The sequence below is a fragment of the Brachypodium distachyon genome, chromosome 2, assembly GCF_000005505.3.
Source record: "Brachypodium distachyon strain Bd21 chromosome 2, Brachypodium_distachyon_v3.0, whole genome shotgun sequence".
In the NCBI taxonomy this organism is placed as follows: Eukaryota; Viridiplantae; Streptophyta; class Magnoliopsida; order Poales; family Poaceae; genus Brachypodium; species Brachypodium distachyon.
Genome location: NC_016132.3, coordinates 42,293,039 through 42,343,594, shown reverse-complemented (window position 1 = coordinate 42,343,594; position 50,556 = coordinate 42,293,039). Strand labels below are relative to the sequence as shown.

The following is a 50,556-nucleotide window of genomic DNA, read 5'->3' as shown; positions in this document are numbered from 1 at the left end:
GATATCTTTCTCTAGCAAGCTCCGAATCATGTGCCTTTTGATTTGTTGGAAAGTACACTTGATAGGCTTCACCTTGCATCTCCCGCTGTATTTTATCGCACCTCATCTTCACTTTGGACTGATTATAATTGTTATTGAATACTCCAATAAATTGAGTTCTAATGGTCATATCCATGGGCATCATGTCCATATCATCCTCCCTTTCTTGAAAGGAAAGTCGTCCTTGGCATCGATTATGCTGAAAACATACTAACAAAATTCATAGCAATTCAAAAGATTGAGAGTCATATTCCAACAACAAAACTTGCACATTTGTTGAACAATACGTGTGGAAGAAAGGGAATGTCTAATAGTCCAACAAAGGCCTCTATGATTAGAAAGATCATGAGTGTTTGATGAGAAATGCTCATCAATTATACCATCCCAACATAGGTGAAGAACAATTAGAACTACCCAAATTACGAGGTACAACATGTAACAAGCTATTGGGTATATATTCAGCCTTAGTGTTGGAGGTCATATCAAAATGATCAAGCATTGGCATAACCGCATTGTCATGATTCAAATCAGCAAGTTTAAGTATTTTCTGGTTCTCACAAGTGATGCAAATATTGTGCACTACAAATTCAGTGTTTGCACCATGTTTTCCAATTAATTTCATCTTAAATCCAGTAGTATTCATACTTGCAAAAGTTGTTAAGCTCGTCAACTCAGGAATTTTATCCATGGCGTGTGACAAATGCATAGGTCTATCGAGTGTAATATAGCACAAAGAATTAACAGGTGGAACCCTATCAAACTCTTCATGTGTAATTAACTCTACACAACCTAGATCAAATTCATTTATATCACTTGGTTCTCCCAAAACAGCAGGTATATGTTCATTCAACTTATCATCATTAGCATTTAAATCAATGGGTGTACTCAAATCTGCAATTAAAGTAACTATATCACAAGGGGCAGCAGATTCATTTGATATCCCATTAGTTTGATCACATGGCAAAGTTAATTCAGAAGCACAATTTTCAGTAGTACGTGGGGTGATCCAGACATTGGGTGAACTAGCACACTCATCATACGAGATAGTCAAATTAGCATTGCATTCTTCCTTCTTTGGAGGAGTGCCTGAAATTGTACCTTTAACAGTACCTTGTAGGTCTGGTTCCAATGTGGTAGGTACTTCTCTCATCACCTCATAAACAGATCGGGGAGGTTCCTCGAAAACAGATTGGGGAGCTTCAATTTTGCGCTTGCTTGCCACATGTGCTTGCCTCTTTATTTCCTGTTCAACTTTGCAAGGAAGACGGTACAAGCGATGGGTCGAACCAGATTTCTTATAGGTAATTAAGTCTCGAATGGCATGGTTCAAACCTTCCCAAAATCTATTCATGATTGACTCCTCACTTTCCTCTAATCCCGAGTAAAACAACGTAGTGCTAAAAGCATTGTAATATTCATCTACAGTGTCACTACCTTGTTCTAAAGATTTTAGCTTCCTAAGCATGCCACGGGCAAGTTTTAAATCATCCCAAGTGGAAGGTATATAATCAGGATATAAGCTACAATATTCATTCCACCAAGTTAAAGCATGTCCCGAGAAGGTACTAGTGATGATCCTTATTTTCTTACCCTCATGAACAATACGACCAGCAAGTATATCATCCACATCAAATTCCCAATCAAGATAAATATTGGGTCTGGAACTACCCACAAAGGATGGCAAAGAAATAACCGGTTGAGAAGTATGTAGTTGACTGCCACGTGATGGTGAAGGCGTGCTCTCCATCTGGCATGGCTCCTCTCCCACTATACTTCCAGCCCATGAACTTATAGCTCTAGAACCTGACATGGTCAGCACAAACAACAAGCAACAAAGCACAAATACTACCACTTGATGTCGTCATGCACCTTGCGTGAGCGAGGGGTGAGGTCGTCGCCGCTGTTCTCTCCAGGGCCTGCCATGGTTAGTGCAAACAAAGCACAAATACAAAGCTCCTATGCACTAGTAGGGTGTAGGGAGAAGGCTCTCAACACTCGTGCCGTTTCACAATTCTTACAAGTTCTTACCATGCAGCAGGGGGTGACTTAGCAACCAACAGTGTCTCACCACAATGAAGATTGGATAAGAGATTGCCAGGAGACACGAAATTCTGCACAAAGTCTTTTAAAGTGGAGCTTGGGTGGCTGATATTAGTAGCAAGGATAAGCAATGAACAAATAGCAATACAAAGTTGATAATATGCTCACAAATGTTAGTCCTAGCTACTGGACTTCAAGTAGTACAAGTAGGATAAGAATCTAAGCCCAGATGCTGAAGTGAAAGGCCGAAAACACGAGCACAAGAACTCAAATTCGAAGATTTTCCCGAAATGTCCAGTAGGGTATTTTTGGGTTTTGACCCTCTTCCCGAGCTCCGATTGAGCTGAAATTTTAATAGTAGCTTCCTGATATGGTTCTTGATTTTACAGAATTTTCTGGGCACTTTGAATTTTTGAGCCCAAAAGCAATTTTGACCAGATTTGCCCCTTGTTTTGGGCCGATTTTTTTTTGATAAAGAGGAACCAAGCTCAGATCTCTTATATTTGCTTCTTTAACACAGGGAAACAACTTTCTCACTCACAAATTTGGGGTAGAAAGAGCAGGGGTAAAAACCCCAAAAGCAGCTCTCTCTCTCTCTCTCTCTCTCTCCTTCTCTCTCTCTCTAGCCTTTGACTTTCTCAGATCCACGGTGGCTGGGATTGATGGGGGTGATTTGGCGGTGTTGGATGAGTGATTTGGCAGCGGTGGATGGGGAAAACGTGGGTGGTAGCAGATCGGATGAAGTGGTGGGGTGTGGTGGCAGCAAGAACTCCAAGAACACGAAGAACTCGAAGAACACGAAAAACACGAAGAACAGGGGAAACAAAAGGGGTACGATCTAACAGAAAACAAATCCAACACAAACCAACCTAGTCCAGCAACTTGACACGAAGAGTGCAGCAACAAATCAACAAAGCAATAGCTAAATCGAACATGCACGGCTCAGATCTGGTGCTAGGACAAGGTAGTGAACAACAATATTTTTGCGTGGCTTTTTCTGGACTATAGGTAGAAGAAGAATAGTAAACTAAGGGATAACTGAAATTCTCACCGAGCAACTTGAGCTCTGATACCACTTGATGCGCCCCTTGGCTGCTGGGGGTGGCCCAATCTTTCGGTGAGATGGATAACTACGATTTGGGGCAGAAGTAGACGTTGACGACCCGACTACACCGGACACTAGACGGTGTGTCTTAGTAATCGCTACACCAACTCCCTGTGGTTATGGACAGAACCGAAGGCGCCGTCAACCTGAACATGAAGTTCCAATCCCTGCTAGCAATCAAGAACATGCAAGAATCGAGATAAGGCAATCTGAAATTGCAAATAAAGATGATGTACAACAGTCTCAAGGAGACGAGTAACAAGGTGGGGTTCCGATAGCGGTTCTTCCAGTAGGTCTAGCCGACACTAGTGGTGAAGCCTGAAGTTGAAACAATGGCTAACTTATCTAAACAAAACCCCACCTGCCAAAGGTGGTGGTGGCTGCACTTATATAGAGGGTGGGAGGTGGAAGAAAGCTAGGGTTTCAGATCCTAAGATGGACTGGGCTGTTACATGGTCTGGGGCCCATAAGGAGTGCACGTGGCAGCCCAAGCATGTCTTCCCTTCCCTTGACTTAAGTGGCTGCAGCTTGTTTTGTCCGTCACGGTCAGCACGCGACGATTCTTCCGGTGGGGCTGGATCCGTTGGAAAGGGCTCGAAATTATCTTTCCAACAAGTACTTGTTTGCTGGATTTGGACTCCGGATAGCAGTCATCTTAAAGGTCAAAATAGGAAATTGGTTACCTTCAGTCCAGTTTTGAGTGTAGTATATCTTTTTTCCTAGTGACCTAACTTTATCGAACCAGAAGTGAATATGCTTGTGAGGCAAGTCTTCGAATCCTTAGTTGCTTTGACTTCTTGTTCCCGAACAAACACTTTTTCAAAAGGGTTGTTTAATGGAGGAATAAACCTAGAGCGTATGGTTTCCCTTCACCTTAGGACACACATAGGGATTCATAGGATAAACAATAAGCATGGGTATATATACATAATTGAAAACAGTATAAGTGGGCTACGTGTCTGTATAACAGTAGAACCTAATATCCTGGAATCGTGGATCGTATTGTCCAAACTTTTTGCAGTTTTCGTCTAGCGGGTTGCCTCGGTTGTTTAAGGTTCATACCGAACTACGCGTTAGCGTTCTTTGACATTGTTGTTCTTACCCGGAGAATTGGATCTGACTATCTTATTAACTTTACTAATCACCAGCTTTCGGTATTGTCTTTCTCTTTCCATTGGACATTACCTCTCTGTTGGATCGATCTCCATTTGCTTCGTTACCATCAAGTCCTAGTGATCGAGAGAAAGATACAACCCAAATATATTGTGTGATCGCATACAGATGAATCAAATAGTAAATATCTCTTTCATGTGTACAAGGGGCTACGAAGATTAGCTTCGGCCGTTAGCTCGTAAGGACTACTCACGCATCTCATGATCGGATCACAAGAAGACATTGTATTGAATAATTAATTGAAATTGCTGATAAGAGAAAGTCTTACAATGTCACCGATCGTGTTGAAATCAAAATTACAAAGTCGAGAGATCTAATGTCTGGTGGCTATGGTGGAGATAGAATTTGGCAGCCTGGGCATAGGTGATGGATGGTGGCCTTGTCTCTCGGTGTTCCCCTCTCCCTTTTATATAGATCAGTGGATGCTTTAGGGTTTTTGGAGCCCTCTATTATGATCTGTTAAACTTTCTGGAGCCTCAGGTGTCGATACTACTTTTGGATAATTTGTTCCTCTCATCAACACCTTCCCGAAAAGTACCAATTTTCCATTTTATCACGTTCTTATCTGCAAGGAATAAAACAAAAGGATTTAGCATCTTTGCAATTATCAGTGCATGATTAGTGGACAAGTAGAAGGAATAATCAAAGAAAAATCTCGGATTATACAATTTAACCAAGGGTAGAAATGAGCGTAAGAAATACTTGTCAGCAATGCGCAAAATTGGCAAAAGTTCATGCAAACTTTATATTATTGGAGCTTGTTTGATTGTTCAAATATTTATTTTTGTATTCTAGATTTTTTTTCCTAATTTAAATATATTTCAAATATGATAATCTTATTTGGATGAAACTTATTTCAAAGCACATAATATCATTTTCTATCTTGTCCTTGCATGGAGCACCAACTAAATTTTTAACAGCCTGCATATCATTCATTGGAGTACCACCTAAGAAGCTACCTCCAACCTGTATCTAACAAGAATCTAAACCAAGAAGACCATGCCTATGTAAAAGCATCTAGTCAAGGACACCTTGGTGAATTTAACAGAAGATTTAGCATGAATATCAGTAATTCTAAACCAAGCATCCCGCAAAGTTTCTCGATTCATTATACTAAAACAGAGGCTAGCAACCATAACAGAACAACTAAACCTTTTGCGGTTTTCGATTTTTGAGAAACAAAATTAAAACAAGAAAGAAAAAAGAAACAAAAGAAAATCGAAAGAGAGGAAGAATATGGTATACCAACGTAGCCAGGAAAAAGGTGGAGCGAGCAGATAAAATCAGCTTTGGGTTCACCTCCATTAAACGACATGCTCAGGCGAGGATTGTAATGACTATTTTAGTCAAGATCAGAGAAAAAATATTGGGGGATTCAAGTGAACCCAACACTACTCTCCTGGCTCTGCCCCTATGGTTTTTGTTTCCTCAATCCCAATCACTCATCTGCAGCGGTGCCAGAAAAAAAAAGACGAAGTGGAGGGGAATTTTGCTCTAATCTCTTTATTCCTGGCAATGGCACCGGAAAAAGGTGTCAATCCTTTGTTGCTGTCTTGCTGATGACTATAACTGTCAGGATTGTTGAAACTATAACTGTCAGGATTGTTGAGACTCTCAATGTGTAGTTTTGCAGCGAATGGACCTTTCGCTCCTGAAAAAGTGACTGAGATTTATCGAACCCAAAGGAGTGAAGAGATTTGTGATCTCCTTTCCATCGATGTGGAACCAAATAAAAAAAATCTTGTTATACCTAATGATACCGATGTACTCACTCTGTTCCTCAAATTAAGGCCTATATGGTTTCCTTTGACCGAGTGTCTGACAAAAGATTACTTCATCAACGTGTGACTTATGCAATGTAAATCATAATCATAAACAAATACTTTTGAATACGAATCCAATGATATCAATTTTATTTCACAAAAAATATATATTAATACACTAAATCTTGGTCAAAGGCTCGGTCAAATAAAACAATATACACCCCAATTTAAGGAACGGAGGGGAAGGAGTTGTAGTTGTCAATTGCTTTGTGTTATTGTGTGTTTCATAAGATGTGTTGAATTAGGTAGGAAGTGAAATTTCAGATTTAAAGCAAGAGAACAAAAATGCATCAAAAGTAAAAGAACGGGGCTTTTTATGGTGGAAAATTGAACACTTATTAAAGATTTCACTTGAACAATCACTCCTAAAAATTTGGCATAAAGAATAAAATGTAAATATGAAAAAAATGTGAACAAGTGAGCCTGTTTGATTCTGCTAGCCGAGGGATATGTCGGAAAAAATACCAGCCAGCGGTGGAATTTGCAAATTTTTGCTTAACCATGTAAGGCTAAGTTTGTCGGTGTATGCTGAAATTATTTTATAATTTTTTATGAAAAAATACACATGATTGCACAAAGTTGGTTAGCCAAATAAGAATAAGCTGGTTGAAAAGGCTGGATTATCATAATCCATCGCAATGCAAACTCACCCTAGTCTAGTGACACGTGGCTGGAAAACTTAAACACAGTTGCACTACACGCGTACATGCTGGTCAATATCCTTCCAAACTCTTCTTTTCTCAAAATGTAAATAAATAAAATATCTCAGCTCTTCTTCTACCTCCGTTCCTCTCTTTTTCTCTTTCTTCCGTGAATCTATCCTGTATTCCTGTGTGCCCTACAGCTGCCGCCCTGCGTGGCTGCGTACCTTAGCGTCACTGCCGCCTCAATCCCCATCCCCCCACACACAGCCAACGCCCCCAGCTCTCACGCGCGTCGCCTTTCCTGTTCTTCCTCATCAGAGCATCGCGCTCCTGCTGTCTCCGCCCCGTCCGCAGTCTCTGGCCATTGGCTTTCGAGGTATGGAGTTGATTTCATCCACCGATTAGTTAAATCCCACTGAGCTTCACAAGTTCTGGGTGTGCCGGTACACGCCCGTGGCACCATCTAGATCCGCCCTGGGTGATTGATTCAGAGGCACACACTGTGTGTTCGTAGTTCCTGCAGTTAGAGATACTAATACCTTTTTGTACGATTATAATAATTATTTGCCGGAGAATCTTTTCTAGATAGTCTTTCCTACATGTGTAATGTAGTTTTGTTATTTGGTAGTGATGTGTGGATAAACATTTCCTGATGGATAAATCGTTCGTCAGTTCTTGTAGAATGGATCGACCTGAGGAAAGCCCGAAATTCCCAAGCTGTGATGCCTACTTTGACACTATCCAGTCCAAGAAAAAGCTGCCGCTATCTTTGCAAGAGTCGCTGACTGCTGCCTTTGCTCAGATTCCGGTCTCATCTTTTCCTGATGTTCCTAGTGGCCGAGGTATGCCCTCTGCAAAAAAGGGTACTCAATTTGTTTCTTGTGTCTTATATTTAGTATTGTTTGTAATCCACGATGTTCTCTCTGCAGTAACTGAAATTCCTGGAGAAACTTCTGTCCTTGATGCCGTGAGAATTTTATCTGAACACAACATAAGGGCAGCGCCAGTTCTGAATCCAGAACCTGGGGAGCCAGCTAATTGGAAAGGGAGATATCTTGGCATCATTGAATACTCAGCCATCATCCTATGGGTTCTAGATAATGCTGATCTCGCGGCTGTAGCTCTGTCAGCTGGATCAGCAACTGCTGCAGGAGTTGGAATGGGTGCTGTTGGTGCAGTGGGGGTGGCAGCATTAGGTGCAACTGGCCCAGCAGCTGTTGCTGGCTTGACTGCTGCTGCAGTAGGGGCTGCTGTTGCTGGTGGGTTGACTGCTGACAAGGGTGTTGCTAAGGATGGGGTAACTGCTGCAGATCATTTAGGGGAAGATTTCTACAAAGTTCTGCTTCAGCAAGAGCCTTTCAAATCAACAACGGTATGGTGGTTTCTTTATCTCGAATTGTTATTGTGCCATGGAAAATAGGAATACTCTTTTTTTATTTTTTGTTATCTTGATGAAACTTGGAATCCATCCACACTGAAAGCAACATGGTTAACTTCATGTTCTGTTCTGTGGCTAAACCAAATTTCGGCTACACTTAGTTACAATCTCAGCTTTCTAAACCAGATCAGACTGGCAGAGGCCAGGCACTCCTCCCCTTTTCGAAAAGAAAACCCTAATTTGGTGAAGGCATGTTAGGAAAATGCGCGTTAGAAGTTATTTTATGGGAGGGTACAGCATGTTATTGAGATCTCCTCGGATTCCGCATCAATTGTGTGATTCGGTCCTAAAAGTAACTGGTAAGGACGTTTATCATGATTGGTTGGGAACTAAATGCTATATGAGTTGTATACAAAGCCGTATAAATCTAAAGCGAATTATATATTCAGAAAATATTATATATGTTTTTTAACCACCAACAGACTTTTTGAGCTGGTGGGTCGGAGCAGTAAACTGGTCGTTTTACTATTGATTGGCTCGTTATAAAAACTATGGTCAAAACATCCATCCTGACATGATCTATACACATTTTTCTTGATTTTGTGATGTGTCAGCTGCCTTGTGTTTTGTTGCTAAGGTTTACCCTAGTTACCTAGTTATCTATTCAGACCATTTGATTTAGCATTGCATGATTTATCTTCTGTTGTAGAATCCTGCTAATTTGTATCATTTCTTCTTCCCCTGTAGGTTCGATCAATTGTTGAGTCATACCCCTGGTCTCCTTTTGTCCCTGTTACTCTGGACAGCTCAATGCTTACTGTACTACTGTTGCTATCCAAGTACAGGTTGAGGAATGTCCCAGTGATTGAACCTGATAAGCCAGTTATTAAGAACTTCATTACTCAGACTGGTGTTGTTAAAGGGCTTCAGCAGTGTAAAGGAAGGGATTGGTTTGACTATATTTCAGCACTTCCTCTTTCAGACTTGGGGCTTCCGTTTATGTCATTTGATGAGGTTACTTTGTCTCACTTTCTGCATATTCTTGAGTTAGAAATCCAAGTTTTTTTTTAAAAAAAGAGCTAGTTGCCTAAACTATCTAGATAATTTAGAATTTTAGATATGCATGCTGCAACATCTAAAATAGGACCTACTTTTGTGCTTTGACTGTGTGATACCCTGGTACATGTGGAATTACATTCTTGCGTTTTCTTCAGGTTATTACTGTTAACAGTGATGATCTAATCTTAGAAGCTTTCAAGTGCATGAAGGATAACAAAATTGGTGGCGTACCCGTAGTAGAAGGACCCAAAAGGAAACTTGTTGGCAGTGTTAGCATAAGAGACATTCGCTTTCTGTTGCTGAGGCCCGACTTGTTTTCAAATTTCAGGTACCAAGTGACCTAATGGTGTTATTTTGTCAACTGTAACTTCATATCTCTAACGATATGATTTGATCCATACAGGCAACTTACTGTCTTGGGGTTCATGAAGACTCTAGGTTCCACTCTTCCTGCTTCAGGAGATGACGGACTGGTGAAGCCACCGCTCACCTGTGCACCTGATGCTTCAATGGGCAGTGTGATCGACAGCATTGGATCGAGGATAACACACCGGATATATGTAGTGGATGGCGACTTTGAGGTTGTTGGCGTAGTGACACTGCGAGACGTGATCTCTTGCTTCATCCATGAGCCCCCTGGTTTCTGTGACGACTATCTGGCTTCTGCGGTGGAGAAGCTGGGGGACGAAGGTACTGCAGGTTCGGCCGGGAACAGCTGAGCTCTCCGTGGCATGAAGGTCGAAATAACGGACAGGGTTAGTGGATGAAGTCTTTGTACTGAATTGTTCAGGCTGTTGGTTTAATCCAAAAATCCAGTGAATTCTCCGTGGAGGGATAAGTTTGCTCAGTGTGCTTTTAAAAGTTTGTCAGTTCCTTTCATGGGTTTTTCACGCGATTCCAGTGGTGCAAACGCTGCCCCTGGAGCACTGCGACTGCCAAGGTAATTGTTTTCAGCACGCGTATTGATGAAGTCCCTCTCCGAGACGAACAAGGCCGCGAAAGTCTGTCCGACTAGGATTCCACATCACATCCGGCTCGAACTGCTCCTCCTTTTATATGTACGCGCCGGAGTACGTGCGAGATATGCTACGCATTCCCTGAATTGTGCGCAGACCAGACCAGGGACCGATAATCCCAATCGCGCGGCGCCGGCGATGGAGACGGAAGGGAACTCGCTGCCTTCGCCGTCGTGCCCCGACGGGCGGACGCGCAGCGTGTGCTACTACTACGACCCCTTGATCGCCAACGTGGACTACGGCGCGGGCCACAACATGGTGCCCCGGCGCGTGGCCCTCACGCACGCCCTCGTCGACTCCTACGGCCTCCTCCACGGCCACGGGATGAAGCGCCTCCGCACGAGGCCCGCCACCGAGGAAGAGCTCGCCTCCATCCTCAACAAGGACTACCTCGAGCTCCTCCGCGACCTCACCCCACACAACTACTCGGGCAAACGCCGAGAAGGCGCGGTCAAGCGCAACATCGTCGGGCTGACCCACCACGACCAAGAAGCCGAAGACGACGGCCAGCAGAACAGCGACGACAACCCCGTCATCGCGGGGCTCTGGGACTACTGCCAGCGCTACGCCGGCGGGTCCCTCGCGGCCGCGCGCGCGCTGGGGAGCCGGGACTCGGACATCGCCATCAACTGGTCCGGCGGGATGCACCACGCGTGCAGGGACGGGGCCTCGGGCTTCTGCTACGCCAACGACATCGTGCTGGCCGTCCGCGAGCTCCTGCGCGTGTTCCCGCGGGTGCTGTACGTGGACATCGACGTGCACCACGGCGACGCCGTCGAGGACCAGTTCGCGGAGGATTCCCGCGTCATGGCCGTATCGTTCCACCAGCACGGCCGCAGGGCCAACGGCGGGGACGGCGAGTTCTTCCCGGGCACCGGGGCCGCGGGAGACGTGGGGAAGGGGGAAGGAGAGTACCGCACCCCGAACGTGCCGCTCAAGTACGGCATGGACGACGCCGGGTACCGCGAGATGTTCAGGCCCATCGTGGGGGAGGTGATGAGGGTGTTCCAGCCGGAGGCCCTCGTGATGCAGTGCGGCGCCGACTCGCTGGCGGGCGACCGGCTCGGCGAGTTCAACCTCTCCGTCAGGGGCCACGCCTCCTGCGTCGCCTACCTCCGGAGCTTCAACAAGCCGCTGCTCCTCCTCGGCGGCGGCGGCTACACCATCAACCACGTCGCCTCATGCTGGTGCTACGAGGTACTACACTATAACTGACATGTTCATCTCAATTAGTTTTTTAATTTCAGGCCACAAATTAAGGAAAACCTTTGTTCTGATGGATTCTTGCGCGCGATTTGATGCAGACGGCAGTCGCCATTGGCACCGAGATCCCCGACGAGATACCGCATCACGGCTACGAGCACTACTAACAAGGACCAGGACTACAAGCTCCATTACGCCGCCACCAGGCCGGTGAAGAACGCCAGCAACACCAAGGAGCACATGGCCAACATAAGGAAGGAAGCTATGGAGAACCTGGAGAAACTTAAAAGCCTGCAACTCGAGGCCGCGCCGAGCGTGCAGTTCAAGGATCCAACCGTGGGCAGCATCAACTTCCCAAACCTCTACGACTGTCGGAAGAGGGACAGGGAATACTCGGAAGTGGACGATCCCATCAAGAGGCTGTACCGGCTGTGCGGCAAGGCTGACCTTGGCGACTTCTTCACTGAAGTGGGGAGAGAGCATATAAAAAGCAATGCCGTCACTCGTCAAAGATGAGCGAAAAGATTGTACTCCCTCAACAAAACAAGATGTCTCAAGTTTGTCAAAATTTGAATCCCTCAACAAAAGATGTCTCAAGTGTATAGATGCTTTCAAATTTAGTCAAAATTGAGACATCCTTTGTTGGACTGAAGAAGTACTTCTTTACCATCGGTTCAGATTATTCTGGCACTTCTCTGAGATTATAACTGTTAAGATAGCACCACGGTTAGAAGCAAGTACGACTATTTTGAAAGACCGGTTGAACAGAACCGGCAGAAACATTTATCAAAAATAGCATGCTCTATTTGAACTGACGAACATCGAGTCAGAAAGAATTACAATAGCTAAACTAGAAATAATACCATATCCCATATTACAGTTCCAAAGTTAACCTAATGAAACAAAACACTAGGTAGACAAACCAGTTGCCATCCAAAAAATGATGTCCTTCACATATCGTCTACACGAGACTATTGCCAAATGACATTTAGCACCAACCAATCTTTCCACAGGAACCGGGAGGGTAAATTTCGAAGCAAATTGACCAGTTTCTGACAAAATGTCGTGCGTGCAGTTAGATAAGGTGCTCATTTGTACACTGATTGGTCACAATGGAAGGCAAAATAGTACACTTGCTTATTGTACAGCAGTTTGCTTCAGAGTTCTTTCTGGCTGATGAGCACCTGAAGCAAAGATGGTTTCTTGTCTTCTGAGAGGTCTGACTTAATAGTTGCTCGTCAGCTATGCCATTTTAGTCCACAAATATACTTCCACTTCACTCATTTGCCTCTACTACACCAGTTTTCGCTTCAACATCCAAGGCAGAAACTTCCTTGACTGGTAGATCCATGACTGCATCAGTTTTCGCTTCAACATCCACGACTGCATCAGTTTTCGCTTCAACATCCACGACTGCATCAGTTTTCGCTTCAACATCCATAACCACATCAGTTTTCGCTTCAACATCCACGACCGCATCAGTTTTCGCTTCAACATCCACGACTGCATCAGTTTCGATCGGTGGCTCCACATCTTCGTTGCATACAGCTTGCTCGGAAGATACCGCCGAATCGGCCAAATCACTAACATTAACATCAGGATCTGGTAAAGCTTCAGAGACAAGATTGTCCAAACCAGATGAGCCCGTGGCTTTATCAACTGTTCTCTCTGTCTGCTCCTCAGCTGCTGGGGCTGAAGATTCTACGGCAGCAGAGGCAGCTTCATCTGTGCTAACTTCAGTATCGCCATTTGATGCATCCGGATGCCGCTCGATCCCTTCTGGACTTCCTAGTTGCTCATCCTCAGTACTAAAGTTTGTCTGTTTGGTACATTCTGCCACATCTTCTGCCTCGGTAGGGCCATTTCCAAGACACAGAGTTTCCATTTGATCCTCAGTACCAATGGCTTCACCATCATCAGTTTCCTCGGCGTCCGGGGAAACCTCCTCAGAATTGGGTGAGGACGAAGGAACAGAGGCTGCTAAACGGTCATTGATACCTCTCTCTCCATCAAACGTGAACCAATTTGAATTTGTAAACAGGGAGCTGTTTTTTAACACATAGTACATGATCGATCAGTTAACTCATATAGGGGAAAAATAAAGAGTGCTCGAGGATGATTTAAGATTGCAAATTACCCATCCTGTTCCTCTCCCAGACGCAGAGAAGATATTACCACCTCAGCTGATTCGTCATCAAAATAGACATCCTGAAAGAAAAGAAAAACGAAATTATCACTCAAAAGAAAACAATACACTTGTCATTTTCATTTATTGCATTATCTAGCTAACCATAATGTCATGTTTCCAATCAAAACAAAAGCTACACAGCATGTTTAGTCGGTTTTTTGCAAATAGAAATGCCTACAGTGAACCATTATTAAGCGCACCACACATCAAGCATTTAGTCATGGTGAACACCCGGGTGAAAATAACAGGAAAACAAAGCATTAGCTTAAATATACCTCATCATCCCGTTCAAGCGAACCTTGTGCCTGCATTCATAAGACCAACATGTATTATTGATATGTACATGGTACCTCGTAATGATATACAAGAAACTGCAAAACATGAAACCATACAATAGGCATCCAGCAGTAGAGATAACAGAAAGATGCAAGGAAACAAAATATGTTGATTGTAGCAAGCCATCTAATCCAGCACTAACATATATGCACACCTCTTCGATGTCATCATTGCTGTATATTCCATAGCGGAATGCCTGGCTCAAGTTATTAGCAAGAGCTGCAACATCATAATCCCTGTCTCGGAAGTCATCATCGTCACTATCCCTACCACGGTCATGCAGTGATGTTGGGCGCCTGCCGCAAGACAGATAGCACAGCAATATTTAGAGAATTCACAAAATTGAAAGCAAAGGTATAGAATGCAAACAAAGACGACGAGAACATACCCACAAGCCCAATGATAAACATTCTCCACCTCGTTGCGCCTGACCAGAATATCTGTCTGCCATTCAACCCACTCACTATTGTCCTGCTCAAAAATGAATAAGGTTACAACTCAAATGGCAAGTAGAGAACTGTAGATAATTTAGAATTATAGCAGACAATTGTTTAGTCAGAGCACAAAAGAAAAACTACCTGCAAGTGAGTCTGGATCGTGCTGTTACTGTTTCCTAACTGAATGAGTTTATTGGCTATTCTTGTCATGTGGCCAACATTCCCAATTTTTGAAGGGGTTTTCCCTTCAGATGGTAGAGTAGGCTACACATAAAAGAGGTTGAAAGCATGAAGAGAGATTCTTGGTAGCACTAAGTCAAAATTGCTACAGCATAGTATTAACTTACCCCGTTAGACTCTGTTGATAAGGAAGAAAGTTTGTCTGCAGCAAGAATTTTACCAACAATGTCACATTCATTAAGAACATGCTCAATCAGTTCAGTTCTTTTGCCCTCCAGGCAAGAAACAATGATGTTCTCGACATGATGGTGCAAGAAGTTGTTATATGGATACCTGCGGTTTTAACAAACATATATGAAATGGTCCTTTAAACAATAATGAAACAAGAGATTATAACATGATAACTATCTTACTCAAAGAATAAATCAATGGAGCGCTTTATTGCTGATTGGTTGATTAACTCCTTTTCAGCAGTTTCGCTACCAACTGTCAGCAAAACAGAGATGAACTCCACGATCTGTAAAAAAAGAGGGTACCTCCAGCTTAACACCAAAATGACCAGGAAATTTACAAAGACACGGTAACATGTGGTGAACATTGTTAATATGTTCTATCAGAACAAAGAGGTAAATGACTGGTAGCATTTTACAACATGAGGACCCAGGCATGCATGCCTCTTGTCTATGTGTAAACTCCAGGTAACCATACTTTTGTTGACCGTCAAACTTTTGAAAATTTGACCAACTTTAAAAATATCAAAATGTACGGTGCCAAATGAAGATCATTGGATCCACTGTGAAATATATTTTCATAGTATATTGGTTTGACATTGTAAATGTTGATAATTTTTTCTATAAAGCTTGGTCAAACTTTAAAAGTTTGACGGTCAACAAAAGCTATACATCCTACATTTTGGAACGGCGGGGGTAGTATGTAATTTAAGTACAGAAAAGCCTATGCAACTTAAATGCTATAAATGCAAATACATAAATCCATCCAGATAAGAAATGAAGAGATCAATATCCAGTACCTTCAGTCGATGTTTTCCCAGAGGTGGGCGTAAACATCCATATGTCGTAGGCAAAACATTTTCCGCAGCAGAAGTGTCCAATAACTTCAGCAAATTGCCTAAAAAATTATGTCAGCTTCTGAATATGAAAAGTAACAAATATTGAGTGCTGCAATATGAAAAGTAACATCTAGCAAACCATGGCACATGATTTATATGAGGTCTAGATTTTATAAAAGGAAGAAGGTTTTTCCTGACCCAGGAAATTATTCAGAAGTACCCAAAACTCACCTAGACTCTCGAGCATGCCCTCAACTGTCTCAGGACTGGCAGTTACCAACGCCCCATGACTTAAGTTGCTTCTGAATGCTTGATAAGAAGCTGATGCTAGTCTTTTTGGGTCCAGTAAAGATATGCACACTGACAATGAATGAACCAGCACAGATTTGGGTCTTGATCCTTCAAGAGCATGACAGAACAACCTCCCAACAAAACTGTAATTGCATACAACATAACATAAAAATTTAAGGTGCGAAAAGGGAAATAAACAAGAAAAACCTACTTGTATTGGGTATGGCTTTGTCTCCATCAATTTAAAGCTTATTTATATAAAGTTGACTGCCCATAAAACTCTTTATAACCAAACCAAAGGACTGGAAGTACAAATGGATAGTTCTTTCTGTCACTCAGTGCACCACTAAAATCAACAGCACTCTCCATTTAAAAAGTATTCCTAAATTGTCCCATAAAGATCAAATCTGTGACTGTATAACAAAGATACAAGGTAGAGACCTTGGGCTGCATATCTTTGCAGCAAGAGATGGGGGTGCACATCGAGTCACCGCACAAAGAATTTCGGCAGCATTGGCATGCACTTCAGGAGAGTCCTGCTTGTCAATAATACAAATAAATTAATATTCTGATAAAAACGTTTATTTAAAGTATTTCCTGACAAGGAAATAATATTGTTATATAGGGACATATGTTATATAGGTAGAAGATAGTTAGACATGCTAGGTTTTTATCACTGTATGCAATCATGTCGAAGAAAATACAGGCAGATGCATGCCCAGACTTACAATTCCAGATAAACAAATAAATGCATTTCCACATTACTCCTTATATTTCGAAGCATTCAAGCTTTAGAAACTTACCGATGAGCTAAACTTATCTGCAATCATCCCAAGGACATCTGTATTTTCTAACCACTGCATTGTATCAGCATAGTTTGAATATATGGTCTCATCAGCACCAATCAGTCGGATCAACACCTGAAGAATTCCAGGGGCAGCTGCATTAGCCAAATGCATCCACCAAAGCATAAGTCCGCAAAACATTAACATCAACAACTTACCTCCATTATCGATGTGATGCCAATCAGGTCGACAAGTTGGATAACTATCTCTGGATGCTCCTACAAAATATGAGGTGTTTTACAATCAACTGAAATGGTCGATGGATCAAGTCTGTAGCATGAATTCCGCGAGTATGAAGAAAATTTTGCACACAAAAACTAGGCACAGTGTATGCTTATCTTGGTTAACCAAACAGCCAAAAAGAAGGAAAGAATGTACTCCCTCCGTCCCATATTAAGTGACTTTCTATTACATGTATCTAGACGCTTTTTGAGCATAGATACAATCGTATTTGGGCAAATTTGAGTCACTTAATATGGGACGGAGGGAGTACAAACAAACCGAACATATAACTAAGCTTAAATATAAGAGAATTATAACAACTATTATTATTTGTTTGTGCAGGGATAAGAAATACCTGGACATAATTCATAAGAGGCGCAGTCTTCCGCAGCATCAAACAAATTACCACCTAGAACAAATATTTAAATAAACTGACTTCAGCCTCAGCATAAGTATGACAGCAATTAATGAATGAAGCCTCAACATCTCAATAATGGAATGCATGTAACAAATCAAACTGCTGCAGGGAACTCCAAACATGAATTTACATGAATTCATGCAATGGTTCAGGCATAAATAATTCAAAGAAAATGAAGTACCTTACTGAAGTAACCAGATAATAATGTGCTGTGTGGATGATCAGGTTTCACAAATGAGAAAAGCAACTCCATTAACTGTAACACAGAAAAGGAAGGGAGATGATGTTAGATAGAATAGTCTGTAATGAGACATGTCTGGCGAAGAACTTCAAAAGGGAAATATATGGAAAAAAAACTGACCTCTTCATCCTCTACTAGGGTCCTCAAAATGACATCAATTTCACAAGTAAATATCTCACAAGCAATGAAAGGAAACCTGCAAGAAGAGACCCCAAAAAGGGGGAAATTTAACCTTTGATATAAATGATACCGAATAACAATACCCAATGACATACTTGAAAGAGCGCTTTTTTTCAACATCCTCTGGAACTTCTTCCACGATATAACGAAGCAATTGTTCCACCTGAGCCTTGTCACGCAAGCTACATAAAACATTTCAAGTATTATAGGTTAGGAAAATAAAAAGGTAGTGTTGAGATGAAGCCTTCAAGGAACACTGAGTGTCATAACAGTCAAGAAAACGAAACCCGTTTTAGGTTTCACTATAATAGTCATGCATTCAACCAGGTGGTCCGTCATGAGAACTTGATTTGCACACACGCGCACACACTTCTTTTCAGGTTGATAAAACCAAGCATCCAGTGTACAAGGAAAAGAAAAAAAAAGGGAAACAAATAGATTCCCCTGAAGAAGAATATAGTTCAGAAAATAGTGATCCTTGCTTGTAAACATAAGAACTTCGTAAACCATATAGAAGAAAGCACTATTGCCAGCTTTAATGCCAAAACATGATACATATGTATACAGAGTAAGACAACTATATTTTCTGTGCAAATGAGTGGTTGTTTTTTCTTCCTATGATGGGATTTCAAATGAACAGCTGCAGCAAACCATTAAGTGTGTATGTTCATAATTTTGTTAACCTAACAAGTAGTAGTAACTCAGTTTCCTTCGCATCGACTGCAGGGAATGCCTCATAAGCGAAGCCTTAAGAAAAAGGTACTCCCTCCGATCCATATTAGTTGTCGAAATATTACATGTATCTAGACGCATTTTAGCCATAGGTACATCCATATTTTGGCAAATTTGAGACGATTAATATGGATCGGAGGGAGTATGTGATTCTTCTTTCGTACTCTTTTCCACAATATGAAAATGAATAATAGGTGTGCCAGAAGATTAAACATGCCACTCGTGTCAGTCAAACTATTAACAGAAGTTTGCAAGGAAATTACAAATTAATGAGTCGGGTATTCAGTGCTTTGCACTCTTGAATAATTTCATCCTCGTCAAGAAGTTCTTCCAATGTAAAATTTTCCTTGTCTAGAATTGTATCCACCTGAAACAGTAAAATATTGAGTTAGGCAAGTGATGCACAACCTTTGCTCGTACAATCCTATAAAAAATCAATTAAGACATTGATGAGATTTATTTTTTGAAAAGAAGACATCAGTGAGAACGAAGGTTATTTCACAATGACTATTGAAGAATGACAAGAGATCAAGTGTTAATGAAATTTACACGATACAACTAAGTTGGAGGGTTGAACAAGAGGGTTTTTTAATGCAGTTGAACTCAATATTAGCAACGAAACAGAACTGCAGATGCACATCGTTTGCTACAATCCTACTCCACATAAAAGTACGAACTAAGTAATTCAAAAGAGTGGCAAAAAGTGGAAGACCCAGTAGGGGTGCACTGTTTTACCTACCACATAGGCACATATGAATTCTTTCTGGAAAGGTATGCTCAACAAATAGTACAACATACAAGATCAGGGATTCAGTATTAACAGCACAGCAGCCTTGCCAGGAAGATGCAGTCCCTGTGACGCAATGATGCAGTCCTCCCCAAACCTAAAGTGTATGCAGAAACTAACCAAATCCGAACCGAGGCATCTACTTCTTCTCTGTAACACGCCCCAATCCACAGAAGCAGCAGATGCACCACCTCACCAATGCGAAATCACACAGCTCGCAGCCGCAGCGCACAGATAACTAACTCTAGCGGAAGAAAATAAGAGCAAGCGAGCATTACAACCCAGCCGCGGCATCCAATCCACCGAGCCAAATCAAACAAAATGGGTCTATGACCAAGCCCAACCGCAGTTTCTAACTGCAGCGCACGCGGACTCACAAACGCACGGACGGAGGACCAGCCTGAGAGAGCGCAGGCGAGGGAGAGGGTGGGGGGTAGAGATGAACTACGAGCACAGGAGACTCACGGGCGAGGCCGCGGAGAGGCCGGTCATGCGCCAGAACATGGTGGCGGCGGCGGCGGATCTAGGGTTTCCGGCCCCGGGGAGAGCGAATCCGCGGGCGATTCCGCGCGAATCCGGGCGGCGACGGCCTGAGAGGGCGGCCGGGGAGGACGGGTGGATCGGGAGGAGGGCGAGCGGATCGAATTGGGATCGCGGGGTGGGGAGGCGCACGAGAGGAGGAAAAAACAGCACGCTTTTCTATTTGGGCTTTCCTTGGGTTTGATTTGGTTTTGTTTGGTTTGGAGATGGGGATTGGGGTTGAGGGGCGCTGTTACTTTTGGCGACGACGGCAGATGGCGATGGGTCAAATAATTTGCTCACTTGAGCGCAATAATTTTGAAACTAATGATGGTGATAAATAATTCTAAATTACTTCCTCTATATTACTACTACTACACTGTATGATTGATCCATAAAATGTTTTTTAATTGTGTATAATGGCAAACATATATGTTTTACTTTTCCAGAGGTGTCAAGTAAGATTTTGCTGATGTAGACGGCAAAAAAAAACACTAAAATTAAATTAAGAAGAAGAATAAAGAGACAATAACCATTTATCGTCGACAATACTACTATTTATCGTCAACCATAGTCTATGTGTTATTTTGTACTCGTCTGTTATAAGATAGAAAAAGTAGTAGCACCCAAATAGGCATATCCTTGTATTCAAGACTGTATTGCATCTCATCTCAAAGACTTCCTTTCCATATAGAAAGACAAACGTCGCCCCTCCTTTTCATGTTAGCAAAAAAAACATGTGTATCATGGTGAATAAAGTTAAGAGTGCACCATAAGCCATGCATTTGTGTTTTCCATATCGTTCTGGCCAATGATAATGATATGCTACAAAAATAAATTACTCATTTACCTTTAGAAATCGTGCTTTTGTGTCATCTATGACTACATGTGAATGTTTTTATTTAAATTAAATTCAAACTTCGTGACAAAAGGATGGCATGTAGTACAACACACAACAATCTCTTTAGCGCCAAAAGATTATTCCTTAACCAAGAGAAAGCAATCTAACATATATTGTTTCACTTATCGCATGGAGCAAAATCACAGGTGACATCTCTAATAGAAGGTTAATGTTATGTCCTTTGAAAAGTTTTTTTAAAACGGTCCCAAAAGAAATTAGTGGTGTATCTTTCTAGGTGTCTTTTGTTCTGTTGTTTTTGGCACAAGTGTCTTCTTTAGTCTTCTTTTCTTGTGAAGTGCGCCCTCCTTCTCATATGAAGTGACTCAAATTTGTCCAAATATGGATGTATCTATACCCAAAAGGTGTCTAGATACATGTAATATCTCGTCACTTAATGTGGGATGGAGGGAGTACATGCTCGTCTTTATGCTTATTTCTTACCTTTATACCTGGAAAAATCTTATATGTTCTATACAAAAATCACAATATTGAGGTTCTTTTCCTTTCAGGTCTTGTATCAGTCCACATCATCTAAATTATTTTGATTGTTATTTATGGATAGAATATGGATATAATTTAGGAAGAGACTGAGAGTCTTTAATTTTAAAAATGTGATAGTCTTCGTTGCACACGACATGGAAATAAAATTCCACCTTTTCTCGATCATGTGTGTAAACCGACCTTCCCAAATTAAGGTAGAGTAACTGATTATACTAGATGATGTCCCGCACGTTGTTGAGAAATTTTTTAGTTAACATAGAGTATTCAATATTGAAAACATATAATAAAATTGTACATTCTTCACTTAGTGGGGATAGCTTGATGGAAGTAACATGCATGCATGTGCAAAGGTATGAGTTTTCTACTAATATAAGTAGGTGTGAACAAATTAATTATGTGATGGTGTGGCATGCTTGCATGTTTAGAAAAATCAAGTAGTGAGTTGCTTCTACTTAGATATAGAAGATATAGGGGGTGACAAGGTATCTCACTAACCAATTGATCTTCTTAGCGATTGTTCTAACAAAAGAAACTAACAACTCAAAAACAGTATGACCACTGTTTTGATATAAATTGGGTTTGTAGCTATGTCTACATGTGTGCCTGGACCACGAAGGATGTGAAATAACCGCCGAGATGCTTAAAACGACCAAATATGCAATCCAACAATACCTTTGTTGTTGCTAATCATGAATCTCTCTTTGATAGGGGTCATGCTTAAGAGTGTGTTTGGTGGCCTGAATCAATCTAGAAAATCTCTCTCATCCCACTTTTCCAACTCAGACTGTGTTTATTAGCTCGGATAGGACGTGTAGAGCTTAGCCCACCTCATACGAAAAATGCCCCTCAGCCTAATCGAGCTTCACAACCCAGCCAAGTTGAGTCCATCCCGCAATCCATCTCGGGGGCCCACCAGCGCACCCCCAGACTCTCTCCCATGCCCCTCATTTGCTCCTGAAGACCCAAACGAACGAACTCGTTCTGGACGCCTCCCCATGGCTCCCGCCGCCCGCCGCTGCCCCTCCCCATGGCTGCCGGCCGCCGCCCCTGGACGCCTCTCCCCATGGCCGCTGGCCCTCCCCATGGCTGCAGCCCGCCGCCCCTGGACACCTCCCCATGGCCGCCAGCCGCCCCCGTTCCCGCCCCTGGACACCTCCCCATGGCCAACAAGGTGCTCGCAGCACAACGTGGTGGAGAAGATTGGACCCGATTGCTTTTTTTGTTTTTGTTTAGGGGCCTTTGTGTAAACGTTTGGCCTGCTCCAATCTCAACCCATCATGCTACCAAACAAAGTATTATTACAACTTCTCTCAACACATACGGGCTACCAAATATCACAAAAAATCTCAGGCCAACTTGTATGAGGTCATCATATCTCAAGTGGGAGAGTGAATCTGGGTTGACCCGGGCCACCAAACACACCCTAAGCGACTTGTGGTGAACTTAGAAACGGTTTAGTCCATAAACTTGCAAAAAAGTGCATTCGACCCCCTAAACTTGGTAATTGGGGTCACTTCCCATCCAAATCGCGTTATAGAGCTCAAATTTGCCACGTGGTGGCTCACGTTGCCACTAGGAAGGTCCAGAGCTGTAGCAAACTTGCTGCCCTAGAAATTTCCAAATAACCATTGAACCTTCCCTCCTTTTTCTTGCGGTCTAAGCCTCCTTCCAACTTTATTTTCTTGTTTGAGCTCTCCTAATTCCCCATTCTTTCCCAAAACCATGAACCATAAAAAGCTAGCTTAGTATGTTATTGAGCTCGTCAAATGAAAAGGACAAACCTTGCCAAGGTTTAAATGTCATGTCCCTGTGAATCATAAAGGATTGTAGTTGCACAAACGTTTGTTTGATTGAACAAAGAAAAAAATAATCTTACCAAGAGACTGGAGTGGATGGGAATTTTCCTATGAAATATAGTGAAAATGGATCCTTAGGAAAGTTGCCCTTGGGATTCAATCATACAAATCAAACAACCCATATAGGAAAAAAATCTTAAAGATTCAAACTCTTAAAGATTCCTATGAAAATCCTTTGAATCAAAGAGCCCATTGTGTAGTGGGATTTGAACCTATATTGCCTCCACAAAGCAATATAAAATCACAATAATTTCAGTGTCAAGCAAAGAAATTATGAACATCCCTAAGAATGGGAAGTCATACTACCGTATATCAGTATCATATATGTTGTACATGGGCCATATAGACATTGGGTTGTGCATGGCCTAGGCCTGGGCCCACAAATAGGTTCAACTGACCAAGGTGGACTACACCTTGGGTTCCTAGGGAAGCCTTGTGCCTAGGCGATATGGAGTCTTTTTTAAAAGGAGACCAGCGTCTTGCCTTGTGTGTATGAAGAAGACTGTGATCCTACAAGAAGACCGAATTCGACAAAGCCCTAAGAGATCCATCTTACTGTGTGTATACGCAAAAACCTGAGACATAGCCGTCGAGTTGCTCCCCAAATCGATGGGCACCTTGGCTCAGTTTGGCAGTTGTTGATCTATATGTTGCGCCAAATTACTATTCTAATGTGAAAAAAATAGTAATGAAAACAGAACAATACTTTTGTCAAATAACAAAATAGGCAAAAACCTCCCCCAAAATATAAAGGTTCATTGTATGTCAAACTTTTTAGTTTTTACAAGAATAAAATACACCACCAGTCCATATACTCAGAGCGAATGCACATTTTAGTCCACGAACTCAGAAAACGCACACGTAAAACCTTAAACAGGTATCGGTTTAATACTTAGGTCCAAAAACAATTCGACAGGGTTAATTCCGGCCACGTGGCATCCACGTTGGTTTAAGCCAGCACCATGGGTTGATATTGGGGTTTCTCGGGGAGGTTGCTAATTTAACAACAATCTGTGAAGAATTATTTTAACTTTTTTCTAGAATTATGTTAATTTTTTTATCAAAAAAGCCATGAGAAACCCCAACGGGAACTTGGTCCTGGCATAAGCCGACATGGCTGCCATGTGGCCTAAATTAACCCCGCCGAACCGTTTTTGGACTTATGTGTTACACTAATGTCAGTCTAGGGCTTTATGTGTGCGTTTTCTGAGTTCGAGGGCTAAACCGTGCATTCGCTCTGAGTTTATGAACTAGTGGTGTATTTCACTCATTTTACAATGTGAAAGAAATACACAATAAAAAACATAATTCATGATTTATTTGGTGCAATCTTTTTTTTCTTCAGCAAAAGACCTCATTATTATCTTGAAATAATTATAGGGTGTGGCTATTTCCAAGTCGCCTGATTTTTGAGAAATGAACCTTAAATATCAGTCGACGTTTGAGAACTATTGCATTAAGATCCGAGGGTCATCCTCATTCTCTCATCTCTCACTTGGTATCGTTGGATTAAGATCCGATGGGTAACATGTTGATTGACCTTTAACTAAAAACCATGCGACTTCTCCGCGGCAAGAGGGAATAATTAGTCACCTGATTTTTAAGAAATGAACTTTAAATATCACTTGACGTTTCAGAGCTATTGCATTAAGATCTGAGGGTCATCATCATTCCCTCATCACCCACTTGGTATCGTTGGGTTAAAATCCGATGTCTAACTTGTCGATTGACGATTGATCTCTGACTAAAAGCATGCGACTTCTCCGTAGCAGGAGGGAATAATTATTACATGATTCAACGAGAGACCTACAATGCTACTAGAAGGCACGCTTCATCCGTTCTGTGACGTAGGGCAATAAACTTTCTTCTGTAATTCCGCTTTTTAAGTAGGGTACCGTGGCATTTTTGCCCATCATTCACGAAAAGTACCCCGCGCTCATTAATTAACTATGCTAAAGCACGGGTGCCTCCTCGTATCACGGCTCGTTCCACGCCTATCTCCGTTCGCCGCCTCCTTTTGCCCCCCCTGGTCCTTCCCATCGCTCCATCGCCAGCACTCCTAATCGATCAACGCCGCCCCGGAGGACGTCTTCGAGTCGTGGATGATAGCTGGCATGAACCAAAGCCGACGGCGAGGTACACACGAGGCCTTGGTCCCCGACACCGACAGCCAAGTCTGGCTGGGACACGCGCTGCCAGCCGGGCATCGTCCTCGATTTCCTTTAATTACACACCTACGCGCGCGTACCCTAATCCTTATATTCCTCCGTCCAAAAAGATGTCTCAACTTTGATAAATTCAAAAAGATGTCTCAACTTTGATAAATTTGAATGCATCTTATATACTAAGTTATGTCTACATACATGTAAATTTTGACAAACTCGAAGACCGAGAGAGTATGTAATTTACGAGGGAGATTTTCATCTCCCAGACGATGCATTGCACTCTTGTACTACTGTCTTTGCAATTCCCTCTTCATCTACCAAAACAACCGGACTGGAAAGAATCGGCAACGAGGATCGTCGTACGTATAAAGGTACCTGGTGCCTTTTCTGTCTGCACCTTGTTCGTATTCACATAGTTTCTTGTTTTCCTATGGAGCGATAATTCACCCACTCACTTTACTTTGAATTCAAAATGTCGGTTCTGAGTTGACAGTTACAGTTAAAATAAAATATACAAGGAGCGACTTTCGCATATATATCATGGGGGTGAAAGTACATCTACCAGACACCCATTTCATGTGGCTACCATGTGACAAATCTAGATACTGATACATGGTCAAAGCTAAACTGTCTGACAGATCATTTTGAAGCAGAGCGACTGAATCTGAGCAAGAACAATTAAACTTCTACATCAACAAAGCACAGGATTAGTGCTTCCCATACATGAAACCCTTACCATGATACAGAAGAAAAAAAAACTACTTGTGATACTTCATATTTCTACCATTAACCTCTTCTCAAACTGAAGACTGGTCTATGCGCCTGTATTAACTTTAAATCATGGCTAATCTTTTTTTCACAAAGTTTTTGGAGAGGAGAAGCATATTCACGATGGAAAGGTTTATACTTTCGCCTACTTACAGCGGGTGATCACAGGAGGAGACGGCAGGTGAAGCCGCCCCCGAGTGGCTAGCAACAGCTTCACTGCATCGGCTGATGCCTTCGAACGCCTGAACGCAGACTCCCGAGAACCCCATCAAGGCGTGGAACACGTTCGGGAGGCTCGTCTGAAGGTTGTTCAGCGTCATGGCTCGACTGGTCCTCAAGGAGTTCCGGTACCTGGCTTTCTCCTCCTCGACTCGCTTTCTGAACGCTTCCAGCTTCGGGTCGTCCTTCGACACTGAGTGGTTCCTGGCGTTTGTAGGCTGGCCTGAGGTTTGCATTGCGTTTTCACTGTGTTTCTCTAACTGGGTGTGGAACTTGCTCTCGATGTTGTCTGACTTTTTCTTTAGCTGACGCTCCTCAGCTTGTTGTGTAACTATGGAGTGTATGACTGACAGAAAAGTCTTTATTGCTTCTGCAGGTTCCTGTTTATAGAAACAAGGAACATTAAGAATATATGGGAAGAAAAGCTAAACTGTTAACTATGATAACAAAGGCCAGCTGATGAGATATGAGTATAATAGTTCTTCAATTCATAAATTAAGAATGGAAGCTTCATTATACAAAATTAGTTAATCAATTTTCAACCAAAAGATCCTGCAAGTTTCACTTGACAGACTAACAAACAAAACTCCGAAAAATAGACCAAGTTGGTTTTACTCTACCTTCTCAGGTATCTTCTCAAGAGCATGCTGGAGTTCCCCACAGAGGCTACATATTCCAGATGAACTTCTCATGAAGCCGTCATTATCAGGGAGGCAGTCAGTGAGTCTTATCCATTGGTTAAGGATGGTTACGTACTCACGCTGCAAGGTGATCAGGTTGCAGAAGGAACTGTGCCATGCAGAGACTTCCATTTCCAACTGGGATGTTGCATAACAATGGGAGTCAGTTGTCGGCTCACTCCCAGGTCGGTTGCCAAGGAGACTGGCTTGCTGGGCAATATGGTTCTGAACCTGATGACACTCGTGCATGTTTCTCCACATATGTACAAGCCTATGCCAACAGAAGCAAAGGGGAAAATAGTGTCAGAAGAGACAAATGAGAAAGAGAGAGCACTATCAGAAGGGGGTAAATGCAGAAGTAGCAGGGCACCGTTGTAATACATGAAATTAATACAAGAGGCACATGCCACAACAAAAGTATGGCACAAGATGCCTGACGTAAATACTAATTACTCCCTACGGGCCAACTGTCATGAACAACAATAGAGCTCTCCAGTATGACTCAGCATAAGTAAATTAAAATGCTAAACATGGGGACTCCTGGTGAAATTAGTATCAGCTATATCTTAATAGGAGTGAGAAGGGAATGGGATAAACAGAACTTCCTGAAACGTGTATATAATAGGAATCAAAAACAGAGACCAACATAACTAATTGTAGAAGAATAGCAGCCTTTGAACTAATGAATTTTGGAGCTCACCCTGCACATAATTCAATGACCTGAGGGTATAGCTCCTCATCTCTGATCTTTGATATGGTCAAACATGTCGAGCTTGCAGCTTCCTCTAAAGAGATTATCTGGGTTTGCAGTAACTCGATATTATCTCGAACTTTCTCTGCATGCAACTTATCGTGCTCCCCTGATTCTAGCCTCTGTAGCAACGAATTGTACTTTCTGTATTGAAGCCTTGCAAATTCTTCATCCTGCAAGACACGATTATTATAATCAACAATGTACCAACTTTTGGTAAAGTAACAGAATGTAACAAGTAAACACCCTTCATCGTGAATCAAACTCTCCTATGAATAGAACTACCAACTTCTCTGCTCTTCCCTAAAGATAAAATACTTTTCCGCTCAAGAAACATCTTTCTAAGAAATTAACAATTCCTCAAATCTAGCATACAAGATATAAGCTCTTATCCTATTCCTTGAGTGCATTAATGCATTTCGTGAAATATATACCAAATAAAAATATTGCTAAGACTCCATAGCGCACCTTAACTAACTTGTAGAGTCTTTGCTCCTCGTCATAAAGCTTGTCTAGTGTTTTCCCATGGTAACCATATCCACAAGCACCGTCTGAGGATTCTCTGTTAACCTGCACAGATTTGAATGACCAGCTCCAAGAAAGTGTGGAGAAAACCTTGGCAGACTTGGAATTTTTTCCTGCACCTAAAACAACAGATGTTATTTTAAACTAATGTAATAGAGTGAAGTATGGAATATTGGAATCCAGCTGAACTTGAAAATATAGTACTGCCATTTCACGTGGCTTTCCATGGTGTTGATACACACCACTTTGGAGAACCAAACAATACAATTACTGTTTTTAGAATGATGGAATAAAATCTTCCAGCCTCTGCATCCAAGGGTGCACACAGCCAACCAAACAATGCATACACAAGAAGGTTCATATACTTCATGGTGCATATACATACAATGCTAGAGTTGAAGTTATCAAACGGCGTCTATATAAAATATCAAGGAAGATATAAGGATAGGAAAACTCAATATATTACCTTTCTTTGCCTCTAACTCTGATAGATCTAGCCGCCCACTAGCAGAGTCCAAAAGTATAACGACATCGCTCCCGCTTGCCGCTGCTTTCAAGAAGTACTCATCAATCTCCTTAGCGATTTCTACGAGTGACTTCTCACTCCTCCAGGCCACTGCCGACGAGTCCAAGTCCTTTGTCACCCAGCTCACCACTGATGAATTTTCATCACCGAGAGCCCTACTCTTTGCTGAATGCAACTCCGCACGCCTCACAATGCCATCAAAATTGCCAGAGATGCTTTCACCCTCACAACCATCAGATTCTGTGTTTGTTTCAACCCAATCATCATCCATAGTAACCTGTGAGGCCACATCTTTATCGTTCCCACCAGTGAACGGGGACGGAAAATTCAAGGGACGCATGGTGATTGGGTCAATGTGCTCCCATTCCATACCGGGTGGCGGGGGTGGGGGCAGAGGGGTTGAACAGCTGTCAGTGTCATCGTCATCATCTGTAGAATCATCCCCATGGAGCTCACCGTCTCTCTTCTCCCTCTTTCTTATCCTTATAGGACTAAAAGGTAGAAATGGCACAGCGAGTGGTGATGGCGGCATTGAGGATGTCACTGAGTGTGGTGGCATTGAGGATGTCATCGAGTAAGCAGCAGGCTGTGGTGGGCCTGGTGGAGGTGGCGGCGGTGGGGTTAGAGTTGGCGAGACAGGGACTGAAAGGCTTTCAGGGGACTGCTGTGACAATGCAGACTCCACCTCCGCGAATTGTCGGAGAGTAGCTCCTGTGTTGCGGAGTGCCTGTAGGTACGTAATGTGTGCAGCCGCAAGGTCAACACGGCGGCTCACGAGCTGCTTCATGAGCTTCTTCCGATCCCTACATCGCCTCACGGCTTCCTCGTCCTTCACTTTGGAATGCCTGCAACCCATCTGGCCGACTAGCACCCACCAACACACACGAACACCCCGCCGAACAACCTTGAACAATGCAGATTGCAGCACCAGCTGAAAATCCCAAATTGGGGGTTTTCTTTCCTCAATCAAAGTTGCATGAAACTGAGCACAATTCGGATCAAAATTCCAGGGCGTAGACAGCAGCACATGATAGATTCTTCCAGATGTTCTTTTCTTCGTTCCTACCTAATCCAACTAAACTGCCTTCAATTTGCCCGCAAGACAAGAAAGCACTCTCAAGAAATCGCCCCTTCTGCTCTCCAACTGCCGCTCTCACGAATCACAAAATAACCCCTTCACCTCCCAAAATTTCTGGCGAGTACTCAAATCTGGCAGAGAAAATAGTTGATCCAAACATGAAGATTCAATTAAACAAGCTGAGGCAAAATACTAACAAAAAAGAAAACAATAAATCTTGAATAAAGATTAACTCTAGCAGTCTAGCCTGCTCTGCCCGCCTTACCAGAAAGGTCTCGATACTCCGAAATGCTCGCTGGTCGGCAATCTTGCAGTTGGTGGTCAGCTTGGAAGCTAAGCAGGATTGGAGGAAGAAGGATCTAGACAACCTGGAGAGAAGAATATGCCAAGACAAGGAAAAGAGGGAGCAGGCGTTGACGGCCGGAGCCTCATCAGGATCCTCACTCCCAAGAACCCATCACCGTCCTCTGTCTGGACAATCGCACGGACTGGTAAGTGGCAATGGAGGTGGGGGAAAGAGGAGGACGGGACAATTGGGAGCTCCTCAGAGGGAAGGAACGAGAAAGGGGAAAGCGGAGGAGTGGGATTTAGTTTTCTTTCGGTGCCGTGCGTGATAAAATAAAATTAAAGCAATACTGCAAGTGCAAGGAGGAAGAAATTGTGCCGGAAAGAAGAGGCGGATGGTGGTGGTGAGTAGGAATTTGGTCAGAGCCTGAGATGCCACTTTTCCTCTGTCACGGAAACTCCACCGCTTGTCCTCTCCTTTTCTTTTGCCTTCTCTTGCAGGTTTCGCTAGGTCCACGCCGTCCCCATCCATGGATAATGTAAACTAATGGAGCCTTTGAGCATTTAAGGAATCGACGATTCTTCAGTCAATTGGAAATTCGTAAGCCTCGGTTAATCGAGCTGTAGAAAAAGAAATGGCCGTATCGAATTGGCCTTTAGAGACCGTCGGAACAATTAGACTCCCTTCCAATTTACCCCGGAAGCAAACTGCTTGCTGCAAAATTCCGGTACGTTTGAATGGTTCTTGTACTACACGATCTGTACTGTACGTATCATCATCAGGTAGTAGAATTATCTTTCTTCAAAGGTAAAGCAGAAGCAATGGGTTTGGCATGACTCCGCAGCACGAAACTTCGGTTTAGCCTTTGCGTGGTGCTAGCATTTTCCCAAAAACTCGGTACATCGCAGTCACAGGTGCATTATTTTATTTTATTTTTGCGGGGAATAGAGGGTGCATTGCTCCGCTCACCGTGCCAGCTCCTAGCGCCAAGGCAGCCCCTTCGCCTGCCTCACCACGCCGCCCTCCACGTCCTCGTCATCGTTGCGCCTCGCAGCATTCCCGTCGTCGCTCCGCCCCGCTGTACCGAGCCGTCGCGCCCGTCCTCCGTCCATCTCGCACCTGCCTGACGAACAATGCTCATGGAGAAGAAAGAAAAAAAAGTTTATTAACCAGCAAGTAGGTCTTACGGGCCATAAAGAAAAGTGGTTGTCAAATAGGAGTTACTACTTGAGGTTGATTGTATTATTTTGGGAACCCTAGTTGATGTTCTGGCATCCTGATTTAGAAGCTGCTGGTGAATATGCTCTACGAGCAACTCCAGCCCCCCTCCCCCCCCCTCCTAAAGCCCCCCAACGCAAAATTGGGACGTCGGCGCTAAAAAATCCACCCAGCCCCCGGCGCGGCCCAAGATTTTAGTCCGGGGTGGGGTGGGGGATCGGGGGCACCGGCTGAAGCCAAAAAGCAATGCGGGTCACACCTGTCGGCGAGATAATACAAATTTTCCTCTAAATTTTCGCCGACTTCCCCTTTTACCTCCACTTCCCCCCGCCTGGGCGGCCCGTCCCGCCATTTCCCCATTCTCGCCGCCGACACCACCACCGCCCCAAAAACTATGCCGCCGAAGAGGTATGCAGCACCTCGTTCCACGCTGGCCGACGACGCAGCGGCGAAGAAAACCAAAGAGAAGGAGCGGTCGCCTGGGATGAGCAACGCCGACGGGGCGGCGGATTGTACCCACCGCAGCGTCAAGAACGCCTCCCGCCATGAACGGGAGAGGAAGGCCAAGGAGAGAGACGCTGACCTGGCCCGGCAGATGGAGGCGCAGAGGGTCACGGCCTCCGCGCAGATGGCCGCGAACAAGGCTGGCATTGCTGCGCCGCGGCCACCCTTCGGCTAGCACTGGAGCAGGGGCAACCAAGAGAGTTCTTCGTCGTCCCCATCGCCGTCAAGTATTTCGCTGGTGTCGCCCCATATGCCCCATGACAACCATGGAAATGCCACGCCGTCCCTCTCGTGGTTCTCGCCGCCAAGAGGGAGGCGGTCGTGGCGTCACGGTGGGCGACGGTGATCAAGAAGCAAGATGGCAAGGTCGAGATCCTCAAGGCGAATGTCACGGCGAAGAAGAGGCGGGAGGACCTGTTGATCTTGACATGCGACGCCATCGACATGGACACCGAGGTGAAGGCGTGGTACGACGGCCAGCGCAGACTCATTTTGGCCAAAGCGAGAGCGCCGACGTCGGGCCCCGCCACAGCAGCAACGGCCACCTCTACTCCATCGGCCCCATCACCGCCCGAAACAGCAACTCCGGCCACTTCTACACCACCGGCGGGTTCGGAAGTGCCATCAACGCCGGCGGATGACGAAGGGGCCAAGTGATTTCACTTTTATTTAAGTTTGATGTTATTTTGATCGACGAAACTTGTGATGAATTTGGGCGATTTGGAGATTTGCGCTCGCTTGTGAAATGGCGGCAAAATTTAGTTTGAATTGTATTATTTTAGGGGCCGATGTTTGGAGGGTGCGGCTGGGCCTCAAACGAAGAGGGTGCGCCGGTGCCCCCCCATATGGCCTAGCGCTGGACGTTAAATGGGGGAGGGGGGGCGAGTGGAGATGCTCTAAGACAGCCATATCTAGGTCCATCCCTTTGTTCTTCACCATTCGCAGAAGGGCCGTGAGACAGAGAGGGCTTTTTGAGAGGGGATGCAAGTGGTGGTGGCAATTTATTATTAGACTAATTTGGCATCCTCACTTCTAGTAAATTCTCACGTTTTCTTCTATGATATTAAATTTTCTTTGTTTATCGACTTGTAGAAGTCCAGTGCTAAATTTGCCTACTTAGGACCTTTTTAGTTTTCAGACGATTTTGGGTAATTACCATTGAAATTTCTTCTACGTAGATCGTCCGATAAGATTGCAAACCATAGACTATATTAATGCTAGATTTTATAGAATTCTTTACATCAGCTTCATAATCTTGAAAGTTTTTCTTGTGCATAATCAATCATAGTTTGAATTGCGTGGTATTCAAAATGGCTATTTTTTTTTAAAATAATACGTGTTGAAAAGGGATCCAAATCCGTTACCAACTCATGCTAGACGTAGCAGTGTAGGTTTGGTCTTTGCGTTGGTACCGATATATACGAGTTGAACTCGTTTTTCTTGTCCTATTAGAACTCATGTTTATTGCCCATTATATATACCTCATGTAGTCGCACGTAAAGACGGCCTGTCGTCTCATGCTTGCAATACAACAACATAAGTGAAGTTGCGTCTTTGTGCGTCCGTGGTTTTTTCGGTGAGGGTTTACACGTTAAAATTCGTGTGTCTCGTTTCTAATTTACTCTCTATTTTCGTTACAAGTGATATCAGAGTCACGTTGTTGAGATTAAATTTACGTGGCACTTCGGGGAGTTCTCACGGGAGTTCGTTCCAACGAGTCCGGGCGAGAGACTTCGTTGGTTTCGCCGAGTTCTAGGCCGACGGGAAATCAATCCCGTTCCATCGCCGTTGCCGAATCGAAGACTGTCGCCGAGTTGTTTTTCTACTCGGATTCGATTGGAGAATTACCAAACAGCGCAAGCATCGAAGCAGAGCAGCAGAGAGAATCGATCGCTGCTGTAGCTCTTCTCACGAGAAGCCTCATGATCAACTTTTTTATCTTAATTGCTTGGTCCACACTGAAGTCCACCAGGTGCTATCAATTCAAGTTTTTGCTCCGCAATTAATTCAATCAAGGATTGTTTCCGGCTCGAATACTTTGTGCACACAGTTTAATCTACTCATCTACTCATGGGTACCATGAAATACGACCTTCCGCTGCTGGATCGTGACACAAGATTTTCCCTATGGCAAATCAAGATGTGGGCGTTATTGGCGCAAGCCGATTATGATGATGCACTGGATGGATTCGCAAAAAAGAAATCTGTTGACTGTACTGATGAGGAGAAGAGAAAGGATCGCAAGGCTTTGGCCTAAATTCATCTTCATCTACACAACAATATTTTGCAAGAAGTTTTGACTGAGAAGACAACCGCCGCACTATGGTCAAAGTTGGAAGAGATTTGCATGTCAATAAATCTCACTAGTAAAATGCATCTGAAGCAAAAGTTATTCCTCCACCGAGAGGATGATGCCCGAGCCACCGTTGTTAGCAAACAAGATTCTGATGGTGATGTTCTCGCTGTCTTTACCGGTGATTCCAAAATGAGAGATGTTTGGGTTCTTGATACGGCATGTACTTTCCACATGACTCCGCACCGGGAGTGGTTTTCAATATATAAAGCTATGCCAAATGGTTCTATGTTGATGTGCTATGATTCTCCGTGCGAGATTGCAGGCATTGGCACCATTTAAATCAAGATGTTTGATGGCACTGTCAGAACTTTATCGGATGTTTGCCACATTCCGAGTTTGAAGAAAAGTCTTATCTTTTTGAGTACTCTTGACAATAAAGGGTACAAGTATTCAGGTGGAGATGGGATCGTCAAGGTCATAAAAGGTTCTCTTGTTGTGATGAAAAGTGATATGAAGGCTCAAATTTTTACCACCTTCGAGGTACGACAATTACTGGTAATGCTACAGTTGTTTCACCTAAAGTATCCGATTCAGATGCTACTAGTCTTTGGCATATGCATCTTGGCCATATGAGTGAAACTGGAATGATGGAGCTATGCAAAAGAGGCTTACTTAATGGTCAATGCATCGACAAGTTGAAATTTTGTGAACATTGTGTCTTCGGCAAGCAAACTAGGGTGAAGTTTGGCACAGAAACTCATTCTAGCAAAGACATATTGGAGTACGTTCACTCAGATTTGTGGGGAGAATCCCGTGTTCGTTCACTTGGAGGTGCAGGTTATATGTTGACCATCATTGATGACTACTCGAGAAGAGTTTGGGCATATTTCTTGAAGCACAAATCGGATATTTTCAATGCATTTAAGGAGTGGAAGATTATGATTGAAAAACAGACTGGCAAGTATATCAAGAGGTTGCGTACCGATAATGGTTTGGAATTTTGTTCTGGAGAATTTGATGGTTTGTGCAAGTCAGAGGGAATTTTGAGACATTACACTGTCCCAAGTACCCCTCAACAAAATGGTGTGGCCGAACGCATGAATAGAACCATCATGGAGAAGGTACGTTGCATGTTGTAAGTTCTGGATTACCTAGAAGTTTTTGGACAGAAGCCGCTTCCACTGCTTGTCACTTAATCAATCGGTCACCTAACCTTGCTATTGGAAAGAAAACTCCCATTGAGTTATGGTCTTGTTTTCCAGCGGATTATTCATATTTGAAAGTATTTGGTTGCCCTGCTTATGCTCATGTTAATAATGGTAAATTAGAGCTTAGAGCTGTCAAGTGCATTTTTCTTGGTTTTAAGCCTGGTGTGAAAGGCTACAAATTGTGGAATTCTGAAACTAGAAAGGTAGTGGTTAGCAGAAGTGTTACTTTTGATGAGTCTGCTATGTTACCTGATAAGCCATCTACTGATGTTCCTGTTATGAAGCCACACGATACAAGTGTGTAGATGGAGCATGTTATTGATTCAGGGTCTACAAAAGAAATTGAAGAGGAAAATGTTCAGGAAGCTCCCAATGTTGTGCAGCCACCACAACGGTCCATTGCAGCTGATAGGACTAAAAGAAATATTGTTTGACCCAGGAGGTTGATTGAAGAATGCAACGTTGTTGCATATGCTTTGAGCGTGGCAAAAGAAATTGAAGGTAATGTTGAACCTTCAACTTATTCAGAGGTTGTTACTTCTGTTGATTCAAATGCACGGATGACTGCCATGCATGATGAGATGGAATCTCTTGAGAAAAATTGCACTTGGGAGTTAGTCAAGTTGCCAAGTGAGATTAGTACACATGATAATTCAGCTATTATGATGACAAAGCCAGTTCCTGCCAATAAGTTTGAGCTTTGCTCAGGTTTAGTTGGTATTACTCACTAGTCCTATGGACTTTGACGCACAAAGTGTTTATGCTCATTTGTTTGGAGGTGTTTTACTTTGTTCGACTATTGAAAGGGATTCGGCTCAAGGTGGAGATTGTTGAAAATTGATCCGAATCCGTTACCAACTCTTGCTAGACTAGCAGGATAGGTTTGGGCTTTGCGTTGGTACCGACATATACGAGTTGAACTCGTTTTCCTTGTCCTATTAGGACTCATCTTTATTGCCCATTATATATACCTCATGTAGTCGCACCTAAAGACGGCCTGTCGTCTCGTGCTTGTAATACACCAACATAAGTGAAGTTGTGCCTTCGTGCATCCGTGGTTTTTCCCGAGAGGGTTTCCACGTTAAAATTCGTGTCTCTCGTTTCTAGTTTAATCTCTATTTTCATGACAATACGAATTAAATAATCATTTTTGAAAATAATACGTGTTTTTTAGAATTTTCAAAAATAATACACCCTCGGTTTGGGCCAGGCCGATTAGCTCCAGTCAGCCTGGCCGAAGCTGATTAGTTCCAGTTGGTCTGGGCGAAGCTGATTAGTTCGCCCAGCTGATTAGTTCCAGTTGGCCTAGGCGAAGCTGATTAGTTTCAGTTGGTGTCGCCATTGGAACTAATTACCTTCCCCAAACTACTTAGTTGAATGATCAATGCATGTTTGAATGGACGTAGCTTGTGTTTCGTCCACAAACCCAACAATTCGACTGAAATTAAGGCACGACTGAAATTTAGAGAGCAAATTAACAGAAAATGGTTACAGAACTGAGGCAAGATTGTATTGAAATTAAGGCACGATTGAACAGAAGTTGGTTGCAGAACTAAGGCATGATTGAACTATTTGCTCTCTTAATTTTCAATTTCAGTCCAATCGTGCCTTAGTTGTGTAACCAGCTTCTATTAATTTGCTCTTTTAATTTCAGTCGTGCCTTAATTTCAGTCGAATTGTTGGATTTGTGGACGAGACACAAGCTACATCCATTTAAACGTGCATTGATCATGCAACTAAGTAACTTGGGTAAGCTAATTAGTTTCAATCGGCTCGGGCTACACCGACTGGAACTAATCAGCTTCACCTAGACCAACCGGAACTAATCAGCTTCGCCCAAACCGATTAGTCGCTGACTGCCCCTAATCGGCTTGGGCCAGGCGACTGGCCCTAATCGGCCTGGCCCATGCCGAGGGTGGCCTAGTTTTGTAAAATTTTAAAAACGCATATTATTTTCAAAAATTACTAAATAATTTGTATTATTTAAAAAACTTAGCATTCAAAATGTACCACTTTTCCTTTTAACTCATGTGAATCAAATAAGCCCCTAGTTGCTCAATGCGATCGTGGCTTCCACACCGAAACTCAATCTCAGCCCAGGGCACCGTAACCGTCACTCCACCTGGCAATGCTGGCATGTTCGGCCGGAACCGATGGAGGTGTATTCGGTGGATCGTGGATGAGTGCGCTGACTTCAAGCCTCAAAGAGAAGCCAGACAGCTGCGCCTGCGTTACTTCCTTCGGCTTCGAGCTTAAAACCGGTGCGCCACATAAACTGGCTAAAAATTTCCGTAGACCGACTTCAAATTGGCTGCACCCAAACTTCATAGGTTCCTTGACCACCGTCGGAAGCAATAGTCAAAAAGTTGTGATATAAAACTTTTTTGATACAAAGCACCTTGGCTCTAATGCCCTCCCTGTATAGTTTTCCCTTTTTCTTTTTTTTTCTTTTCCTTTCTTCGAGTCCCGTTGGGGCTCCTTTGTTGCCTGCGCTTCTTGCACTTTCTTCTAATGAAAAAGAAAGAAAGCAAGTTTATGTGAAAGAGCGAAAATAAGTTTTTTGACAAGGTAAGGTTTGGAAAACCCATGAAATAAACACTGGCAGCACGTGTACTTGTTGCAACAGGTTTGACTTGCTGCACAATACGACTTAAAGTCTAGAGATGCAAATGGGTCACTATTAGACATTAGTGTACCCTCTGATCCTACTTATTTCGGTCAGATGAAGTAAAATTTTGAAATCACATCACCTTATGAAAACCAGCTCATTTTAAAGTACATTTTAAACCCTGTGCTTGTACTAAGTAGGATTAGAAGGTACCCTGACGGGTACCGTTTGCATCTCTATTAAAATCTCATACACCACACTGCGACCTCTTCTGCCTCCATGAATTCATAATTGAAGATGCGGTAAATTCTTCCTTTCCGAGTGTTCCTAAAGGTTAAGATATTTAATGACTTGGATCATTGAACACTACCTCCAAGCTCTCTAGTGTATTTTTTCTCAAGGATTAACCAGACAGCAAAACAAAAAGGTTGTTTGCACCCACCACATTGGGGTGAGTTTACATAAACCATTTTCACTCGTGTGGCCTTGGGCCGAGTCTAAAATTGCAAATATCACCTTTAATTCGCATCTCTGCTAATGCAGTTTGGTTCTGTGCCAAAACCAGTTGGAGGATTTACATGACGGTTAGTTTCTTCCATGATCCTTATTAGTGAAGTTTCCTGAGCTCTTCAACTATCTTACATAGCTCATCTGCACGGAGCCCCATTACCTGTGAAACCTCCTCCATTTTACTTGGGCTCAGACTGAGGAAAGATTCAATCAGATCACCATCCACAAAGTTCCGGGCCTCTGCTGTCCTACTGACGTTATAGAATGACCGCCATTCCACATGGCTAAGATTGCCAACGCTCTTGATGAACTTCACAAGGACGGACTGCAGCTTCTCGAGGAACACATACTGGTCATATGGAAAGGAGGCAATGACACCAATAGCACCACTGATCGTGCCAAAGATGACTGTAGGAATCTGGCCTATCTCCGAGTCCGTGTGGTGCATCACTAGAGAGCCGTGATGCATCCTATTCACCAAGTCTCCCAGATGGTACTCCCCAACGACCCCGGGACGCCCTGAGTGCAATGTAAACAGGTTGCAGCAATTGTCTGCACCGATATAAATATCATCATCGAGCATTGCAACTGCAGTTATCCATTTTGTGTTAAAATCCCGTGTTACCACTTCAATCAGGCCTTCTTCGTACTGCCGAGTAAAAGAAAACAATGTAATCAGTACGATGGAGAAACCGCTGCAAACTTTTTTGGGATTGACAGATGCATGCATCAATAAACAAGAATGAACTGAAAAGTGTGGCTATGCCTATACCTTGTACCTCAGCAAGGATACTGATCTCACCATGTCTCCAACTACAATGAAATGACCATGGGTTTGAGTATGCAAAGCCAATACGCAGCCACGGTAGCTGCACTCTGATTGCAGTTGATGTCTATTATCTCGCCGCACCCACTTGTACACTATGATCTTCTGATTAACAGCAGCCAATAATTTTCCAGTTAATGCATTAAGCGAATACACAGCTCCTTTGGTTTCTCTTTCTGCAACTAGTCGTAACTTTCTCTCTTCAACTAAGAAAATCAGAATTCGTCCCTGTAGTTGCATGGTACCAAAACAGACGAGTTAAGTATAGGAGAAATGTTGAATACTTGGATCAATAGACCCATCAAATACATGATAGTCATCGCCTCATCAGAAGCAAAAATTTCTGCCAGAGAAGAACAGGAAAGCTATGTTGCTTAAACTTGGCATGATTCAACTCAGCCATGTAATAATATCTACATAAAGAGAATTTGATAAACCCACCCTCTTTATTTTGCATAACTTAGCTCGTTGAGAACAGATCAAAAGAATAGCAATTCATGAAGTCAATAGTAGGCATTTTAATTGTCACAGGGTTGTTTTTTAAAAGGAAATGAGAATAGGTATAATATTTCTATCAGATAATTCATGAAACAGTACTTGAGAAAAAGTCTGTAAGATTTAGAAAGTGCATGCCGTTCATTCAACATCAAAGTCAGAGAATATTACCTTTGTGGGTTCAATTTCATAGGGTAAAATATATGCTGTTCCCACACAGTAGTAAAAATTATCATCATCAGAGAACGAACAGCTTACGATGGAGCAACCGCATTCAAATTCATCAAGAGTATGTGTTGACAAAACCCAAAAGGTTTGGTAATCTAATAGACGAACAAAATGTTTCCCGCTCTCTGCATGAATGAACTTAGGCTTGAAACTGCAGAGTGCAAGTGTCTGAGACTGTTCCTGGTGACAGATGCGGCGTGCTTGTTCTTTCAAGGGGATTGTGCGGATATGAAGCTGTCTGATATCATTGATTTCTCCAATTGAAAGTTCAGATTCTTTTGCTAACACGATACTGTGACAACAAGAAATGGCTCAATGCAAATCCAAGGAATACTTTTAGCGAAAGAGCTGACACAATAGGTAGCCAGAAACGCAAACAACACGAGAGAGGGAGGGAGGGACCTTTCTGGAAAAACAGCTGTGTTAAAGGGGCATACATGATTCACTTCTTTCAAATTGGCATAACTATATAGTAACTTCTGGTCACTGCTGTATATGACAGCCGGCCTATCTGATGCAGCAAACACATGGGTTCTATTCTGAGATGAGAATATATGGAGGCTGATAGGTTGTGCCCCCAAGGAGACCCTCCTTCTGTCTGATAATTCACATGTACTACTGTTCAATACAAAACTGAAGAGGTGACCATCTCCAAGACCACAGAACAAATAAGACACCTGAAAGGAAGACCGAGGAAGATATTACTGTTAACGGCCAAATTTTCTTTTGCAAGGAAGCAACATAAGGAGCATACCGCTTCAATAGTGCATAGCAGAACAGAACGTGGAACCACTTCACCCAAATGCTCCTTCCTAATTAGTTTAAGTCCAGGGAGCGAAAATATCCTCACACTTATATCTGTCCACATCCCAACAGCTGCAAGGGAGCTATACTGTGGATTCTCACCAATTGGATTTATGTCAAGACAAGAAATCTCATGTTCAAGCTGTATATGTTTCACTGGCACAATCTTAGAGCTGGTGATTTCTAGGTAGACAAGATGGCAATTACCAGTTGCCAACAAAACCTGCAAGATTCCAATAATGTGTATAAAAAACGGCTAAAACATGAAGCCACAAGCATTAATATGGTAAGGCCACGCATATGTTTATCATCTGAACCATGTGAATTTATAGATATCCAAAATCGTACCCCCCCCCCCCTTCCTCTCTCTGTGACACACACGCCTGCACCCTTTGCGTGAACAACACACACATTTCAGAAATGAAAGGCAATGCCCAGAACTTTTCGTGACAATCAGCCAAGTAATGGGAGCATGTGTAATACCCTAAGCTTGGCGAGCACATGATTTGTTCTTTAAAATAGCATTGCTAGATTTGAAGTAGATTCCAGAACTGATAGTAACCAGAATGTCATCACAACTAACAAGCCAACTCAATCAGGAGAGCTTCCGGGTAATCCAGCAAACAAATTTATGTCAAATTGTGAATAATTTCCAACAAGTTATATACTCCCTCAGTTCCTAAATATAAGAAGTCCTAAGTTTGTCCTAAGTCAAACTTCTTCAAGTTTGACGAGTGGGGCCCACCTGTCGGATCCGGTGTCAATCTGCTAGATTGTGAAATTATGGGTTTTCTGTGACAGATTAGTACAAAAGTTGTGGTTAAGTGAAAAAAAAAAGTTCAGAAGTTGTGGTTTTCTGATACTCCCTCCGTCCAACAAAGGATATCTCAACTTTGACTAAATTTGAATGCATCTATACAGTAAGTTACATCTAGATACATCCAAATTTTGACAAACTTGAGACATCTTTTTTGGACGGAGGGAGTACTAAACTTCCAAAAATAAGTGTTTCTTAATATTTACTCTTAATAAAACCATTTGGAGTTATAGATGTTGGTAGATTTTCCTATAAAGTTGGTCAAACTTGAAGAAGTTTGACTTAGAACAAACCAAGGACTTCTTACATTTAGGAACAGAGGGGGTAGTTTAGAATTGCTCTTGTACTGCTATAGTACGGAACATTCAGCGGAATTATTTACTAGTATATACAGAAGTCTCAAAGTTGTAAACATGTTCTGATCAGCTTCCACCCAGCTTGTGACTGGTTAGCGATTATCATTCTCAATGAGCCATATTTAAATTTTGACAGTGAAAATAACTAGGTTTCTACTGTAACTGGTTCGGTATCAGTGTCCGAGCTCTCCCTGTGGTGTAAGTGGATTAGAATTTAGAAAATATAAGTACACGATGAAACAAAAGTAGCGGTATGTGGTCCATGTGGATACACAGTTTGCAACCTTACATCAAGAGTTACCAGGAATAGGCAGAATGTAATCTGCGAAGTAATTAGTCTTGAAAACAGAAATAGAAATAATTAGAGTACTGTCACAAAGATGTATAAATTGGAAAATATCATCAAACGTGAGGCTGGCATGTGCAGCCTTAGAGCCACATTTCAGTGACATGCTGCATGATATTTTCCAACTCGATGATCTTAATGATGGTATCAAGCGATATTACCAGAAGAGAATCCAACCTGGTTCGCGTTAGCTGCTGCAACATTGACTGAAAATCTTGCTGGTGCAAACCACTGATCCAGCAATTCCAGAGAAACAGAGCTGACTAATCTAACAGACCTGGAAGTAACCTGCTATCAAGATTACAATATATAAGGTAACTAGTGCAAGCGGAAACCACGCACATGAAGAAGAACTTAAATGCAGACCAAACAAAATAAGACAGATGAGTCAGAAAAGGGAACCTGTATAAGCTGATTGTGGATGGCACTTCCGCAGGCCAGAGTTTGTGTTTCTGAATCAAATCCTTTTATATCAACTTCTTCCAATTCGTTTTCCATATTCATTGCCAAGAAGTGTGTCTCGTTTATAAAGGTCACAACCAAGAACGTATCATATGGATCATTCAATGAAGATTTCATAGACCATAGTCCTTTCATGCCTCTGAGTTCTACTGAAGCCTGGTTACCCATGAAGAAGCAGTACAAGCATTCAGTAGTGCAACCCAGAGTTCAAGACAGCACGGATACAGTTAAAAAAGGAAAACATCAGACCTGGTCAGTGATCACTACTCCATTACGAACTGCCCGAATTGAACCATCTTTGTATGCACCCGAACAAGTAATCACCTGACCTTGCCCTCGCCTTTCAGTATCAACCACACAAAAGTCCACAATTGGTCCAGTGTTCATAAATTGCTCAAGAATTTCAACAAATGAAGCGCTTGCATCAGCTTGAATATTCAGTTTTATGAGCTGTTAAGAGCAATAGCTTGTTTAGGTGCAAACTTACAATGCCACTAGCCATAAAGGTTGGAATGAAAGAACACCAGAATTTTCACATGGCCAGAACAGTGAGGTCAACCACAAAGATGCAGTTGTATTGCCACGTGCAGCATGTGTATGAGTGTGCACGCGCACTCGTATGGGTGCACACATAAACATGTTTTGGAGTTTTTAGGCACATTACACCGAATCCTGAATGGTCCCCACTAGGATGCAAGATCAGATCTATGACTAGTACACTTGGAAGAGTAAAGGACAACGGCAATTCAAGTTGATGATACCTACCTGTGAGTCTCCAAATCGTGAACCAATATAAACGAGACCACTATCAAGATATGATATTGTTGATGCAATCGATGTCTCTCCCATGTAGTGAGTTTTCAAATCAGTTACCCTAGATGCCACCATAACATGGACAAAAGAAATTCAAGAGGCATATCAATTTACCATGGAGTGTAGAACCCTCTTTTCTCAAAAGGACGTGATAGATGGATACCTTCCCCATTCATGGGTAATTACAATTAAGTGCAGAGCGCCTGTATTGTCTCCATATAAATAGCGGGAACCATCTGGATCGACCCGCCCAACAGCTCTAATGATAGACTGCACAAGAAATGATGGAGCATAAATGATTACCAGAGTGAAACTGTTATACACAAATATTAGTTCGCACAGAAACAGAAGAGTAGTACAAATACCAAAAAGAATGGAGAATCTTACCTGCTTTATTGATAGAGCTTTGAATGTTGTGGCACTGCAGTAAACTATTGTGTGCTCACCAATTATGATGACACCACCTAGTGGTACAGGTATTAACAGATGAGCACTGTTATCTAAATTGCTCTGAGACCAAGAACCTTCAACAAAATCTTTGTCCTCCAGTGCAACTTCATATGTCTTAACATGTCTGGAATCCTTGTTGTCCTGTTGTGTAATATGGAAACACGAATCATTAGATTAGTCACAATCATGGCTGCATTACACATAACAAAATACACCCTCTGATCCTAAATTCTTGACTCAAATTTGCCCAAATATGGACGTATCTATTCTTAAAAAGCGTCTAGATACATGTAATATTTCGACAAACAATTTAGGATCGGAGGGAGTACAAATCAAGGAACAAAAAAGGAAGGCACAACATAAGAAAAATGGAAGAAATGTTTATTTTATGTTAGAGGGAAGATCATTACGTTACAGCAGTCCAAAGTTCCATGTGGAAACGATAGAGATCAACCCGCAAACAATAAAACATAGCGTGCACAAGAATGTGTTCCACAAGATACAAGTTGACAAGCTACTTTAATAAGAAGAGCATAAATCAACACATTACACATTGCGATGTATGTTTTGCTTAGTACAAGATGTTAATGCTACGTGCCTACACCAACCCATAAATAATGAGATGGAATTTATTCTGGGTTTAGAACATAATCATTCTTGTGTAGGTGTAAGAAAATGAGTATACCTGGTGAAGAACTACTACAGTAGGTCTAGCACAACCATACAGAAACTTGATGTCCAACACTAGAAATTCTTGAAGCCTGACACATCCAGAAGGAAAAGGTGATTAATATTTAAATGTACAACGACATACTTAAAAAAATTCCCAGTAAGTGCATAATATGTTTGACGATTGTCTAGTAAACTTGAAATCTTCATACACTAAACATGATAATGACCAAATGATTAGATCACACTATTATTAAAAAAAACAGCATAACCCTAAACAAACCTGAAACAAAAACGCCCAATTACACTAGCACATGTCATGATTGATTGAGAGTACGGAAAACATATTATAACGTCCAGGAAAATGCTATGCTAGTAGCAATAGAATTGGCACATGGCCACAGTGATACCGTAACCTTGATCAATAATTTTCATTCACCATTATTCTATAGCATATATCATTTCTCAGAAATAAAAAAGGAAACAACGAGTAATACACACGAAGGCCGCATTTGGAACGCATGATCTTTTTTCCTAATAATTCCTGCACAAGTTGGACTATTTCCTATGAAATTCATCCACTCCAAACAGAACCTATGGTATGTAGAAGAAAAAGAGTAGAAGAACAGTGGTTGGTTTTGGTTCTTCAAATCCACTGTGCATAATAATGCATTAATTTTACTAGGCAGTCTAACTTGATGAATGGTGGTCTTAGCATCATAAGACAGTTCACAACTTCAACCAGATAATATATACGCTTCATCGATCATAACTGCGGTTGAATTTATAAATATGTACAAACAGTACCTGATGTTTAAAGCTTCCTTCAGGTTTCCTTTGTTATCAAATGGTATAACCTGGAAATAGCAAAAGTTTTTATTTATTTCTTTTATCAGAAGAGTATTCGTATATCGCTGTTTGACCTAGGATTTGAACCCAGGCCAAGCACTTCCCAAGTCCACACTACCAACAACACATCCCTGTGGTACATTTCTCCATTTATCAAAGATATAGTAATTCGTTTCCTTGGAACTTGAATAGCATAGACTCTACTCCAGGAACAGACTTGCAAACTCATGAAAACAAGTGTATACGTAGCTTACCTTAAATAAGCCATCGTATAGAGAGAGACCAATCAGTCGATTTTGAGGATCAATTACTCCAATCTACATTTTAAGTAACACAATTAAATTATGAATTGTAGTATAATAGTGATAAATTAGACTAAGAATATATTATAAAACTACTCTCATCAAAAAGTGTTTCATATGTTTGTTATTAAGAACTACATAACTGTACAGGACTCTTAAGAAGAAAGCAAATGCTTCTGAATAAAATGCTCCATATTTCTGTACATATTGGTGGTTGTCCGTTAACCCTACTGCGACTACCCCTAGCTTGATAGATATAATCACTTGTTTGCCATCCATTCAATGTGGTACCTACATGTATCGCCATTTTTTTATTGCAGTTGGTTGGCTTGACATATACTTTTGAGATAATTGTTTTCTCAAATAAATATTTTAAGAGAATTCTATTTAGCATAAAATTGGAAAATATGAGCACATAAATATTTAAAAAAAACTCATGTATGTAATATATATCTTTTGTTTAGTAGCAACGCACATGCATTTAGCTAGTTAAAAGAACAAGTCGAGAGAATCACACTACCTGTCCATTATCTGTAGGGCGTCCAATAAAATCAGAAACATCCCCACCAGATCTGCATATTCAAAGTGATTATTTCCTTATTAAGATTTACAAAATCTGAGAAAAGATTGCACAAACTTGCAAGGTAAATTTTGCTCTAATGGTGAGTGGCAACATAAGCGATTTGGATATCAAGATGCATAGTATCATAAGACAGACAACTAACATAGAAAAACATTTGCCATGTCCATCAGAAGATCCTTAAAACTAAGCAAAACCTTACTAGGCTACTCATTTGAAAGGTGTCAAATATATTACTCCCGCAAAGCTATATTAATATGGTTAGGGGCTTGGGGAATGAATGCATACTACTAAGACCGATTCCAGTTGAGTTCTATCAGAAGGTAAAGGGACCGGTTGGACTAGATTGATCTTCAGGTCACTACCTGCCTATAAAATAAGTCTTAGAACCACCAAACCAAGCGGTTGCAGGATCAGATATAACATACCGGGTACGTAGATATTAACAATAATCGACTGATGGATGGACTTAAGATAAGCATCAGTCCTGATCATTGCTGTATATTTATAGAACATGATGAATGAAGGTCTAAACCTTGTAATAAGCTCTGAATTTCTTCCGTCCCAGTGAAGAACAATGCATCTGTATCTTTCCATACTGATGAAAAGAAAATCTTGAGTTTCACTCTGGGAATGAAAAAGAAAATAGCTTATGAGTTATGATTATACTATAGAAATACTGCTAGAGGGCAACGAGCGCCTTTCAACCAAGGAACAGAAATTGAACTCACACGAGAACGGAAGAGCTCAAGTGTTGCAATTGTTCCATACAGAGGTACATCAACCATAAGCTGGCAACCAAAGGAAATACTTTATACTTGCATCCAAGGAACTAATAGGTCCAGAAGAAACTACAACTGGTTAACTCAAAACATATTAGGGCCTGCTTGGATTGTTGTATTTATCTGAACAAGAGTAGCCATCATATAACCCTAAATAGCACATATGATGCAATACAAGCGATTGACATATTCTAGGGGAGGCAAATGTCTCTGACCTGAAGGCCCTGAGGGGTAAGCAAATAAATCTCCATACGGTTACATTTCCTGAAAGTTTGTTGTGCAGATAAGCATCAGCAAAATTTAAATAAAACATGCCAGATGATTTTGTTTTGATTTCATTTTAAAGAAGGAAAATCCCTTAACCAAATCAACCACAAGCTAAAAAGTTACCGTACACCCACACTTTTCAATATCTCGTCTAATTAGAGTTCACGATCTTGTAATCTTCTTGAGAGGCATTACAATTTACAGCATCAATGTCACCATAACAAGGAGCTTGTTGTTATGAAGACATCAATCGCCTCTGAATTGGGATGCTATTACTAGCCAGTGGCTACCACTTTGGCAAACTAACAATTGCAAACAAGGAAAGAAGACAGGATAATGCCTTGCATCCCAGGATGATTAAGAGAAACTTACAAACTTGACGATTTTGTAAACCCAAGATCCGTCGCAATTTCAGGAAATAAAAAAAGAGTAACCCAAAAAAACCTAAAGCAGCCCACCGATCACGAATTTCGTACCAATCCACGGCCAATCCTATAGCTCGGATCTCTTGGGGAGTTCAGAATACCGGAACAAACCAATGACTCCATGAGAGGCTTGGATTTTATTTTTTCACGCTTGTAAATTTTCATCCAAAAAGTATCACCCTATCCAAAATGTGGCATCCAAAAACAAATAATATTTCTCGAAAACGAGAACTAAATTGAGAGCACACCCACCTCTCTGGAATACGATCATGTTAGTTCCTGAGCAAATAAGCACCGATGACCGATCGATCATTGCAGAGAGCATCGATGGGGCGGCTAGGGTTTTAGCCGAGCAAACTAAAACCCTAACCCCGCCAAGCTATCCTCACAAGGCTAGCGACCTCAGAAACCAATAGAGCAACAATCGCCCGGAGTCGGAGAAATGCATTCGAGGTGCTTACGCGACGATGAGGTTGAGGTGGTGGGGCGCGGTGAAGTTGCCGACGCACGAGTGGGAGACGGCCGTGGGCTTGTGCGCCGTCACAACGTAGTTCCATGCCCTCATATTCCCCTGCAGAACGCCGAAGCAGCCGCGATCGACGCCCCGCGCCGGAGAAGAGCGAGGAGAGGAGCAACGAGAGCGGAAGCGAAGAACGCTGCGGGGAGGTGGTGGTGGAGCAAGAGCCAAGAGGAGAGGAAATGAGGAATTGCGGAGAGCGCGGCAGGTTGTCTTATGGTGGTCGAGCTGGGCTGTAGGCCCTCTTTTGCTGGATTGGGCTCGCGTGTGTGTCCGTTTCGATGGCCCATTCGGATTTAGCGTTAAAAAATGGGTTAATCGGAACCATGACCCTTTCTGTTCCACCGGTCGGAAACATGACGTTACAAAAACTTTGACTTAGAAAAATGGCTATTTAACTTTCTTGTACCTCTAACTATGCCATTCTGTCCACTTAAGACCAATTACTGTTCATAAAATACATGTATTTCAGCGTGTACAACAGTACCTGCCTCCACTTTTTCTAGGATTCGTTAGGGTCAGGATAGAGGAGAGCGTGGGGGATAATAAGAGAAAGAGGAATAGAACTGTTTGACTTGGGATGAAAAAAAACTGTTCGTGTAGAGCTATGTATGTATGTATTTAGACAGTATACGTGATGGTATTGGACAAAATGGCATGGTTAGAGATATAAGAAAGTTAGAGTGGCATTTCTCCAAATCAAGTTTTTGTAATGGCATATCTCCAACCGGTGGAAATTATAATGGCATAGATCCAATTAACCCTTAAAAATTAGGGTGTCAGTCGTGTTGTTATTTATTTATCTCGAGAAAATACAATGGCGCTCACAAAAACGTACAGACAACCCCTACGAAGTCATGAACGCAAACCCTATTTTTATGAGCACCTCCGAGATACTGAACCACCAGATCTTGAGATTGACGAAATCATCATAGGCAACGACGCCACTCGAAAATAAATCAAGGTAAATGCAGCCACCCATGACAAGCCCGAGACTTGAATAAATCAAAATAAATGTGGCAACCCATGACAAGCCTGAGACTTGAATTAGGTGGGCTGGTTTCACTGTAAGAAACTAACCACCTAAGTTAAGCTCAGTTTGCAATGTAGGGGTATGTTATTGAATCAACAATGAAAGAAGGCTTGCATTTTTTTTGATAAACTGAACCGGCAGATCTTGAGATTGACAAAGTCACCATAAGAAACAACGTCACTTTGAAATAAATCAAGATAAATGCGGCTACCCATGTCAAACTTAGGACTTGAACTAGGTGGGCTTGTTCCACTACAAGAAAGTAGTGGCGGACCTAGGATTTGGCCATGACAGGGGTTAAATTTTAATGGCAAAAAGTCGTAACTACTTTGTATCGAGACGCATGATTACAGGAGATTACATTCACCCTCACTTGATCTCCATGCTAGCATGCAATATACAAGGAATCTACACAGGTATAAGGTAAGGCAAATCTGTCTGGCCATATACCTAATCACTCTCTCTAACAGAACACTAGCCCTTGTCAATTTGGATAAAAGTCCAGAGCTAAAGCTCCTAGATCCTAATATTTTTTTAGTGATATACTAGTGGGATTATAGATGATAGTTGAGCCATGACCAAGGCTATAGCCCAGGTAGCCTTGGGTGTAGATCTGCCCCAGGAAGAAACCAACCACTTGAGATAAGCTCAGTTCGCATTGTTGGGTATGTTATTGAATCAACAATGGAAGAGGGCTTAGCAGTTTTTTCATACTGTTCTAGGGCATACCCCATCCTTTGCATTAGCAGATGCACATTTACAACCATATTTATTGTAAAAGATCATTCAAAATAGTACATTTTAAGAATCACACAAAGTGGATAGAAAAATCAGCTAACGGAATAGAGAATACAAAAAGCTCTTATGCGCCGTGTAGTCTATTAACGGACCGCCATAATCCCTACCGACTAAATATTTTCGTGCAACCGGTTGCACGACGATTGCATCCATAAATCATGAGCTCCTGTTGCTCCAAAGGGTGAAGTTAGGACCACAAATGGATCCAATATG

At 42.3% G+C, this 50,556-nt stretch overlaps 5 protein-coding genes across 7 annotated transcripts; 2 read left to right on the top strand and 3 right to left on the bottom strand.

Moving 5' to 3' along the window:
- Positions 1-6,934: 6,934 nt before the first annotated feature.
- Positions 6,935-10,122, top strand: LOC100828193 (SNF1-related protein kinase regulatory subunit gamma-1-like). 2 transcript variants are annotated; one of them, XM_003569230.4, is made up of 6 exons: positions 6,935-7,200; positions 7,506-7,666; positions 7,754-8,196; positions 8,950-9,216; positions 9,417-9,589; positions 9,665-10,122. In XM_003569230.4, exons 2-6 carry the CDS (start codon positions 7,507-7,509, stop codon positions 9,978-9,980), a joined length of 1,359 nt encoding a protein of 452 aa, XP_003569278.1. In that variant the 5' UTR covers positions 6,935-7,200; position 7,506; the 3' UTR covers positions 9,981-10,122. The 2 variants fall into 2 exon arrangements, with proteins under 2 accessions (XP_003569278.1, XP_010231955.1); XM_010233653.3 differs by having other exon boundaries at positions 6,936-7,200; positions 7,497-7,666.
- Positions 10,123-10,204: 82 nt separating this feature from the next.
- On the top strand, positions 10,205-12,149 carry LOC100843648 (histone deacetylase 3). The gene is given in 3 exon segments (XM_003566770.3): positions 10,205-11,474; positions 11,582-11,644; positions 11,646-12,149. Coding segments are annotated over 3 exon segments (1,662 nt in total). The 5' UTR covers positions 10,205-10,226; the 3' UTR covers positions 11,997-12,149.
- A 91-nt stretch (positions 12,150-12,240) lies between these two features.
- Positions 12,241-20,142, bottom strand: LOC100827579 (serine/threonine-protein phosphatase 6 regulatory subunit 3). Its single transcript, XM_003569228.4, has 19 exons — positions 19,872-20,142; positions 18,883-18,986; positions 17,983-18,069; positions 17,828-17,903; positions 17,648-17,722; positions 17,404-17,457; positions 16,985-17,044; positions 16,785-16,901; positions 16,423-16,517; positions 15,922-16,124; positions 15,652-15,749; positions 15,035-15,138; positions 14,789-14,954; positions 14,583-14,705; positions 14,393-14,475; positions 14,159-14,300; positions 13,944-13,973; positions 13,618-13,688; positions 12,241-13,525 (listed from the first exon to the last, which is right to left on the bottom strand). The coding sequence occupies exons 1-19, from the start codon at positions 19,908-19,910 to the stop codon at positions 12,757-12,759; spliced, it is 2,496 nt and encodes an 831-aa protein (XP_003569276.1). The 5' UTR covers positions 19,911-20,142; the 3' UTR covers positions 12,241-12,756.
- A 5,645-nt stretch (positions 20,143-25,787) lies between these two features.
- Positions 25,788-30,637, bottom strand: LOC100827275 (nitrate regulatory gene2 protein). 2 transcript variants are annotated; one of them, XM_003569227.4, is made up of 6 exons: positions 30,161-30,637; positions 28,758-30,026; positions 28,235-28,404; positions 27,716-27,939; positions 26,956-27,286; positions 25,788-26,715 (listed from the first exon to the last, which is right to left on the bottom strand). In XM_003569227.4, exons 2-6 carry the CDS (start codon positions 29,671-29,673, stop codon positions 26,266-26,268), a joined length of 2,091 nt encoding a protein of 696 aa, XP_003569275.1. In that variant the 5' UTR covers positions 29,674-30,026; positions 30,161-30,637; the 3' UTR covers positions 25,788-26,265. The 2 variants fall into 2 exon arrangements, with proteins under 2 accessions (XP_003569275.1, XP_010231954.1); XM_010233652.3 differs by having other exon boundaries at positions 28,235-28,410; positions 30,161-30,636.
- A 7,760-nt stretch (positions 30,638-38,397) lies between these two features.
- Positions 38,398-48,653, bottom strand: LOC100826348 (DNA damage-binding protein 1). The gene is made up of 19 exons (XM_003569224.3): positions 48,457-48,653; positions 47,519-47,567; positions 47,253-47,312; positions 47,057-47,148; positions 46,462-46,513; positions 45,894-45,956; positions 45,598-45,647; positions 44,807-44,882; positions 44,059-44,262; positions 43,835-43,941; positions 43,624-43,732; positions 43,108-43,308; positions 42,799-43,014; positions 42,574-42,684; positions 40,828-41,100; positions 40,476-40,750; positions 40,017-40,365; positions 39,297-39,578; positions 38,398-39,173 (listed from the first exon to the last, which is right to left on the bottom strand). The coding sequence occupies exons 1-19, from the start codon at positions 48,558-48,560 to the stop codon at positions 38,622-38,624; spliced, it is 3,225 nt and encodes a 1,074-aa protein (XP_003569272.1). The 5' UTR covers positions 48,561-48,653; the 3' UTR covers positions 38,398-38,621.
- Positions 48,654-50,556: the final 1,903 nt, after the last annotated feature.

Excerpts from the sequence above, each read along its gene's own strand:
- LOC100828193 (XM_003569230.4), top strand. The coding sequence starts at position 7,507 with ATGGATCGACCTGAGGAAAGCCCGAAATTCCCAAGCTGTGATGCCTAC. Across the intron at positions 8,197-8,949 it reads AGCCTTTCAAATCAACAACG|GTTCGATCAATTGTTGAGTC; the intron begins GTATGGTGGTTT and ends CTTCCCCTGTAG. Across the intron at positions 9,590-9,664 it reads GACTTGTTTTCAAATTTCAG|GCAACTTACTGTCTTGGGGT; the intron begins GTACCAAGTGAC and ends TGATCCATACAG.
- LOC100827579 (XM_003569228.4), bottom strand. The coding sequence starts at position 19,910 with ATGTTCTGGCGCATGACCGGCCTCTCCGCGGCCTCGCCC. Across the intron at positions 16,518-16,784 it reads CAGATAAGTTTAGCTCATCG|GACTCTCCTGAAGTGCATGC; the intron begins GTAAGTTTCTAA and ends ATTGACAAGCAG. Across the intron at positions 13,526-13,617 it reads CTGGGAGAGGAACAGGATGG|CTCCCTGTTTACAAATTCAA; the intron begins GTAATTTGCAAT and ends GTTAAAAAACAG.
- LOC100827275 (XM_010233652.3), bottom strand. The coding sequence starts at position 29,673 with ATGGGTTGCAGGCATTCCAAAGTGAAGGACGAGGAAGCCGTGAGGCGA. Across the intron at positions 27,287-27,715 it reads GTCATTGAATTATGTGCAGG|GCTTGTACATATGTGGAGAA; the intron begins GTGAGCTCCAAA and ends CTGTTGGCATAG. Across the intron at positions 26,716-26,955 it reads TTGAGAAGATACCTGAGAAG|GAACCTGCAGAAGCAATAAA; the intron begins GTAGAGTAAAAC and ends TTCTATAAACAG.
- LOC100826348 (XM_003569224.3), bottom strand. The coding sequence starts at position 48,560 with ATGAGGGCATGGAACTACGTTGTGACGGCGCACAAGCCCACGGCCGTC. Across the intron at positions 43,733-43,834 it reads ATTACCCATGAATGGGGAAG|GGTAACTGATTTGAAAACTC; the intron begins GTATCCATCTAT and ends GGTGGCATCTAG. Across the intron at positions 43,309-43,623 it reads CACGATTTGGAGACTCACAG|CTCATAAAACTGAATATTCA; the intron begins GTAGGTATCATC and ends TGCTCTTAACAG.